At 37.8% G+C, this 72,089-nt stretch overlaps 2 protein-coding genes across 2 annotated transcripts in view; both read left to right on the top strand.

Annotated features, from left to right (window-relative positions):
- The first annotated feature begins 27,605 nt into the window (after positions 1–27,605).
- SPI1 (Spi-1 proto-oncogene) lies at positions 27,606–58,068 on the top strand. Its single transcript, XM_015818655.1, has 5 exons — positions 27,606–27,798; positions 46,111–46,204; positions 52,168–52,385; positions 55,295–55,445; positions 57,299–58,068. Exons 1-5 carry the CDS (start codon positions 27,754–27,756, stop codon positions 57,613–57,615), a joined length of 825 nt encoding a protein of 274 aa, XP_015674141.1. The 5' UTR covers positions 27,606–27,753; the 3' UTR covers positions 57,616–58,068.
- A 9,576-nt stretch (positions 58,069–67,644) lies between these two features.
- Positions 67,645–72,089, top strand: part of MYBPC3 (myosin binding protein C, cardiac) — a 77,582-nt gene continuing 73,137 nt past the window's right edge. Inside the window, exon 1 of the mRNA XM_029284628.1 lies at positions 67,645–67,720. Within this exon, the coding sequence (XP_029140461.1) occupies positions 67,645–67,720 (76 nt within the window). The remainder of the gene's footprint in view (positions 67,721–72,089) is intronic.

Here is a 72,089-nt window from a genome sequence, read left to right as displayed (position 1 = left end):
GTCTTCATACATATAAATTCCTATGCATCTTCAGATTTCCTAGGAATGCATCTGCATTTTGAATAATTTTTACTACTACTTAATTTTAATTTTCAGTCATTTTTGCCCTTCTTAGGAGTGTAAATGAGGATTGTTTAATCTCAAAGAGCATAATATTAATATTGATAATGGCAATGGGGTTAAAGCTGCATAAGGCACAGATAAACTGTTGGGATTTAATGTTAATAATAAACCATGTTCAACTACAACCTGAGAAGATAAAGCTCCAGAATTGTACAGATGCTGGTGGATTAGCAAAATTCTCATTACTTTCTGTCTGGAGCTTGCCAAGTATTCTGTTAACATATTGCAACAGGTTCTGCAGCTTAGTTCATGAGGAGGGTGTAAGAGCCCACTGTTTCCTGTGGTGGAGATACTTCCTGTTTTCTCAAGACTGATGGAGACTAGCTGGCGGGGGATGATTTTGAAATAAGGAGAGCTGCATGATCATCGCCTTGTGAGAGTCCAGATGGGTGGGATGAATCACCATCCTCATCTTCACACACACAAAAATTAGTCCCAACTAATTTCAAAGTTGGAACTTGGACAGTAAAGAACCTCAGTTCCCTACTTAAACATTAAAGATGTAAACAATGTACATGTTTAACTTACTGTGATACAAATCCTGTTTTGAGTCAAAAATGAAGAGGACAAAATGACTCCACCTCTACCAAAATGTGAAAGCTATAAGTGCCCATTTGAATGAGCTAGCAAATGAAAAAAATAACTCTGGGGAAAGCAGCTGTGAGTTAAATTTTGAAGCCTTGTGTTATTTTAGTTTTCTTGCACCACTTTCCACCTTCAGTCTCCCCACCTCAAGGACAGTATTGAATCAGACTGCTCAAGGTGGCAATCTGATCAATAGAAACTAAATGAAGAAGTAAGCCAAAAGAATGTATATAAATCCTTTATTTTCCCATTCAACAAATGGCTAGGTCAAATTAACTCAGGTATTGCCTACCCAAGATGGATTTGCACTAGATCTCTTGTGTTATCATTGGGAGCATCAATGAGAGATGAGACATATTGTGAGAACTTTGCATACCAGATGGAATGAAACAGCTAGAATTAAGAAAGGCTGAAACATCGATCTGAACGATAACTCAATTAATATATATATATTAATATAATTAGATTATGTGCCATCAAGTCAGTGTAGACACTTAGAATGCATGTATAATATATGAGATAAAATCTGTCCTGCAATTATATGGACTCCAACTTCCATAATCCTAACTGGGTTGCTTAGGGCTTATGTCAGTGGTGGCGAACCTATGGCATGGGTGCCAGAGGCAGTACTCAGAGCCCTCTCTGTGGGCACGCACGCCATTGCCCAAGCCCCGCCACCCCCCATGGCCCCCTCCTCACCAGCAACCCCCCCAGAGGAGAGTTGCCCTGGGCGCAGCCTGCGCGGAGCAGCACAGCCAAGGACATGGCAGTTGGGCAGCGGGGACAAGAGTCCTTTCTCATGTCCCATCGTGTACAGATGATGCTGTGGGGTGTGGACAGAGGGTGTGGCTGCCATAACACTGCTGGGCCACTGGGCGATCTGCTGTGGCGGGCTGTGGAGGTGGTAGATGGCCCTGCGGGCAGGAGAGGTGGGGCGGAGCAGGGGCAAGGAGGTTTTTGGGCACTTGGTCTCTAAAAGGTTCGCCATCACTGGTTTATGTAGTTGAAATCTGCTATAGAGGCAGAAGACAAAGTTGAGAACATTGATTTAAAGAGCTAGAAGTCCTTTCTCCCTCCAAGAACTATCCACCTTTTCTACAGGAGCTTATAAATGAAATATCTTTCTTTTTCAGCACATAATAATACGAAGCTGCCATGTCTTGCTTGTTTTGTTCACACACATGGCAGATGCCACAAATTTTAGACAGATTTTAACTGAGCCCATGTTGAACAAGCCATGGCACTCATAACCTTCCTTCTGCAGATCACCTCCTCCCTGTTATCTAAGCGAGATGAGACTCTTGGCATGCATAGCTAGCTACCTACAAAAAAAATAAGAGAAATAATGGAAAATAAGCCACCCACACAGTCTTTCATTCATGGCCATTGTACTCAAGCAACTTAGATAACTATGACTTAGTGCTTAGCATTCTACCAGCATAGTGAAACACTTATATGGAGAGCAGAAATTAAGCCAAGATGTTGAAAAGCAGTGGAGATAGTTGAAGGAAAACATAAGCTCGATGGACCTCACGTAACAGTAAGACTTCCACCGAGAAAGCAAAAACATTTGGAGATAATTAGTTTTCTGAAGAATCACATAAATGGATTTAGTAAGGATACCAGATTTTTTTTTTAAGTCGAAGAATTAGCATTGCAAGGAATCATGGGCTAAGCATAAACCAGGGGTTGTAAAATTGGGATGACCTGCAACTTTGGGGTTAAGAAAGCACTCCAGGGCCACATTGATCCATTTATGTAGAAAAACTTATTCTTGTCCTGGGCAGCTTAAAATCTAAAATTTAGTATAGGGCAAGCAACTGGGAAACAGAAGGGAGAAGACAACAGGGAGCAATATAGGAATATTACCATTCAATGCATATATTTTCCTGCAAGCTCATAGTGAAGGGGGGAAAAACAGGATTGTCCATTTTTAATATATAGTTAAATTGGTATGCATTTCAGTTCCTCCCAAGGGCTCTAAGCAAATAATAGTAATGGAAAACTGACCAAAACATAAAATAAAACATGGCAATATAACAGAATGTAGATTGAAGATGTTAAGAGCAGATACATTTTTTTTCTCAAAACAGAACAAGAGAAGAAGCACCTTGGAGAAACCAACTTTCAGGAGAAAAATGTCAATGAAGAAAGGAATAAGAAGCTTCTCTGTCTTGTTGTCATGCTCAGTCTGCCCTCCCTGCGTACATGCACTCATGTGGGTACAGAATATATACAAGCCTGCGTATGTGTGTGCATTAAAAACTGTCTTTTTGAAACATTTTATTTTCAATCTATACGGTTGAATGCCTATCTTTGTTTTTGAACTCCATCCTGGGCTCTTCTTGGTTCTTCAGAAAATAGAGAATCTGAAACAGAAGTGTCTGATTTCCTGTCCATGACCCTTATGTGCACCACTTTCTCTCCCTTTCATTCATGAAGGCATTTTCCTCTCAGCAACTTACCTTCCTTAGATGTTTATATCATTCTGGTTGGCTGAAAGATTGGGAAGTAGGGGAAGAACAAAGTTAAGTGGTGGGGGAAAAGAGGGACTGAGTTTGTCATGAGAAGTTGAGTATTAATGTGACAGTAGCCACAGGCCAGGGGAAGTGTATACAAAGGAATGGACCAAAGAAGTTGGCAACATGAGCAGCTCTGTAGTTATAATTAAGCAACAAAACCAGTTCTTTTTCTTGTGAACAAGAATACTGGCCACAAAGCAGTGGTGGGATTCAAATATGTGAACAACCAGTTCTCTGTGTGGATGCCGCTTCCGGTAGTCCATTCTGGGTCTGGGCAACAAAAAATTAGCTACCGGTTCTGCCGAACTGGTGCAAACTGGCTGAATCCCACCACTGCCAAAAAGCCACTCACAAACCTCCTTAGGTAGGAACTGGCTGGAATCTTCCACTGTGAACAAACAGGCAAAGAAAATTGCTGCAATGAGCTTTGTTGTCTTTTGCAGACTTAGAAACTTGGCAATTTCTGAACAGGGCTATTTAGAGGCAATCCTCCCTCCCTTTTTTCACTTTGTTAATACTTCCTCTTTTCTCTTCACCAGTCAGCAGTGCTAGTAGCTTTTTATAAACCATGATTCTTACTGTTGTCAGCTTGGTTAGAAACTTTATGTTCAGCTAGGCTCAGTGACATTCACAATGGAGACTGGGTTGGAGATAAGGAAATCAGATTCCCTTCATTCTGGACACTTATTCCTGCCATATCACACATGTCATGATTAAATTCTCTGCTAAACATCTGATTATTACAATTCATGGCACCTAGAATTCTTCTACACCACATCGCATTTTTATAAGCCACGTTGTTTTCTTTTACAAATCTGTTCTTTATATTCATTTTAGGTTTCAGTATGGCCTCTTCATAATAAAGGATGATGGACTATACTCCCTGCTTTCAACATCTGGAGTAAGTTTTATAGTCACTTGCTTGTTAAGGTAAACTACTTGGAATGAGTGGTACATTATTTTTACTTAGGCCAGAAAAAAATAATGATTAGAAAACCCTGAGGTGATGGTGTTTTGAAATTATTGCACCCTGTCCTACATTTATTTCTTTAACTGCATCATCTCTGCTCAATCTGTTCAATTACAGTAAACAAATAATCATAAAAGTTATCTTGGTTTCCACTAACTCTAATTAAGAACCAATCATAATTAAATCTCCCAAATATATAGACCTTACAACAATTTGCCTGTGTTCATTTTCCATCTCCTTGGCAACTATTTGTATTGGTTGATTGAATTCATTTTCTGGGTAACAGAATGGCAAATTCTTGAGATTAGTAGCAGCCATGAATATGATTATATGAATATCTATGCATACTTCAAAGCTGTGAGTTTCAAAATAAACAAACCTCAAATGGGTAACAAGTCAGGGTTTTGGACAAAAAGAAACAGTATATGTGATATTAAGTTCTGCTTCTAGCCATGATTTATCCCCAGAATGCCCATCTCCTCACTCCTTAGCCCTTTCTCTCTGTGTAAACCCCAGGATTAGAACTTGATTTGCCCCCCCCCCACCCACTCCCCCAATATTTGTGAGGATAGATTACAGGAAGATGTGGCAATTGCTGAGAATTCATCTGTATTTGTCTTTTACTTGAAGAAAATCAACCCTTCCCTCCCACTTCTGCTTTAAGATATTTAAATATCAGTTCTTTTGGTAACATATGTAGCTAAGCCTATGCAAAATTGGTTCTAAATGTGGTGAAGAGGGTGATGAAACCATGCTCTTTTCAGGATCACTTTACCTCTATTTCAAGTTTGACATTCAAGCTAAAGCTAGGCGTGATAGAAGTTTGAGATATTTTTTGGAAGAAGGTAGCCTGCATTGTCATATTAAAACTATTGTGTTGGTAATGGAGGATTTTTCTCTTGCTTCATCCTGGAACTCAGAGTTGTGCAAAATGCCTGCAAAGCAATAATTTGGGCTTTATGTATAGCAATAACTCTGTTTCAAGAGATAAAAATCTCAGCTGTAGAGATGTTGCCTAATGAGCAGCAGTGAGTTCTGAACCATGCAGAAATTAGAAATAGTCCTTTCTCAGGGATGACTGGAAACAGGATCTAGGAGAAACAAGTTTTGAGAATAAACTTGTGGAGAGATAAATCTTGTGCTATCATTATGTTAAGGATCCTATAATGAAGAGAGAAAGAGAGGGGGAAAGAGAACAATGAATTAAGTAGGACAACTTAGGTTCTAATGTGCTAGAATGGAGAAAATCAAAAATGATTTGATGGCACATAATCAAAATGTGCTAGGAATGCAAGATCATGAATATGTCTTTGAATCCTAAATCACAACCTCTTGAGGTTATAGAATGCTTTTGAAGTGCTAGGAGTCATGCTTGTAAGACAGCTTGGTATCAGAGGGTAAGAGAAACACTAGTTCTATCTGAGACAGATGATGAGCAGTGTCAATAATAAAATGGAAATATTTTGAGATCCCATACCAAAACATATCTCAAGAGGTCTGAAATTCACAGTAAGTGTCCTTCTTGAACACTCTAAAGAGCAGTCTCTGAGCAAGAGGACAACCAAGCAACCTACATAGGGAGGGGGGGAGGAAGAAGTATAATTTAAAGGGAACCATATTGAGAAAAAAAATCTGTTGTAAACATTAGATATATGTCCAGCTGCAATGTTAAAGAAGCCTTCCTACTCTCAAGTAAGCAACAGAGATGACTGATATGCTGGGATAAATGGTTACGCCAATATCACTGATAAATAATTATTTAGTTACATTAATGAAATGCTCATACCTTTGATATTTAAGAAATCTGCAACATATATCTCTACTTTATCAAATATCAACCCTACAGTTATCTGGCAACTACTTGGAAGAAATATTATTTCTACTTGAAAGGCATATTAGACTATGAGTTCCTGACCCTAACCCTAACTCCCTACTATCTAGCTGACAAGCAGATATTTGCTATTCAGGCAGGTCTTTGACGTAAACAAGCTGATTTGACATTGACTTGGCTGCTTTACTGGTATTCTAATTATTGTCCTTTTAAACAATTTATTTTATTGTTATTTTACATGGCCGGGACTGTAACTGGAATATTTGAGGGATCACTAGCCCATCAGATCCAGAAGGAGATGGATGTTACAGGTCCCGTTTACTAAGCAAAGTCAACTAACTTGACCCACCCTTGTGGCAGCCACCCTTTGTAACATCATTCTTAAATTCTTTAAAACTTAAACCCTCTGCCCTTCTGGCTTTTAGGAAGGGCCTAAAGATGTGGCTGTGCCATTGTGTCTGGGAGTCTGGCAGTAGTGTGAGCCTTGGCAATGATTAATTTAAACAGAATGTATGGTTTGTACTCACTTGCTGCTGATGATTCTGTTTTATGTTTTATCAAATTTTTAATAGTGGTTTTAGTATAGTTGTACAGCATGGTGTTTATATATATTTATAATTTTTATTGTTTTGAATTGTTGTGGGCTGCTCAGAGTCACATGTATGAGGTGGGCAATTATACAGATTTGATAAATACAAATGTTGTTAAACTCTTTTACCAGTTATTAGTGGGCAAACAGGAAATCGACCAATGGGCTAATTCAGTCTGAGGGGTCCTCTCTGAGCCTGTTTGTTTTCTGGCAGACATTTTATTACCCAAACTAAGTAACATTATCAGCGGTAATAGGGAATGGGATTTGCTCCGAGCTACAAATATTTTCTTCTGTTGATTCACTCTGTGTAGCAACATATCAAATCTTGCTTTGCATAACCTCCATGAAGTCTGTTGTCCTCAGTTAGATGTCGTTCAGTCATTAGTATTGAAGTAAACGTCAATAATCAGTCCCAGTTAGTACAATCTGGGTGTGGTGGGGAGAATGCCTCAGCTGGCAGAATATCTGCCTTTGTGTGCTGCTTCAGAGAGAAAAGTACCAAAACATCACTTGTATGCATATGCAAACAGAGATCCAGTTCTATAGGAAGACACAGTACAAAGAGTCACAGCAAAAGAGGAAATGTGGGAGAGACTCATCATGAGAAACCTGAGAACAGATCTGAGCCTGGGATAACTAGACCGCCTGTTTTGCACAGCTTTTTGGCCAGCCACTATTTCTTGAGACAGAACAAAATGACTCAGTGGTGGACCTTTGAATGAAGAGCACATTCCAGAAGCAGAAGAGCAGTAGAACAACAGTAAAGATGTCAGAGGGTGGAGGAGCTTGAACTTTTCTTTGCCTATCACTTGTTCCCAAATAGCCCTTTCTACTTTGCCCCCAAAACTGGAAGTTAGTCCAAATAGGGGAAAAGGTGTCATTAAAAAAAGGGGGGGCAGGTTTTTAAGAAGGTTTTAAGGAGGGGCTTCTTCTTAAAGGTTTCTTCTTCTGGAGGTTTTTAGAAAGAGATTGGACAGTCACTTGTCTGAAATGGTATAGGGTCTGCTACCAAGGTACTAACAATTGTTTTCTTTTTTATAAACAATATAATTTGATATTAATTTTAAAAATCAATAGAAACAAAGAAAAAGTAAGAAAAATGAGAAAAGAACAAAGAAAAAGCTAAAAATACAAAAGCACAGAAAGAAATAAAGGAATTACAAAGAAGTAGCTTCTGATTTTCTTTACTGCAGTTATAAGTACAATGATAAATTTATCTAATTGTTTGTATATCAGTCCCACCAAAAGAAAATCTTTCAGTTTAACCGTATATTAATCTTTAAAAACCTCTGAATCAGTTATGTATTTGAATCCAAAACTTTCTGGATTTTTGCAAATCCACAAAACATGATAAAACCTCTCTTCTTGTAGTACAGTTTTTGTTCATGCTGAAGCAAAATCTCCACTCAATTTTTTATAAATGTGTGTCTTGTAAGCAGATTATATCTTGTTTCAACTATGTCAAATAATGAGAGTTTTTTCCTCTTTTGGGGAGCAGCTGCTCCATTTATATTCCATAGTAAACATTTGTAATCATTTTGTAACCAATTTTTTAAGAAAATAAATATTAGCAGTACATGATTCAGTATCATCCCTTTCAGTTCTTTGTTGTACCTACAGCTAGTTCTTGACTTACGACCACAACTGAACTCAAAATTTCTGTTGCAAAGTGAGATGCTTAAGTGAATTTTGCCCCATTTTACCACCTTTCTGGCCACCATTGTTAAGTGAATCACTGCAGTTGTTAAGCTAGTAACATGTTTGTAAAATGACTCTGGTTTCCCCATTGACTTTGTTTGTCAGAAGGTTGCAAAAGGTGATCACATGACCCTGGGACACTGCGACCGTCATAAATATGAGTCAGTTGCCAAGGATCTGAATTTTGATCGCGTGACCATGGGGATGCTACAATGGTCGTAAGTGTGAAAAACAATCATAAATCACTTTGTTCAGTGCCATTGTAACTTTGAACAGTTACTACATGAACTGTACTGAGTCAAGGACTACCTGTATTGGATTTTTTGTGTAGACACCCCCATTTGTATTTCTTCCAACTCTTCCTTGAATGTTTTATAAATTCTCTCACCTGAGCAGAACTGAATCAGAACTTCTGTGGCTTAAACATAAAAATCACAAATTCCACTTTGGCTCATCAACATGGGAACTTTTTCTTCTTTAATCTTTCATTCAGAAAAATTACTCTTTTCTTGTATGTAGGATTCTGATAGGAATTTCTTTAAAAACAATGATATCTCTGCAATCAGTCTTTAGTCTCATATTAAAATTTTGCTGCAATATTTGATTCTTTGTCTTCTTCCTGAAAAGCGTACTAAAACATCCCTTGGAATATTTCTTGTTCTTGCAACTCTTGTATTAATTCTTCAAACTTCTGTTTCTCCCTCTGTATCCTTCTCTTTCCAATCCAAAAATGTTGCCAAGGCTTTAATAATCTTTTCTCCAATATCTTCATCAGAAGCTTCAGGAATTGCTCTAAGTTTCAAACAAAACTCCTTTCCTCTCAGTTCCAATAGAGTTAGATAGCCTATTTCTCTTTACAACTCTGTCTATGACTTTTGTCTTACTCTCTAAAATTTCCACTTTGTTATTAATTTGTTTTACCTCTCCAGACATTTGTTTTACAGAGCTTTTCATCTTAACTTCTTCTTTCAACTTTACAAGGCTTTCATCTATTCTTTTTTCAAAAGTTGTCAATTTAGTATCAAGTACTTCTAACATTACTAATTTGCTGAAATGATTTCTGCAGCAAATCTGGTGTAGTTTCTCTCTCTGCAAGTTGCTTTGTCCTCTCCATTCTTGCCTCTTTTTGAGTAGTTGCCATTATAAAAAAAAAAGTCTCAAGGGAAAAGGAGAAAGCAAGTTCCCCCATTTTCCCCCCTCCTGTCTTTTATCTTCCTGTGGTTTTAATTTTTTAATTAAATTGTAATTGCAATCAATATAATAATCTATGTCTCCCTGTGCCTTTAAGACTTTCAATGCATTTAAAAATTACTATAGCTTTAAAACTCATGTCTCCATAATGATAGTCAACATCACAGTCCGGCTCAAATTATATGTACCTTTTTGTTGCTGCTGCTGTAGTAAAATCTATTAATTACTAGCTGTACCCAGCCACGAGTTGCTGTGGCTCAGTCTGGTAAAAGCGTGTGTTGCTTTTACGTCCAACAGATGGCGCTGTTTTTCAAAAAAAGCATGTTTTCACCTGTCACAGGTGTGACATCTATATAATATAGGTATATAAAAACACGCGCGTATTCGAATGCAACGTGTCAAAATTTCAAAGCAATCGGTGAAGAACTTTCGGAGATTTAAGATTTTGAACAAACGAACATTTACATTTTTATTTATATAGATTTGTGTTTGAAACATTCCCACAAAAGTCCAGTTGTTTTCCCAAGTTATTTTAATCCAATCAAAACTACTTTCACTAGAAAGCAATCTTTCAAAGTAATTGTTCCCCTTATTCATTTTAATCTTTCTTATTTTAACTCCTTCTAAGCTTTTTGCCAGAAGTTCTTAAGCAGGGGTGTCAAACTGCTGGCCCGCTGGCTGGATGCATCATAGCGAAACCGTGCCTGCCCCATTGTCGGCAGTGGCAAAAAAGTTGTGATACGTTGTGACACCTCATGTGACATTGCGAATTTGACACCCCTGTTCTTAAGCCTTTAAAAGCCATTTTTTCTTTTATTGCTTTGTAGCATAGGCTACACCATAGGTGTAAGTTTGAATGGAATCCCTCAACTTCCAACCACTTAGCTTGTGAATTGACTGCATACACTTCCATTTCTGCAGTTTACTTACAAGAAGCAGCTATCCAGAATTCACATGGGTAATCTAACAATCTCTCTTTTATCCACAGCGGTTTTGCTGGCGGGGATTCCTGCTGTTCTCCACCACAATGTTGTACTCACTCCTTCCGAGAGAACCAGTTCACCATAATCCTTACTGGATGCTCAGTGCTAACAATTACTTTTAAGGCTCTTGCTTTTTCTTTGGATAATTCTGTCTTTAAACTAGGGTTGAATACAACAGCCCTTTAAAGAAAAATCAGTGTGGACAACCAAGAAAGCACACAAATGTATCATCAAACAAATCAACCTAGGGCTCTCACTCAAGGCACAAATTATTCTAGTTTGGATACATTATGCGAAGACCTAGCTCTCTGGAAAAGGAGCTAACACTGGAGAGGTGGAAGGAAGGATAAGAAGAGAATGACTAGCAGGACAGTGGATGGATTCAGTTATAGTGGTACTGGGTACTGGGTGGGAGATCCAAAGAACCAATTTAGGAATAGATCATCATGGAGATCTGTAGCATGAATCTATGTGGCAGCTAAGAGCTGACGGCACAAAATAAAAGAGAAAACATTTCTAATATATCACAGACCTTTATTGCAGCATATATAACAAAGTGTTTTTTATTTTCTTTCCCTTTGTTTTTAAAATGTTTTCTATAATGTTTGGCCAATAAAAAATACCAGTCCCAAGCCCCTTAGATTTTTGGGGGTATATGCCTGAGGACAGAGTTCCCGCAGGGGTTATGACAAAATAAAGAAATATCGTGTTGTACTTATTAATCGTTGTATATTCAACCAAACAATTAACAACAAATAAAAGCTTTGTCAACTACCTAATTAACAGGAATTCCACCCTTATAAAAGAGAAGCCATAAGAATTATAAATACACAGTCTTGGTTTTCTTTTTTTGTGCCTGATCCTCCTAGTTTCTTACCACCTCTTACCATGAAACAAACTATTTCCCTTTTTTCACTGACCACACACATCATTTAGGGAAATTCCTGTGTATAATTGCAAATTCTGATTCAGTTTTACCCCACAAGGATTTAACTCATTCTGGGAATTGCTGCAAGCTAATCCAGTCCAATACACAAAGTGTATTGCAACTTCCTTCTTGTTTTATTGTTGGTTGATTTAAAACACAAACACACTCTGAAATTCACTCTCCTTTCCCAAAGTTGACTTCAGCAGTGGGATCATTTACCTATATAAGTCTTGGTGATCATTCCAGTTTACAAGCTGTAGAATACTGATCACAAAGTATTTGGTTCGGGTTATACGTCCTTTGTACTACTTTGAAAAAATAGCTCTATAACATTTTATGTAAATCAACGGTATTACACACATACTAAGCAATAGAAAGAACCAATATATTCATATGCCTGTCTTGATCACCAGTTAACTTACTTCAAAACAGGTGATAGGACACTATTCTCTACTATAGTTGTGGGCCAGAAGCTAACTTAGGAGGTTCTAGGCCATAAGCTTAATACAGGAGAATGACTCACAAATAGTATAATTGTTGGAGGCCTGATTCTACCATCCTCCAGCTGTCTGAGGCCATTTCTTCCCTTTGCTTAATGGTAAGACTGGCCCTGTTTTCTTAAACAATTTGTTTGTGGAGTGGAGGAAAGTGGAGTAAGGAGTTAAATATGACATAACTTTGATATTTTTCAAATATGTTCAGTTGTGGGTTTTTTTTGCTATTCTCTTGATGTCCTGTTTTGTGTTATATGTGGATATTAGTGTCTATCTCTGCCACAACTATGTAGTATAAGTATTATTTCTTGCATTGCATTCTCAAGCTCTCACACATTTACCTTTTATTCCGTATTGATTCTTATGCTGTTTATTGTTCTTTGCACAACTTTCCAAATTTAGAAAGGAGTTCTAGACATTAAATTTATTGGAATATATCTTCATTCCAAGGTAACTAGATTTTAAATAGCATGCAGAAGGTGAATTTAAATAAAAAACAAAAAACACTATTATAAAGCAATGTGTGACTTTCAATTCTTCTCCCAGCTACATACAGAATATTTTAAAGAAAAAATTACCATAGAAACAACATACACTACAAATGTGTTTATCGTATTATTCACTAATGCAGGAAGATATTAAAATGAATCATCTCGCTGAGGCAACAGCCTACATCTCAGAAGTCTGCTAAAATACGTGAGCCTTGCATTTCTTCCTGAAAGTAAATTACAACATGGCACTTCTGTAGATCAAGAACTTCAGACCATAAAGTATCATAACACACACAGAGCTAGCAGCCCAACAAGCTTCAACTGTAAAAAAAAATAGAAGAATGTATATTTCACAGATGTTTCCTGTAGGGTCAGTAAACTAGTGTTCTTTATGTCCAGATAATAGCAAAACAGTCAGTAGAAGCTGAGGTAGGGAAATGAGGCATATCTATATTACAGACTTAAGCTGGTTTAACAGTTATTTCCCTGTTCAAAGAGAACCCTGAGCAGGCCAATGGAATAACAAATTCTCAGGATACTCATTAAGTAATGGTTCTTGTCATCTTTGGAGTAAGCCCTGAATCACAAAAGCGTAGCACTTATTGAAAAGCAGTATTTAAGCATCAAAACCCAGTAATAGCTAAGGGCAGGAATCCAAATTAAAGCATTTCAAACAGATGGCTACGTAGCCTCTGCCTAACATCTCCAATAAAGGAAAGTGTAATTGGTTTCAGTGAAAGTGCTTTTACTATTAGATTCTAACTAAACATTATCCTCCTCCCAACTTAAATCTATTATTCCATTTCAGCAGCAGTCTGGAATAAGAGAGAGTAGCTCTTAAACATTTTTTTTCTGATAACATCCTTTTAGATATTCAAATAATGTTATCCTCACAAAGTTTCATGCTATCTGAAAACCATAATGGGGTTTTAATACATTACAAAGTGTTGAACTAACAATGTTCTAGTAATCTGCCTCAGATTACTGCAGCTCACAAATGCTTATGCCTTAAAAAAAATAGTAGTTAAAAAAGGTGCTACCAAACTCCTCATAATTTTTTACGGGTCTCCTCCTAAAATGTTTAGAAAACAGCAAACAAAAAGCTCCAAAATAGACATTATCTTCCTTAATGCCAACTTCAGAATTTTAGCCTTCAATTATCACCTTGTTATTCCCTTCTCCGTTTTCTCCCCTCATGTACTCATTTCATTTACATTGCTAATAATAAAAGGTTTATAATGAATACATTAATGTTGTCAAAAGGCGAAAACACTGAACTCTTATTTCTGTTACCTGGGGATTGATGGCTTAATGCTAGGTGATGGAAGAATCACCTAGCATATAATATTGCTTTAGTAGACTTGCCCCTACTTTTTCAATTTGGTGTGCTTCAAATGTATTGACCTATAACCACCACCATTTCCAGCCAGTATGGACATTGATTGGAATTGTAGTCCAATACAATTGAGAGGTTCAAGTAAGGGAAAGCTACCATCAACAAATGATAGCTACCAGCTCCTTACAAGGACTTGATTCAGCTGCTTAGATGACCTTGGTCTGTTGAATAAACTATAAGTAACTGAATCTATATTGCATGCTAAGCCATAAAGCATGACTCGCCCAATATGCAATGCTGCAGAGGTGTCTATGGGATGTAGGAGTCTGCAAAGATGCTGGATATGGTGTTATGATCAAAGTCCTGCCTCTTTAGTATGCAAGTGTGACATTTACACATATAGTAAAGGGGCAGACTGTGACTTTATGCCTAGCACTTTGCAGATTATGACTTTCTTCCATCCATGGGTGCCACTACTGCATTCTGAATTAGCCTAGTGTAAGAATCCAACAGTTGATAGGGGTTTATTCCCAGGTACTCAGATAGCAGTCTTATATATTTGTTTAATATACAAGGTTGCCCAACTCAAGCGAAATGATTCTGGTTGGTATACAGCACAACGTTTTAGGCTACACATTTGGGAATTCATACATAACATTATACTATTGTTATGTCCATTTTCTTATACATTCCTCCAATCTCTCAAAATCCTCTTTTCTGCAATTTATTAGTAGGTGTTTAAAAATCCTGCATTTATTATTATTCCAAAATAGGATTTCCATTAGCAGAAGAAAATAAATCTTTGTTATCTTTGAAACCAGAACTTTTCTTACAGGAATCATGCATAGACACTTAGAAAATAGTCATGGAGACAATTTGTATGTAATATTATTGCTGTTGTAAGATTACTATATGTGGAAAAGTCGCAGGGTTGAAAATAAACAGAGAAAAGACTAAAGTGCTAACTAAAAACTTAATAGAAAAACAAAAAAAATCAATTAGCAAAAAAAACAAACCTTCAAATAGTCAAAAAAGTCAAATATTTAGGAATTTACTTAACAGCAAGATGTGCAACAATAAAAGAAGACAACTGTGTAAGATTGTTAAAACAAATAAAATTGGATCTGGAAAAGTGGAAAAACTTACAACTTTCAATGCTGGGGAGAATAGCAACAGTGAAAATGAATACCTTACCAAAAATACTCTTTTTATTTCAAACGATACCTATAAGACTGGGAAAATCTTTTTTGATGAACTAAATACAACAATACTGAAATTTTTCTGGCAAGGAAAAAAAGCTAGAATTAGACTGAAAATGTTACAAGAAGCGAAAGAGAATGGAAGACTTGGACTGCCGGATTGGATGCTATACTACCAAGCAACTATATTAACATGGCTAAAAAAGTGGCTAACGCTTAGAGATAAAAGACTATTATACCTAGAGGGGCATGACCTACAACTTGGATGGAATGCCTTTTTGTGGTATGGAAAGAACAAAATACATAGATACTTTCAAAACCACTTTATAAGAAATGCACTTCTTCTAGAATGGGAAAAAATAAATCTGTATTAAAATACCTGGATGGCTTTCAACAATGGAGCATTTGATTACCCAAACTCAATGCTTTTTTTGTAAAAAAAAAAAAAAAAAAAAAAGGTATCGGAACTCACACATGTCATATAACCTGCCTTGCCTACCCTACAAGGTTCCATCCAAAAAAGGTGCCGAAACTCCGTTCTGGGCATTCTATGACAAAAAAAGCCCTGCCCAAACTTAATCAATAAAGATATTTTAGACAATGAAGAAAAACTGAAAGACAGAGAAGATTTACAAGAACAAGTACTGAACTATCATAGTGGCCATACTTGCAAATTCAAACGAGATATGAAAAAGATGCTAAAACAACAGGATTTTATAAAGAACAGACAGAATTTGATCAGATACTGCTAAAAACAGATGAAAAATTGATTAATAAACTCTATAAATATTTGTTAAACTTAAAGATGGAAGAGGAACAAGTAAAAGAAGCAATGATAACATGGGCAAAGAACTTTGGACATAATATAGAAATAGAAAACTGGCAAAGATTATGGGAAAGAAATGCTAAATTAATGAAAGCAGTGGCTTATAAAGAAAACTTATACAAAATGTTTTACAGATGGCATCTTACACCAGTGAGATTAGCGAAAATGTTTAAAAATACATCAAATAAGTGTTGGAAATGTAAACAAAAACCAGGTACTTATTATCATATCTGGTGGACATGCCCTAAAGCTAAAAGATTTTGGTCAACCATATGGTTGGAAAAAATGACTAAAAACCATATAGATTTCAAGCCAGAACTGTTTCTGTTAGGCATAATAGGAGGAAACTATGAGAAAGACTGTATGTACTTAATTTTACATGTATTAACTGCAGCAAGAATTGTATTTGCCCAATATTGGAAAAATGAAAACTTACCAATGGTAGAAGAATTAATTAAGAAAATATTAGACTGTGCAGAAATGGACAGATTGACATTAAAGATAAAAGAGAAAGAAGACTCAGTGTACTTTAGAACAGGGCTTTTCAACTTTTTCACCCATTGTACCACTTTTAGGATATGGCAATATCCGAGTACCACCAGTCACCTAGCAAGGTGTCAAAAACTTGATGAACCCCCCCAAAAGTAAAAAAGTAATAAAGTACAGGTAGTCCTCGAATTACAACAGTTCACTTAGTGACTCTTCGAAGTTACAATGGCACTGAAAAAAATGCCCCCCCAAGCCACAAGACATCTGCCTGCCCACCCGGCGGCGCTCTTCCTCCTGTCCGAGGTTTTCATTGTTGTGAGGATTTCTGTTGAGGATTGGCAGCGGGGGTGGGGTGGGGGGTGTTTGTTTTTTATTTCCCCCGTCTGCTGGGTGGTTGCAGCAGGTTTTGGTCACTTCACATGAGCCTGGAACACTGTGACCATCATAAATATGAATCAGTTGCCAAGCATCTGAATGTAAATCACAAGACCCTGGAGATGCTGCAACGTTCCAGCTGATCACCACTTCTTCTGGGCTCAGCAGAAGCACCAGGATCAGCGCCGAGCTCCAGCTGGAGCCTGGCGCTGATCCTGGCGCTTCCACTGAGCCCTGCAGCCCCGAAGCGCCGATCAGCTGGAAAGCGGTACTGATCCTGGCGCTTCCGCTGAGCCCTGACAGCCCTGCAGCTCCAGCCATCTCTCGCTCAAGCTCAGCTCGTTCCCCTCCCCCGCTACCACTTTTCTAGGATGGTCGCGTACCACCTGCCAGGTGCCAATGTACCACAGGTGGTACCCGTACCACTGGTTGAAAAGCCCTGCTTTAGAATATGGGATAATTTTTACCAATGGCTAGAAAAGCGAGTTAGAGAGAAAGGAACATGATATGTACTATGTAACACTGAATATATATTAGTAAGAAAAAGACTATTGAGCGATTAACTAACATATTGATTATGATAATATAGAAATTAACTCTTACTTATTGTTTTTTAAATACATGAATCCAGACAATATGCTGTTTGCTAAATATTAAGAATGTTATTTTAAAAAACCCCAACCCTAATCCTAACCTGAACCCTAACCCTAACCCTACAAAAATTAATAAAATATATAGCAAAAAAAAGATTACTATATCTGCAAATATCAAAGCACTGAGATACGTACAACAGAGGAATGGAATGATGATGATAGAACTAGCAGAGATGGCAAAATTGACTTGTATGATCAGGGAAAGCTCAATTACAGTTTTAGCAACTGGAAACACCCAATGGATTTTTGCTGAAAAAAGAAAAAAATGAATTTGTGACTTAAGGGTCTGATCATTAGAAGGGCAGCTTATAGAAAGAAAAAAACTGTGATGTGATCAACATACTTGTAACCACTGTTAAGAAGGTGGGAAGCCCTTTCCTTATAATCTTTTCCTTTTTTTTTCTATTTCTATATTTCTCTTTTTTCTACCTTTCTTACTGTGTACCATTTTGCTTTATCTACTCTGTTTTTCTCAATATTTATACAGTTTTATGTTTATTTTACACCTAAAATTAGGTGTAATCTTATCTTAATTCTAAATAGGCATGATAAAAAAGTTTTACTCAGGTAAAGAATGTAAATATAAATCTTTGAAGTAGTATGGTATGTTTGTGCAAATAGTTTCAGGTAAAAAAGCATGGAAGATGCTTATATCACCTTGTATTATACACACGATTTTTCAGTTGTAAGAACTATGGACCATCATGAACAGAAATCTCAAAAACATCTTTGCCGTAACTTGGAAAATCACTAGTTTTGTGTTTATCACTGTTGTCATATTTATTTTCAGAAAATGAACCTAAGATTTCCAGATTACAAGAACCAATGTATAAAGTGTTGTGTTGTGCAGGAATATTTATACTGAATTAAATACAAGACACAAAAGAATAGTCAGATGGGTGATGTTGTATGCGGTTTGCTTGGGAGGAAAAAAGAAGACACCTGAAACAAGGTTTGAGGGAAAACAACCTCAGTTTGATGTGGCTGGAATTCAAGAGAAGAAAGCAAAATCTGTTACCTTCTGAAGTGGTGTTTCTTTCTAATTAATTTCTTCACTTGAAACAAATATAATGCAAGGTAATAATTCAGCCTTTCTCCAACTGCTGATGGGGAATTCTGGGAGTGATATTTCAACTCATATAGTAAATACATATACAGAATACAGAATAACAGAGTTGGAAGGGATCTTGGAGGTCTTCCAGACTCTATACCATTCTGGACAAATGGCTGTCCAATCTCTTCTTAAAAGCCTTCAGTGATGGAACACCCACAACTTCTGGAGGCCTGCCATTAACTATTCTCACTGTCAGGAAAATTCTCATTAGTTCATTGATAGATCTCTCCTTGATAATTTCCATCCATTACTTGTCCAGCCCTCAAGTGCTTTGGAGAATAGGTTGTCCCTCTGTGATAGCCCCTCAAATATTGAAAGGCTGCTATCATGTCACACTTAGTCATTATCTTAGTTAGACTGGATATGCCCAGTTCATGCAATAGTTCATTGTATGTTTTAGTCTCCACCCCTTAATTATCTTTGTTGCTCTTCTATGCACTTTTTCTAAAGTCTCAACATCTTTTTGTATCATGGTGACCAAAACTGGACATAGTATTCCAAATGTGGTCTTATCAAAGCAGTATAAAGCTGTACTAATACTTCATTTGACTTTGATACTATTCCTCTTTTGATGCAGCATAGCTCCATTGTCTTTTTTGGCAGCTGCAGCACATTGCTGGCTCATATTTATATGGTTGTCCACTAGGACTCTTAAATCCCTCTCACTGTTACTTTTGCTGAGCCATGTATCACCTATTCTGTACGTGTGCATTTGGTTTTTCTTGCCTAAGTGTAAAAGCTTACTGAATTGCATTTTGTTGGATAGGGCCCAGTGTTCAAATCTGTCAAGATGCTTCTAGATCTTGAGCTTATCTTCTGAAGTGTTGGCTATTCCCCCCTCCCCAATTTGGTGTTGTCTGCAATTTTGATGACCTCCCTTGCTATCTCCTCATCTAAATTATAAAGATGCTGAAGAGTACTGGGCCTAAAAAGAACCTTCGGATATCCATTACTTACTTCCCCCCATGTAGATGTAGTACCATTAAGAACTACATGTTGAGTGCGGTTTGTCAGTCAGTTACAAATCCATCTGGTGATTATGTTGTCTATCCCACATTTTTCTATCTTACTAGGAAGTAGGTTGTGGTTTTCTATGGTAAAAGCTATACCAATTCAGGACAGTGATTTACAAGGAATGTGTGTTCTTTTGAAAATTTTAAAAAAATCATGGAAAATGATTTAGGATTTGAACCTGATAAATATTGTTAGAAAGTTTAATAGTAAGATTTTTAAAAAATTTACTTTAGCAAAGTATTCTGGGATATCTAAGTTATAAGGATAACTCATAAATTTTATATTCTGCATGGTACATATTGATGTGAATGCTTAGTTAGACAGTTGTTTGGACTTTAAAAAAAGATATTTTTGTCATTTATATACTATGGTAATCTGCATGGCCTCTTGGTATTTTACAATAATAAAGCAATATTAAAATCAAGATAAAAATATGATAATAACAAAACATCAATACATTACAGCAAAATAGGGGACATACAGATAGTTTACCCTGAAGGCTTTTTCTTACTAATTTCCAGAAGGCCACTGGGACAGGTATACAAATTTGATTAATTAAAAAAAATGCTGGTCTGAACTTAAGCAAGCCTGTTCCATAGCATAGGGATGACAACCAAAAATCATTGACTATGAATCCTATCCCTCATCCTTATGGCAATAGGGACCACTGACAAATTTTGTAGAGAGCATATACTGGACAGAGTGATTCCCTGGGGGAAGATAGTCCTGAGGGCACCTAAACTAGCCATTTAATCTAAACTATTGTTGGTTAAAACCAGCCCTTTGAATGGCAGTCTGAAATCAATGGGAAACCAATACTGGTGGCTCTATGGTTATGGCAAATTGATTTGGCAGCAAGTGAATTTGTGGCTTTGTGGTCTTCAAAGGCAGCCGACGCAGTATGATTGTGAGGTGATAAGCATATGAGTGACTGTTGCTAGGGCCTTCTAGTCCAGGTAGGGCCTGTCAGCTTCACTCAGTAGACTAGACCAGGAGAACAACTCCACAAGACAACTAAAGCTTTTGAGATTGGTTACAGTAACTGAATGATTGTGCTGTACCTCCGCCCACTTCTTATACTCTAGTGAATTAGGGAAGCGTCTGTCTAAGCTGCTTCCAAATGTTATCATGTTCTGAACTTAAAAAATGTTTCAGCCCCAGGGTAGGCAAACAATTTTAAACATATAGCGGGAGTATTTTCCAACTAACCACCTCCTTTACATGAAAGTTATGCACAGCACTATGGAGTCTTTATATGCACAGATTACCTGGTTCTTGGGAATCCTGACAAATAGTCTTCTCAACTCTGGTAGGCAAGCCACTTAAGCTAGCATGCTTATAAATCCCCCATAAACTTTAGTAATAGATAAAAGATTTTAGAAAGACCAGCCACAAACACAGGCATAGTGGAAGAAAGAGGATATATGTGTGCCTTCGCACCCATCGTTCTTTTGTCTCATACTCTTATAGATTGAATGTCTTCAAAGGTCTATTTAGTCTAACAGCTAAGGAAGTGAACCATATGTATGTATATAGATGTTAAAAAATTACTTACACACACACACACACACATATATATGTAAGAATAAAACTAAAAACTCAACTCTTGGGAAAAATCATAATATCCTTTTAGCCCTGATGATGTCAAACGTTTTGTTGACGAAGGCTAGGTAGATTAAACATTTTATATGTATTCTCTTGGCGGTCTATATTTATTTTGATATTATATATATATGACAGTTTATAGTATTAAAAATTCGACTCTTGGGGATATTCATGATTAAAAGGTCGAACACCAAGAGTAAAAAGTGCAAAAGAGTTAAAATTTATTGGGCCAAGCTTTCGCCGGAAACGTCCGGCATCATCAGGGCCATGATACAGCAATATGGGAGGAGTCTTATATAGCATTGGAGTCTACAGTCTGCATCCGGTATCGTGATCGTGTCATTGGACCCAGGTGATTTGGTAAAGTCATAGGCAAAACCTCTAGCCTCGTGTGCAATATTCCTCTGGAGTGTCTGCCTAAGTTGTTGCAGGGTCAAGTCCTTTCTGGCTCAGGGCTTTCTGAGTCCTTTCTGGGCTTTCTGAGTCCTTTCAGGGCTTTCTGAGTCCTTTCTGGCTCTTACAGTTCCTGTCCATTTGGTCTTTGGATTTATTTTTATTTTTGTTTGTCCGTGAGTTGGTGCCTCGAGGTGTTATGTTGGTTTGTAGGTAGGTTCCTGGTGAGTTGTTGCAGGAGCCAGTCCTTTCTGACTCAGGGGAAAAAATAGCCAAGAAGGAGGCCGACCGCTTAATCACCACACGTCTGAATGGTAAGGTAAATGCCTTACGGGGACCTAGTAATGGGAGGCTCACTGGTAGACTTGTGCACAACTTGTCATCCCTGACATTAACTCACTCTCAGCTCACTCTGCTGCAACGTGACATGGGCCACAACCTCATGGATGCACAACTGCTGGACTTTATAGCGGCCTTAGAGCCCGCCATGCACGATGGTGGTATGGGGGAGGAAACCAGAAATAATGTCAAACAACAGGTAGCTAGCCTACTCATACAACATAGACATCATGAGACTCTGTCCAGGGAGGAATGGGTGGCCCTCAACAAGCTTGAAAGAAACAGCTCCATCATTGTTCTTCCAGCTGACAAAGGTAGGGCCACGGTAATACTGGACAGGACTGAGTACGAGTCCAAGGCCCTTTCCCTACTGGAAGACGTTACAGCGTACAGGGTAGTCGATAAAGACCCCAGAACGCAGATGACTAATAAGATCAATAAGCTCCTTAATAAACTCAGACGCCTAGGTAGAATTGATGATAACATCGTTAAGAAGATGAGACCTAAAGACGCCGCCCTCCCTAGATTCTATGGACTTCCCAAGATCCATAAGGAGGGCGCCCCGCTTCGCCCCATTGTTTAGGGGCACTCCTATTGCGGGATTAGCTAAGTGGGTTAGCGAGCGCCTTGCCTACCTAGTGGAAGATAACCCCACTATTGTCAAATCCTCAGGTGAATTTCTGGAAAGAATCCAGACCCTTAGGATTAAAGAGGATGAGGTGATGGTCTCCTTTGACGTCACCTCCCTCTTTACATCTATACCATGCAATCTTGCATTGGAAGTTCTTGAGGAGCAACTGAGGATGCGGGAACATAACCAGCATAATGATATGCTGCGAGTAGAAGATCTCCTGAGCTTAACGGAGTTCTGTCTGACAACATTCTTTACCTTCCGGGGGAAAATATACGAACAAATAAAGGGCACACCTATGGGCTCCCCAATATCTAGCGTCATTGCAGAGGTAGTCCTCCAGCAGTTGGAGCGTGTGGCCATGGCCCGATACCGACCCAGCTTTTGGGCACGGTACGTTGACGACCATGGAGTGACAGAACCAGTTTTATGGACATACTTAACTCGGTTTATACCGACATTAAGTTCACGGTGGAGGATGAGGTCCGGGGTGCGATAGCTTTCCTGGATGTTCTCATCCAGCGGTCACCCGATGGTGCCTTGAGCACCAGGGTCTATCGCAAACCCACCCACACCGACCGCATCCTCCACTATGAAAGTAATCACCCCATCACCCATAAGATTGGTTGTGTCAGAACGCTGTTTGGGCGTATCCGCACACATTGCAGCACAGTGGACTCTAGAGTGCAGGAGACAAGGCACCTTTACCGAGTCTTCCGTTTGAATGGTTACCCCACTCACTTTGTAAGACGTCATAGTAGACCATTGGAGCCCCGCCAGGACCAGGAAGGGCAACAACAGGCACGATCCACACGGGTCACCCTCCCGTATATCCACAACGTTTCTGAAGCCACGGCCAGGTTACTTGCTCCACATAACATCAAGGTGGCCCACAAACCTGACCAGACCTTGCGTGCCAAACTAATGCGTCCAAAGGACCAGCTCCCCAGCATGGAAAGGTCAGCTGTAGTGTACCAGATCCAGTGCATGGATTGCCCACGCAATTATGTGGGCGAAACAGCTAAAAGACTGGGCACTAGAATACACGAGCATAAATTGGCCATAAAGCGGGGTGAACAGCATTCGCAGGTCTGGTCGCATATGGCAGAGAGTGGCCACCAATTCGACTGGAAACAGATCCAAGTCCTGGCCAATGACACCACAAAAAGGGGCAGGCTTCTAAAAGAAGCTTGGTATACGGGAGAGGAATCGGTCAACAGACACATTGACATGTGTCCAGTCCAACAAACTCTGAGAACATGGTATAACAACCGTGCCCCACACAAGAGAGTACAACGACCCCAATCCATCAAAGACCACCAGACAACGGCCGCACCGCAACACTCAGCAGAGGAGGAGCCACCACACCCCTACCATTCAGATCACCACCTCATTACGACACATCATCTCCCCGCAAAAGCCTCGCTGGATAAAAGGGACAATTATCATATAACAACTAGATCTCGCACAAAAAAGCTACAGATTAGTATAAACAACGCCATACCAACCCTCCTTTCCTCTTCCTCCCCACGAACCGCAGCTGCCGAAGAACTCGAAAGACCTCGCTCTCCGACCAGACCCAGCCAAGGAGAGGGGCGGGACCCTGTGGACGTAAAGAACTCAGTACAGGTCCGTGGGTGCAGTGGCCGTATTAAATCTGGCCCGGACCAGCATACTAACATTAAAACAGCTGGTTGTCAAACCTTGGGGAAGGCCAATGAGAAGAGTAAGGCACGAAGTGCAGAGGAATTGACTACAGCACAGCATGTCTCCACTCGCGTAGAGAAAGACATGGACGCACGGCAAAGTGATAGAAATACCGGGCCCCGCACTAAACCCTGCCCCAGAACCGATGAAGATCAGGCAATTAATGGCCCTACAATCAACAAGGAGTATTCAGAATGGGGCCGGAGCAGAAGGATCACAGCATATAGAAATCCATTACACAAAGGAGGAGATACGGAGCGAAAGAAAGGGGGGGAAACACTGTATACAATATAGATAAAACAAATGCTGAGGCCTTGGGTAGAGTATTAGAGCTCGACCAGACCTCTTCAGGAATTTATCTACAAACCAACATAACACCTCAAGATGCTGGCCCATGGACAAATAAAAATAAAAATAAATTTAAAGATCAAACGGATAAAAACCTTTTTTCCCCTGAGTCAGAAAGGACTGGCTCCTGCAACAACTCACCAGGAACCTACCTACAAACCAACATAACACCTCGAGGCACCAACTCACCGACAAACAAAAATAAAAATAAATCCAAAGACCAAATGGACAGGAACTGTAAGAGCACCCTTTCCCCTGAGCCAGAAAGGACTGGACCCTGCAACAACTTAGGCAGACACTCCAGAGGAATATTGCACACGAGGCTAGAGGTTTTGCCTATGACTTTACCAAATCACCTGGGTCCAATGACACGATCACGATACCGGATGCAGACTGTAGACTCCAATGCTATATAAGACTCCTCCCATATTGCTGTATCATAGCCCTGATGATGCCGGTCTGAGGTTTTCGTGGGTGTTTGTATGTAGGTCTTTGGTTATTCGGGTTTTCTCCCGCATAAAATTGGAAGTGTCTTGGCGACGTTTCGACAAAGTCCCATTCGTCTTCTTCAGGCTGGTGTTTTCGGCTTCGTGCTTCTAAGAGTAATGTGTGATCGCAGCTGTTTCTTCCTTTTAACTGGCAGTTAATATATATTTTAACTGGCAGATATATATATCCAAATTTCTTTTTCTGACAATGTTTCGCAGTTGCGACTTGAGCCTGCTTAATGCCCCTAGTTGGGGGCTGCAAGGCAAAAGATATTGTAAAAAGTAAAACTGCAGTATAACAGTTAAAATGTCAAGGTGTAATCAATCAGACCGGTTTGTCTGAAATATATATCTAGCAATCTTGTACCAAACTCTGGGCAACTCACATCCCAAAAAGCAAAACAACATCCATCTTCAATAAAAAATATATTTAAACCAAAGATACATATCCAAACACACACTCAAAACTGATAGGATTCTTAGCAGTTGCATTATATGATAACACTTTTGTTTTGTCTTTGTGTCTTTGAGTTACTGTTGATGCCTGGCAACTGTCTGGGCAATTCCTTGCAATTTTCTTGGTATGATTTCAGAAGTGGTTTGCCTCTGCCGCCTCCTCTTCCTGCTCCTTCTTAGGGCTGAGAGGGAGTAACTGGCTCAAGGCCACCCAACTGCCTTCCTGCTTAAGACGGGACTAAAGCTCATAGTCTCCTAGTTTCTAGCCTGGTGCCTTACCCAGTACATCAAACTGGGCCACTATAAAATAAAGCATCCAGATAATGAAATAAGCCATAGCAATAATAATCACTGATATAAAATCAGATCAAGATGATCCAGGTCAATGAACAAAGGCTCTAGAGAACTGCTCAATATTGCACATCTTCTGGAATGCAATCATGGTGGGAATTATTTGATTTCAATAAGGACGCTATTCCAAAGAGCAGGCACTTCCATTGAGTCATATGCCTTAGCTATCCTGACTTGGGAGATAGATATAAAATCCAGCTGACTTAAGAGTTGCTGCTACTGGTGGTAGTGATCCATTTAGTACACACACACACAAACGTGTGTTTGTGTGTGTGTGTGTGTGTGTGTGTGTGTGTGTGTGTGTGTGTGTGTGTAAATTTACATAAAAAGCACCCTTTCTTTACTTGGAGTTTTTTGACAAGTGCTGGAACTCCCAGAATTCTAGTTCTGTCTTACTGTTTTTCAGCTTTTCCATTTTTCTTGCTGGTGCTGTACTTAAGATCTACCCCACAACTAATATTTCCATTTGGAAACCATTTCCAGTGCATTTTAAAACCAACATGCAAATAGAGGGATTTTTTTAAAAGAATGATAAGGAAGCATAGTTCCGAGGAATCTGCATTTATTGCAAAAATAAAAGTATGTTTGCAGTAGCAGTCAGCAAATATATAAAAAAGCAGTATGATTCAAATCCCCCCATGAACTGCCAGATAGAAAGGTTGGATATAAGTTAAGTCAATAGCTTTAATAAATGAAAGAGTGTTTAACCCTGTTACTTAAATTATGTTTTAATAATGTTAATTAACATTAATTTTATATGGAATAGAACCAGATAATTGAGTATTTAAAGGCCCCACTTCACTACAGATTTAAACTGTATTTTAACATATCAACTTCATCTCAAAGAAGTTTAGAGTTGCATTCTGTGATAAGGAATCATTATTTCTCATTGAAAGTTCTCTTTATCAAGCTACCTACTCCATTATTTTGGAATCAGTCAAGGTGGCTATAATCCAAGTTATGCTGTTGTGTTAACAGGGTCTGATGCATCTGGGTTCTCCAAATATATGCTCTCTGTAGTTTTCCTCAACAAGTGTTTGACATACTGAAACTGATAATGTCAAAATGCTTCATGTTGCCTCACAATCTCAATTGCACTTGCAATAGTGGAAAAAGTCTTAGTCCATGCAGAGTGCATGCACCAAACCCTCTTCCAACTAATTCAAATGTAGACCAAGACTGTATGGACTGAGTTAAAGTGAAGAGGTGTGTACATGAAGATGACGCTCCTTGTTGAAGAGCTGCACGGTTCCCCAAAGTCATGGCATTCCATAGTGTTCTGTAATGGTTTCTAACTTATTGTCTCATGATTTCAGTGTTTCTTCTTCCTAAAGTAGAGAACGATTTTGATGGAAGCATAAGATGAGGTTTTTTTATTTTTAAATTACCAATCTGTTAAAATTATTGCTCCTTTCTTATAATGGCTAAATGAAATAGCTAGGATGGGGCTAATCTTCATTAATGGTTCCTTAATAAATTGTTATCGATGCAGTCAGGCCTATGTTAATTATAACAGAATGAAAAAATTTAAAATTCCAGTTCTTTTTATACCCTGGAATTTTATCTATAGGATCTGTTTGTTTGTTCTTGTTATCTTCAAAGTTACAAAATCTGCTGTTCATTTTGTAGCAGGCACCTGCCAATGGTTGATCAGCTTGGCGACACACTTCCTGTTATAAGGCCACAGCTCCTTGAAATGAGATTTATGCAAACTTGGCTATTCTGATGTCACACTGGGCTGTAACAGTTTGAAGACTATCTATGCTCTACAGAGGCTTGGAGAAATCAGGAACTTACGATACATCTAAAGAAAGACCTCACCTTAGAATTCTTGAGAGAAACTATAAAAAGTGATTAAGCCCAGAAATTAAAAAAAACCCAAAACCTTAATCACTACAAAGGGTCTTCAAGGAATCCCAGGAATTTTGTTTCATGTTTTTATTTTTTTTCTTTCGTTTGATGTCTTTTCAAAAAGCTGGATAACTCAAATTAGAATATTAGTTCACAAAGAAATTGGCTGAATGTTACAGGCTTGCAAAATGGAAGGCTTTTCCCTCATTTCCCCTGTGAGTATGTGAATTAATTATGGTTTTGCCTTTCTGCCTTTGCCAACGGAATTGATTTGCTGTTGAAGATTGCTGTATTTCTGGTACTCATAATTCTTAAAAGTTTTTGTGATGGTGCCTATTGAATGGGAAGTTAGTATTTCCTCTCTGATAGTCTTTATCTCTGTCTGTTTTCACTGATAAGGCGCTATTATTATTTTAAGGCTTTAGTAAGTTGGTAAAGTTTATTAAGAAATCTGGCTTTGTGGTTGAAACACACATTTATGGGTTCATAATATCTGGCTGTAACATGAAGGGTAGCAAATAGGTATGGCCAGTCTATCCATTTATCTCCCAACTCAGTTTTCTCAGCAATTTCAATTTAGGATAAAAAAAAGAAACAATTTCCCTGCCCAGATTAATTGAATGGAATATTCAGGATAATTTTTGTTGGTTAAAAAATGAAATGCTAGAATACTGTAACAATCTAGAGTCTGGACTCTTCCTTTTCTGAAGATATCCCATTTACTGAATCAATTAATACGGCAGCTTTATCGTTTTCAAAGACTATTTCACATATAAATTTAATTGAGAAACATGTATATATTTGATCAAAAGCAAGAGGTAGATTCTACAAGTGCTTGATATAGCCGAGAAACAATCAGACAGAACTATGTCTCATTGTAATCTATTCATCCCATTTCTAAAGACAATTTCTTAAGAGCTAGTTCAGTCATGGATCATGTTTTCTTGTAAATAATGGTGCATCTTTTTTCAGGTTATTCTATAAACTTTGATTTATCTTATGGTTTGATATTTAATGGAATGATTAACCAAGAGCAGCAGAGTAAATGAGCATACATCATGTATTCAATTTGCATGTTTAGTTATAGATGGAAGTGTTTGATATTACTTAGGATGTGAGTAAAACAAGATAACTATTGTTTTGAAAAGGCCATGAAAATTATCGTTCTCTATGGCCATGGTCTTAAGACATTTACTTCTGAGTAAATCCCCTTACTTGGACCTTTAATTTGAGTAAGATGGTAAGTTTACGTTATAACTGATTTTGCTATGCAAATCCTATCTCCCTATACCTAATATTTAATTATAGTATGTTGAGATATGGGTGTATTTCATGAATATTAAGAACCAGGAAAATATTGTGCACATGCATGATTCTTCATGTTGTCTATATTTTTGTTTGAGTGGTCTTGTCTTTCTGAGTATTTTTGTATGTAATCTTAGTACTGAAACTATATCTATATGCTCACTTATAGTTTCTTCCAACTTAAGTAGTATGTGTGTGTATTTTAATATGGCATTGTAGCATGGAATTTAACAAAAATATACATGCATTTTCTTCCAACTTAAGTAGTGTATGTACTGTAAATATGGCACTGTAGAATGGAATTTAATAAAAAAATGTACATGCAGTTAAGTTTAAAGTTTTCATTGTCTTTACAAATATGAAATAGTTAAGGGCTTTTTTGTATATCACCCTTCAAAACAGATGAGAGCACAATTCTTTGTCATATTCTCAGATGTCTTAGCGAACAGGAAGATTATACACTAAACCAATTAAGCCAGTATTGTAATGTCTTTCTATCCTGATATTAAATTCAGATCCTTCCTGTATCAAAATGTGGAATGACTGTTACCAAGCTCACATTAACCACCATTCCAATATATAAGGGTGTTATATCTACTGAGAGGGCAGTCCCAAAGAATAATAATGAAAATATGGGAATTTATCTGCCTGGTTAATTTGTCTAATGAACAATCTTATTTCATTCCCAATCTCCATCTCCTTGCAGTTTTATAAATGTTTACATAGCTCCTGGACTGCATACTCATACAGTATATGGTATTCATTTCTATGTCTTTAGATTTGTGCAATTTAGGTCTAATCGAATTTAGATCTCATCTAATTTTTATTTGATTTGGAAAACAGATCTGTTCAAATCAAATCCAGATGGAACAATATATATTAGACTTACATGATTTGAAATATATATCTAGTGAATATGCAATATTCAGTCTAGTTAGATATAAACCTGTGGCATCTGTATTAATATGGAGATAAATGATTGTTTCACCATTTTGAAGAAATGTAAACTTTTTTTATTGAATGTTATGCCTCGATGAATATTTACCGGTAAATTGCATTGAATGAATTGGGACTTACTTTCTGGTAAATATGCTTAGTTTAGGCTGTGAGAAAGAAGCCTTGGCCAAAATGGAATTTAAGTAGTATCTTTTAAAATGTGTATTTCTTTTTCATCTTTTAAGTGTAAATCTTCAAACTTCTTATAATGTTTACAAGCTCCTCATTACTTCATCTCCTATTATAGAAATGTAGCCAGAAAGAATTTTTAAAAAACAGAAATTATATTATTGATGGTCATCAGTCAGCCAGATGTTTAGACTGGATTTGGCTCTTCTATCCACCTATTGAGTTTTTCCCAAGGATTTGGGATAAGGAGATGTTGCTGTTTAATGATATTAAAGGTAATCATTGCAGAATGTAAGCTGTTCCAAATAAGGCTGCCTTTTGCAATTGACAATTATTACTATTGGTCAGAAAGAGCTCAACAACAACTACAACAAAAACTGATATATTTACAGTACTCTGGTTGATTGCATAGTCAGCCAGATGTTTAGACTGGATTTGGCCCTTCTATCCACCTATCGAGTATTTGATTAACACCTGTGATAAGGAGATTATTATTATTATCTGTTCGCAACAATCTGAAGTCACAGCTGCCAATTCTTTAGCTGGTGTTGGCCTTCATACACATTGAGTTCTCTCCAATAACCTAGGATGTCATAAATATGCACATCCAAGCAGTGTGATCTTTTGCAATTGGCAGACAGAAATTTTGTCAATGCACAGATTTTCTAAGTGCTTACCAAGATTTTTTTGGTATGGCACTCACTGTGCTGATTACCACTGGGACCACCATGGCTGGTTTACACCATAATCTTTCAATTTCTGTTTTCAGATTTTGATATTTTATGCTGTTCTCCAATTCCTTATCTTCGGTTCTGCTACCCTGGCATTATCACATCATTTATCCTCACTTTTTTCTTTTTGACCACAGTTATATCTGGTGTGTATTGAGCCAAGACTTTATCAGTCTGTATTCGGAAATCCCACAATGTTTTAAATTGCTCTTTTTTTTTTTTTTTTTTTTTTTTTACTATTTTTCAACTATATGTTCCCAGCAATTTCTGCTTCTTTGCACAATCTGCACTTTTGATGATTTTTTTCAATTCTGGCCTTGACTGCATTAATTTGAATAGTTTGTTCTTGCTTAACCTTAAACCTTCCGTTTCTTTTCACAATGTTCCAGTTGTACGCTATTGCCAGGTTTTATTTTTATCCACTTTCCCTTTCAATCTTTTGTAGAAGTTGATCATGTAATGTTTTTCCTTGCCAGCATTCTGTTCATGTTTTTATTACATTATTTCAATATTCTTTTTTTTTGTTTCCTGTACATTTAGTAAGTTCCAATTTTTAACTTTCATCAATGCTTGTTCTTGGCTGTCTTTTACATAATTAGCCAACAATGCATGCTTTTCTTCTTGTACAATTTTTGTTAATAATAATAATTATTACGTTATTCCATTCACCCACTCACACTTGTTGCTATTTGTGAATGGCTGCCCTCAGGGATATTCAGCATACTCAAGTGCATGCCAGGGGTTAAAACTTTATGTTTATATGTCTATCTGGTACACATGTAGAAATGACAATCCATGTAATTCTAAAATGTAATGCTAAAAATTATACATAGCTTGATACTGAAAATATAATATTCTATGGATAACAAGTCTTTATGCAGTGAAAACCTAGAACATTATTGCTGAGAAGACATACACTTATTAAAAATATGCAAATATAATACTGTTCAAGGATGGCTGCTTCCGTACTAACCGAGATGACCAGAAAATCAAGTTTCCATCCTTTGCATTTTAAAAACAGCATAAAGAAGAAAGGGAGGAAGCCCCTCTTTTTGGCATATTCTTTCTGAAGTAGAAAGTTATTACCGAAAGGGAAAAATTGTGGCTTCTCAGTTTAGAAAAAAATCCTTAAACTACGGAAGGGTTTATAGAATTATGAATGGTGCAATGCTAATGGACAGCTGTATTTCACTCTCATAACACCACATCTTAGGTTATCCAATGAAAATGATTAGCAATAATATGTTCTTATTTTCTATTGAGATAAGTGACCCAGTTGGCTTTAAAGTTAAGAGTGAGTTTGGAAGTTATCGCTATTTGAAATATGAGAAATATAATTCCGCTGGACCTTTAGTTTTAGAATAATATTAAAGAGATTTGCCTGTTTAAGACTAATTGGAATGAGTTTACTAATTTTGCAAAATAAATATAAATGTATTTAGCCCGCATTAGGAGATTCACATAGGCTAATTTTATCAGATTTCATTATTTTATAACATATATTTAACTGTATAGACTCTAGACTAAGGTAGTTTGAGACAATTGCTTTAATCATACATTGTGCGATGCTGTTGGTAGGTTATATAGTCTTCTTTAGAAAAACAAGTTCTTCCTCACATATGTATGTATGTATGTATTTATTTTAAGAACATATGCAGCTACCTATATATACCATGCTCCTGAGCAGCTCATAGCAACCAATAAAAACAACACAAAAATACATTGTATCCTTCCCATCAAGATGCCAAAACCACCCATATTGTTGACTGTGACTCAACCTCATCCTAGCCTAATGTTTCAAGAAAGTGTTTAGGTGTTCATGGTCTTCTGGAAGATTAAAAGCATAGGGACCCCCAAAGTCTTAGGTGTGAAGCTATTTCAAAGGGCTAGGGTGGCTATAGACAAGCCATGCCTCCAAGGTCCCATTGGGTTCCACTTATTGTCACTCTGGAAGATAGTCACGATCAGGATACATTAGCATAAATAACAATGTCTTGTGGTGGTCTCTGCAGACTCTGTTTTATGTTAGTGTTGCCATGTTTCATAATCTGATATTTCATAATAGAAATCTGTTATGATTATATGATTATATGAAATAGCTCTCACAGATTACCTTTATATAAGTACAAAATGAAAGTAGGTTTGTCAAATTATTATCATCATCATTTTCATGGTCAACATGGCTATCCTAATACTTTATACAGAATGGCTACCCAGAACTCTAAGACAACTTGTCCTCAACCTTTCATCTGCCACTTCTGATCGTAATTACTCAACATTAGAACCATGTTTTGTGTGACTTTAAGGTGTGAAATACATAGGATGACCAATAAAATAGACTTACCATAGTTTAAAAAATACCTACACAAAAATAAGTCTGTTCCAAAAATCCGGGAGAGGGGGACCAGAAAAATTGCTCATCCTATTAGACCATTTCTTTAAAACATTAAGGGAGTAATTCCTATCCACTAAAGCGTTATCTTCTCTTTAACAACTGTAGAACACAGAGAAATTTAACCAGTACAATTCATCCTGAAATTGGGATACAGGAACTGGCTGTGGTTTGCTTACCCAGTTGTATTTAATAAGCCACAAATGGTTGGGTTTGCACAATTACACAAAAGGCATCTTTTTGTAACATAGTGGTAAGGAACTCTTGGTGGATCAGACAATGGTCTCATGGAAGTAGGGTGAGATCTACCATGTTCAGGGATATTTTCCACATTTCTCTGGCCATCTGTCTTCTTCTTCCGGGACATAAATCTCTTCATTCCCACAGACTGTCTCTGGATTCACCATATTAATGGTCAATTATTTAGCACAATATTATATTTTAACATACGGTACTTGGGTGTGATATTTAGTTTTCTTGCTTCAAACATAAAAATACTTTAAGATTGCTCTGGCTGGAAGAATCTACACAATAATGCCTAGTGATTATAAGGTGAATCTCTGATGAAGTTTTCTAGATTTTTCTCCTGCTGTCTTATTATCTTTAATTGAAACCATTTTAAATTAAGTAGTTGATTTTCTCATAGACTTGTTAATATTCACCTGGAATCTACATGGTTTCATGAGATCATCCTTTTCTTCAGCACCAATATTTTAAATTGATTGATTGAATGATAGTAGTTTTGGGCAGTTTCTAGAAGATGATATGCCTATAAAAGGAAAATGAAATGCTTCTGGTGTATCGGTACTAAATCAGGAGCTTGGGAATCTGCCTTGTAGATAGAAAAAAACCCCCCACCTTTTCGACATGCTGGTCAAATTAAAAGCACAGTGATATAAAATGAAATATTTAAAACTAATGGTAGAATACAAATAAAATGAATAAACAAACCTCATCACTTCCGAATTTGGTAAAGTAGATACTGTAGGCTTATGAAAGAACATTTAACATTATCTTCCAACCCTTTCTTAAAACCATACAGTTATTTTGTAATTCTTTCCAAGGAAATGAGGTTAGGCCTGTCCGTTAAACCAGCCTCAGCTGCACATCACGGGAGGTATTTCTGAATCATCTACTAGAGAACATTTATATTATAATAAAATAGGATTTATTTCTGAAATAATGTGAACTACATTTATTATATATATATATATATAGTTGGTTAATTTCCTTCAGTGACCTTCAAAATTGGTTGATCAGCTCCCTACAATAAACTTATGGACTGGTTATATATATACTGTACATGAGAATTTACTACATATAAATCAACATTTAAATATCTTTCTTATGCTAATTTTCATCTATTAAGAAATTCTTGAATATTAGTTTAATAATAGCAACTTTTCATCACCAGTATTTGTACTTTTTCATCAGTATAAAGAATTAAACAGATACTGTAATCATAGTAAAAATCTGAGGTAACGATGTTGTTTCTGAGTTCTATAAACTCCCAGGATTTGAAATGGACACCTAACATCAGAACCATCATTAAAAAGGCACAACAAAGAATGTTCTTCTTGCATCAGCTCAGAAAGTTCAGACTGCCCGAGGAGCTGTTGATACAGTTTAATGGAGGAATTACTGAGTCTGCCATTTGTTCTTCTATAACTGTCTGGATTGGTATAGCAACCAAATAGGACAGGTATAGACTTCAACGGATAGTTAGGACTGCAAAAAAAAAATAAATCACCCTGCCTTCCATTGAGGACCTGTATACTGCACAGGTCAGAAAGAGGGCTGATAAAATATCTACAGACCCCTCACATCATGGACATAAACTGCTTGAACTCCTCCCCTCAGGACGCTGCTCTAGGATATTGCATGTCAAAATAACTAGACACAAAGACAGCTTTTTCCCCTCGTGCCATCATTCCGCTGAGAACTTAATTCCCACAGTACTGTCTTATGTCTAAGGATATTTACCCATGTAGTATGGCTGTATTATTATTATTATCCTTCTCATCTTTTCCACTATCTTCTTCTATTGGTATCTTACGATTATACTCCTTTGTTGTTTGTATGTATACTGAGAGTTTATGCACCGGACACAAATTTCTTGTGTGTCCAATCACACTTGGCCAATAAAATATAAAATATTCTATTCTAAAGTAATTTATTCATTGATAAAATTCTAGGGCAGCCTTTCCTAACATAGTCACATCTAGATATACTGTAGTTTACTGATTTTCTCACTTGGCTAGGAATTTTGAGAACTCAGAATAATACAGAATAACAGAGTTGGAAGGGACCGTGGAGGACTTCTAATTCCAATTTATCCAATTCCAATTTATCTAATTCCAATTTAATTGGGGGCACCAAGCAAGAAAAACAGGATTCAATAGATCCAAGCTGTGGGTACTAGAACTAATTATTTAGGGACAGGATTTGTTAGAAGATTTATACAAGACTGAGTTTTGTATCATAGTTCAAAGGGAGGTAAAGAGGTACCCAAAAACTTTTCCTACTACTACCAGGATCCCTGTTCATGGGATTTAATTTTTTTTATTTTTAAAAAAATGGCAAATAGTCATGGCAAAACAAAACATCTGTTTTTACCATCACTGAGTTTCCAAGCTCTGCATAAGTCTGGTTAGATCAGGATTTGTCAGCCGTGGCAACTTCCAAATGTGCAGACAAACTAAAAATGGCAGGATTTGCAACTAATTGTTTTATTTGAAATAAGACTCACTTCTCTGGATAAAAGAAAAATAACTAGGAAGGTGAAAATTAACTTCATGGGCTAGAAGAGATTGTGAAGAGAAACCTAACCAGTTTGGTATAGAATAGATTAAATGGATGTGTTGTGAATACGTAGCCTCTCTATTGCTTCAGTTTTGTAAAAGTGCCCATAATATGCTTTCAAGTTTCAAACCAAAATCTAGATCTACTTTCCCTGCTTCATGCATTTAAGAGGAACCTTAATCAATACTGTCATGTTCTGGCCCAGAGGTAGTTTATTATTCCAATGTATATAGCATTTTAAAGACTGGATCATAATTTAAGACCTTTCTCATAAGAAAAGACTATCTCACAGGTCCAAGATGTTTCTGCTCCTCAGCAAGAGGAATAATAAGAAATCCTTTTTTAAAAAAACCAAAAAGTGAAAAGTGTTAAACTTTAAAACAACATATGAACAGCAATACCTGTCATAGACAATTTTTGTTGTCAAGGAAGTTTCTTTTATGTGAGAAAGGTATAATGACTCCTCATACCAGAATTGCAGGGGCATCATAACTGAACTGAATCTGGGGAACAGTTCAGGAAGTTGGTGCAACAATTTGAGGCCAAAAACCACACTAACAAACATTTATTTTGTAATAGAAAAAAGAAAGTAAAATCACAAAGATAACAGAGGAGACCCAGAAACAAAATTGTTATTTCAACAGGAGACCTTCTGGATAGAGTATATTCTTCAAATACTATGCCCTTTCATACCATGAATGGCAGATGGCACTTCGTTACTTATGGTAAAAGCTAAAAGGATAAAGGGATCTGGGTCAAGCTAACCTTTCCATTTCAGTTGCATTATTCTTTAAATGCAAACAGGAGTGGTTAAATAGGTCAGATATTTACTGGATAGGGGGAAAAGAATGCAAGCCTTTTCTTCCTGACAACTGCCTAATGAAAATCATTCCTCCCAGAAGACAGCTGCCACAAAGAAGGGGTGTGTGTGTGTGTGAACCTATTTTGCAAAACACCTGAAGGCAGGACAAGCAATGGATGGAAACTAACCAAGGAGAGAACCAACTTAGAACTAAGGAGAAATTTCCTGACAGTTGGAACAATTAATCACTTGTCTCCAGAAGTTGTGGGTGTTCCAACACCGGAGGTTTTTAAGAAGAGATTGGACAACATTTGGATTAGAAGACCTCCAAGGTCCCTTCCAACTCTGTTATTCTGTTATTTTGTTAATTTCTCATTATATTTGTTGTGAAAGGAAAATTCCAGCTATTTTAAGTATATAAGAAAACTTCTGTTGGATTAGACCAGGGGTAGGCAACCTTGGCTCTTTTATGACTCGTGGACTTCAACTCTCAGAATTCCTGAGCCAGCTATGCTGGCTCAGGAATTCTGGGAGTTGAAGTCCACGAGTCATAAAAGAGCCAAGGCTGCCTACCCCTGGATAAGACCAATATCCAGTTAATTAAATGTTCTTCAACAGTAGTCAGCTAGGTCTCTGGGAGTCTGTGGCAGACATATTGCTGTTTGGTTGTTTGCTGGTTTAATGTAATACTTCTTGATGAAATGAAGGCCAGTAATGCCAATATTATTCTAGGCTGGAAATTAGCAGTGCAAATCATGTCACTTGTTGCCTATTGGCATATGTTTTGGAAATATTCATAAATAGGGATATATTAAAAAAATTGTCTATCAGGCCTATGATCTTTCAAGAAGTTCACTGAAGAGTTTAGTTTGTTAGATTAATTTCTAGGATGTTTGCCTCCTATACAGTACTGAGAACATAGCATATAAAACATGATATAGTTATGTTAGCTCCATATCATATTTTCAAATAAAAACAATAGGCTCGGTGCCTACAAACATTTCAAGGGCCTGTGAAAAAGTTTTAAATTATAAAAATGTGAAAAGTAACAGTAAAATAAAAAAAATGTATCTCCTAAAATTAAATACGTTTAAGATATTATTGGGGCTTTATTATGTATAAATGTACTGGGACTTGGTGAAGAATACGGAGAATTTACCTATCTGGCAAGAAAATCATAGTGGGCAGGGCCTTTGTTGTTGTGGCCCCTATTTTGTGGATCGCTTTACAACCAGAAGTTGCCTTTTGCTTTCTAATATTTTATAAAGCAAAAAGTTCTTTTTTTCCCAATAGAATTAAATAATTTGTAACATGCATCTTAGAAAGTGGTTCATTTTTATCATTATGGTGCTAAGTTCTTTTCTACTTGTCTTTATTTGTATTATTATTATTACCCTACTTTAAATCAGAATCTACCAATTTGGAAGGGTTACAAAAATTACAGAGAAAGAAACAAATATTCTGATTCTTATATTCATTTGATAAATTACAATATTTTTAACAATGCAAACTAGAGTATTATTATTTTGCACAATATACTATTTTGCCCTTTTTTTCTCAAATGATATCTCCATACCAGGATGATCCGTTTTTGAAAGCAAAGGATTTGCTGAGTGCGCTAGACCAGAGGTCCCCAATCTTTTGAGCGCCAGGGACCCGTTCTGTGGAGAGAGGTTTTTCTGCGGACCGGAGGGGGCGTGGCTTCATGTACTGCCTGCATCCCACAGATGGGGCTTTGGTTGTTTGCACAGACCAGTTTCTGGCATGCCGCGGCCCGGTGCCGGTCCACGGACCAGGGATTGGGGACCCCCATGCTAGGCAAGCAGACTTATGACACACTGGACCTCTGAATTAGCTACTACTAATTTCAGAAGTATTATGTCCCAATAATCCAAACGTTCAGAATATGCAAACTGCAACTTCACATTTTCTGTAGATCCAACAGCAAATAGAACTTCAATACCATTAGCTTGAGCTACATTGTCCTATTGCTTTGCTTCCTCTGATTACATGATGCTGTTCAAAGAGAAAATACATATCTTTCTCCAGTATACTTCCTGATAGTACACTTTAAGTTTTGGCATTAAAAGCCTCTATCTGGATGAGCCCATATAATCTACAACAACTGACCACAAAGCCATTAAAAGAAAGCAGCAAGCAACATAAAGACTCCTTTCCAATTTCCATTTCTTTGATTTTTTCAGGAACAAATGAGTTTTTCTTCCAACATAACATAAACACCAACAGAAAAAAAAAAACTAGGCAACATCTTGAAGAAAAATAAGTTGCAATATGTAATAGATATAAGCAAACAGTCTGGTTCTGAAGATGCAATCTTTTGGAAAACTCTATTTTTATTCTTAGGCCATATTGATTTCCAGACCATTTTTGAAGTGGTCCCAAAGCTTTCAAGAAATAAATCATCTAGAATAGGAAGGGGATCTCAGTGTTGCAAACTATTTTAGGGAAGTTTGTAGAGTACTGAGTTGGCATGGTCTGGAAAGACAATTGACTCTTTCATCTCCAGAATTAGGTATTTTAGAAATCTATATATTTAGACTAAAATCCATACCGTATAATTTGACTGGCACTGATTATTTTCACAGTAAATCCCTGTCAACAGTTTATGATGGCTTTTCCTATGTGGAGTATTCATATTGTGTTGGAGTAGAACTCTTTCATCTGTCAAGCTAATGGTAAAAAGGACTCTAGGTTGGAACAAGCTATTTTGGAATTTGGTCCATATGCTCAGTAAAAATCAGCACATCATAGCATCATGGAAGAACGTAAAGATATCTTGGAAACCATTTAATCCATCCCTCTGAGCAGTTGAATTCTTTCTTAACAGCATCCTGACAGATGGCAATCAGCTTCTGATTATTTTGTGTCCTGACTTGTGGATCAACTTTGAAGATTTCTGCCCCGTTTTCTTATGCGAAAAACCTTCAGATATTTGGAAGAAATCTATTGTATACTTTCAACGCTCTTCAGGCTAAGCATACTTGACACCTTCAACTATTCCTCAGAGGTTTTTCCTTTCAGATCACTTATCAGTTTAGTTGCTCTCCAAAATAAAAAGGGACCCAAAAACTTACTGGAAATGGTTTCAGTTTCTATGGCTTTTACTGATCTTTTAAGGATTAAAAAAAATGCCTCAGTGATTTCAGATTAAGGGCATTGTCTGGAAACCAGCTTTTCTACCTTCCATTTCTTCTGATTCCAGTATAAAATAATCTGAGATTAATGAGGTTGTTTTGACTGTAGATTTGTTCTCCATCTTCCATTTTTCAATTCTTCTCATTTCTGTGACAGCTTAGTAAATGGAACAGGGAGAAGGTGAATACAAAGTAATTAGCAATAGACCAGCTGGAATTATCTGGTCTGGTCTGCATGTGTATTTGTTCATGGCCTATCAATTTCAGAGAGGGACACTGCCTTGAAATGGAAGTTCCCTGACCATGAAACTGAACTTTATGCAGAACTTAATGCAGGCTCTGGTTCCAATTTTGTGTAATCAACAAGGGTCTCATCTCCACCAAAACACCAACTCAGGTGTTTTGGATTTATTTCTACTCATCAGAAGCCTTGGTGCATAATTAAGATCATCATCTAAGCAATGTATTTGACAGCAAGTCTAGAAAAATATCTGGACTACTAAAAGAGACGCTATCACCTAACACATCATAGTCTCTCAGGTGCTTCATAATGCCTCTTCTTGAAGTCCCGGCTTGGCAGGTATACATAGTTCACAATGCATGGTCTGTGGATTGCATTTCATTTCTTTGATAATAAGATTTACAGGTCAAGTAGGATATCTAACACTGAATTTTGAATGAACTACAGAAGCAAAATAAAACCCACTTCCAACTATAATCAGGAGTTTTAAAAAATCTTACAGTTCCTTTCGGTGAAAGTAGAAGTGCATTGTAATGGAAGATAAACTATATTTTAAGAATATATATGTATTAAAATAATATATATTTTGGCACAAAAGATACTTTTGAGAGCAGTTAACAGAATTTCATTTTTAATCTATGCCAGTGGGCCCACAGTAAAAAATGACAATAAAGGTTATCTTATCTAAATAATATCTGAGTTGTATTGAAGCCCAATTCTGTTTCCAAATTAATGTGATGTGAAAGTGATCTCAGATAAGATCTTTTGATTTCAATGGGGATATCTTAAGTTGTCTTCATAGGATTGTAGTGATATGGACATATTAGATATTTTTTCCTCCTCTATGTATTTGGCCTTTTGGCCTTTTAAATTACTTTAGGATGGATTTTGTTTGTTTATATATTTTAAAATGTGATAGTAAGAAAACCCCACTTGGAGCAATAGAAGGGGATTGTTCTACAGTATTTCTTTGGCATAACATTTCTAAGGATTTGGTGAAAACATAAACAGAGAACAGGACGTTCTATGACTATTGTTGACTACATACAGGGGAAACTCTTTTTTGCTTGTTTATTTCTATCTGCCTTATCCACAAATGCAAATATATTAATGTCTATCCAGAACTGTGGAATGGGGAGGGTCTCTTTCCAATACACAATCCTTATATGTCCATTTAGCAAAGGCAAAAGGAATTAATTAAATTAATATGTCACCCATCTCACTATCCAAAGTGACTCCGAATTATACAGAGCTTTCTCTTCAGTTGTAAACTGTCCAAATGTCTGACAAAATCTTCTGTAGCTTGGTGTGAAGGCTTTTAAATGCAAGGAAAGACAAAACTCCTTGTCTCCAGAGTCACACATTCAATCTGATTCTGGAAGCATCAGGCTTCCAATGACTCATAAATAGCTGTTATAATTATTTGTAGAGCCTCCAATACTGCTCTTGCTGCAACTATGTTCCTTGGAATTGCTAATGTCTGTCTGCAAGGTCTTTATAAAGATTGCCAGGGTCAATGGAAGTAGTAGAAGTGTAGACCATGATTCAAGGAAGAATCTAATTGATACTACAGATTTTCCAGAGATGAATCATTCAATCCATTTGGTGGTTTAGTTTTTTTCCACCAGAGTGCTTATTGCTTTCAGACAGCTGTGAATGCTAAAAACCCAGGTCATATTCAGTGAGATATTTAAGCTTCATGGCAGTAAACAAGTCACAGAAAGCAAGCAACATCCCATTCAGAGCTCACACAAGGAAAGGTTTTCCTGGACCATATTTCTGGATACATTATGATACTATCATCCAACAACAGTGGATACTGCTTTGTAATGCATTTGTTGCTGCCAAAGTTTAAGCAGAACTTCCTCAGATTGTTGAGAATTAGTCTATCTCAGAGGAGATGTTACCAACATACATGGATTTCTCTTTCAAAAACTTGAGAGGGAATGAGGAGAATCTGTTGAATTTATCCAGGCATTTCCCACCCTCTTAGCCCAGTACATGCGCAGTGAAGATTACAGTCACTTCTGTCGTCTTTCAAAGGACTTTTCCTAAATGATCTGACCCAAATGAATTCACATCCTTTCCAGATCAGAGCTGCTCATTTAAGTATTTGCTTATTCACAATTTATTCACAGCTGCTGTCTGCTTGTAGCACCCAGATTCTCCTTTCTATCCTGAACAGAACCTTTGAGGCATTTTAAGTGGCTTATATAAGCCATGATCAGTGCTTCAGGCTACTGCTTTGACATGTTAAATACAGTGGAAGTGACTGCAGCCCAAGCAACTTCATTAGCTTTCTATGTGAATTTCTGCAACAATTGGTATACTAGCACTATTCTTACTAATTAGAATTTAGAGAGGGAATAATTTAGAGGCTTGAAATGAAACCCCAGAAATCTCCAAAGGCAGAGATAAACAAATTGCATTGGGTGGCCTGGAAATAAGACAGTCAGTTTCTCCCAAAGTTAAGGAACAGCTCTGCATATTTGAGCCAATTGTAATTTGATCTGTTCCACTTATAAGAGCTACTGGCTTTGCAAACTCTTGGTAGAGAGAGGGAAAGACATTTTTCCTCTCTTGTTTTCCACTGGCTTGATGCCAAGTTAGAGGAGCTTCAGTGCTCTCTGGGAAATGTTGTTTTCTCAAGAACCATCACTGTGCATCTGAGGTGGACATTATGAGCCATTAGAAGTCACTCTCCAAATAAAGGACTGTAGATTTCAAAGGAATTTCTAGCCAGTACTGATTAAACGCTATACTGTTGGAGCTGGTAAGGAATTAATGCAGAAGTGAACAGTTGTTGTCCAGCTACTGGTTTCTCAGAGAAGAGTCTCCATCTGTTCAGGCAGGGAGATATAAAAGTAGGTATCATATTTAGGTTTTAAAAAGAGGGCATTCCAGACAAAGTGTTGTTTTTTTAAAAAAAAAATAATGTACCATTCATAGTTGCCACACAAACATACTTTATGTATTTTTGCTCCTCTTTCGCCCTGCACACATTCTGTGCCTTAGATCTGAAAAGACAGATTCAACAAAACAGGACATTAGTAACCTGTGCACTAGCATAATGTTTGTCTTAAAAATTAAGCCATACATTTCTAAGGACGTGCAGTATATGGTTCGTTGAATCAGTTATAATTTCTCTGGTTGCTTCCACCACAAGAGCTGAGTGAGCCTGAAGCAATTGGGAGCACTTTGGGAGCAGTCGTCCTTTCAGCCCAAACCAGACAATACATTCCAATAATAAGTGAAAACTACTGGGGCTGAAGTAGTGTTTCAAACTAAAATCATTTTTTTATGCATACAATACATATAACATTTCTGTGGAAAAAAAAATCAATCTTTTACAAAGCACTGTTTATGAAAATATATCCCTCTGGCTAGGAAGACAAAGATCAAAAGAATACATTTATGAGAGCAAAGAGGCAATTGGAGTAGGAGGCCTTTGACTGAGGAGATTCCTGGTGATGAGATCAGGAATCCATTAGCCAGAAGGTCTTTCCCCTCTTTTGCAGCATTGTCCCAAGTAGATCAACAGCTGTCGCCACCCTCTGCCTTCCATTCAGCTTTTCTTTCTCCCTCTTACCTTCCAGCTAACCAGATTCATGCTGACACTCCCTTGAACCATTCCACATAGACAGACAAGATGTACAACATTACCCCTGTTTTCTTCTCAGCATTCTTTGCTGAGATATGCAGACTTTCATTTGCCATTGGATGTTGTTTATTTTTTGTATATTTGTTTATATTTTGTTTATTTATAAAATTTATAGGCTGCCATCTTACCTCAACATAACTCAGTTACCTCAACTATGTTTTGATATAATTAGGTCCAGCTAGACTGCAAATTAGAAGAAAAGACATGATGGGATGAAGAGTTGTCATGGTGTTGGCCCCCCTCATTATCTTTCAGTAACTATTATTGCTTATTTCTTATCAATAAAGTAATCTTATAAGCCAACTGCTCCCCCCCCCCCCGCCTTTTCCTTTCTTTTAGAATGGGAGGGAGGGAGGGGGGAAGGAAGGAAGGAGGGAGGGAAGGAAGGAAGGAAGGAAGGAAGGAAGGAAGGAAGGAAGGAAGGAAGGAAGGAAGGAAGGAAGGAAGTCAAAGACCTACATTGGCTGCACTAGCAAGGGGCACATAGCTAACAAGAGAAGGTGGAAAAGGTTACCTGACAGACTGTGAAGGAAGAAGAGAATGAGAAGTGGTTATGTCTGCATGCTGTAGCAGACATTCTTAGATATATAAAAATCCTGTCCAGACAGAGCTTTAAGATACAAAAAAGGAAGAATAAATATATGATAACCTTAGGGAAAGGACATTGCTCAGATTACTGCTGTGCATATTAAGAATGGGCTACATGCTGATATTTTACAAGAAGAGAAATTTGAGTTTGTCTCTTCAGACAAGAGAAGTAATTGCAAGCACAGGTCACTTACATCCCCAAAAAGATGGCACCGTAATGGGCCAAAGCCCCATGTCTCCCCTGGCAATTTTTATTTGGAATATAGCTGGATTACTTTATATGGCTGAATCCTAGACCAGCTTTCCTACTCCATGAGTAGGAATAAAGTAAACAGATGGACTTCTTTGCAGCAAAAGAAAAACTATTGCTGGATAGGTAACCAAATTTCCACCATGGGAAATATGGAAAATACGACAAAATATGGAATAACCTCTGCCTGTAGCCATTCAAGTTACCATTCAAGTTACAACCTCCCAGTGTGTGCTAGCGTTTTAATTATTAAGCTATTTTAAAATTTTATTTTAAAAATCTCTATGCAGAATTTCAGGGCTAAAAAAGATCTCCTAAAACAACCTGCAGTTCTTCTCCTAATACAAAATCTTGTATTAAAATTCCAATCTATAGAACCACATCTAATCCATGCCTTTGGAATGGCCACGTGCCATTCATCTACTTTTTGTATAGAATGCAGGTATCAGTGACAAATACTTCATTCCTGATCCATACTTTTGTATTCATATGTCTTTTTCTCCATATTTCTTTAGACCTGAGATGTAGCTATCATTTTTACAGTCAAAACAACTTCAGCCCCTATCCAGTGTAGGCAGTCAGGCGCAATACTAGTGAGGTTTCTCAGACTTTGAAGAGGTTTTAGCTATCGATTTATTTAAGTAATATTTTGTAATAATGATTATCAGCTACAACTTTTTAAAGAAGAATAAAACAATTAAAGCCACCCATTTTGCAACCAAGCATTTCCTGGTAAATGAGCGGCCATAGATAAGGTTGTTTTTCTCTTGTATCATACCTTGTATTTCATGGCAAAATGGCATTATTTCAGTGCAAAACACTCATAATCAACCAAAACAAAACCAAGAATAAAAACAATCCTGTTGTCCTCATTCCCATGTTGGGTTCAGAAATGAACAATGAAACAATTCGGAGAGGGCAGAAAGTTCTGTAGCTTTTCACCAGCGTCTGGACTATCTCCCAGAGAGAAACCCAGTGGACATGATACTGCTATAAAATTCTAACAACAATATTGTTATTAAAGATTTGAGGACTGTTCTAGAGAGCTAAACTGCCATCTATGTATATCTTTTAGCAGAATTATGACTCCTGGAGGGACAGTAGTAATATTGGAGCAGAATTAAATTTTGAAGAAGTATTTCAGTTATTTTCCATGATTGATATTTTATTTTGGAATGTCATGCCTAACTGAAATGAAGAGCCAAGAAATATGGCCAGCCCCAAATGCTTGAGGATCAGTTTTTAAATAGTGGAGAAAACAATTCCTGTCTGCTTCATGACTACATGAAAGGACTACTGTATATTAAAACAAGTCCATCTTTGCTAATTTTTAAAAAGACTTTCTTGTGATTTGAAGTATAGTTTCTGGAGGCACCTATCAACCTCATGTTTTAATGTCTTATTTGCTTTCAGGGAATAAAGGGGAACATTGGTCTTTGTTTTTCATATGTGACAATAAACTCTTCTTTACACAGCCCTCTGAAGACCTGGTATCTTATGAATCAGACCTCTACAGACAGTCTCATGATAGTTACCAGTATCTCAACAGTGAGGCAGACAGTCATGGTGGTAAGTAAATTACCAAAAATCTGGGAATACCAGAGGAATAGATTTATGATTGTTCAAGAAGGATGATGAATGAGTACAGCTTTTAACTACATTTTTTGCAACAATACTTAAAGTCAATAGCTGTAAAGCACTTTGCCCTAGCATGACGTAAACACCACTTTTCTGAAATTATTAGTGGATACAACAGCATCTCAAAAATCATAGCAAGACTGAAAGTCCTGTTAATGATAACTATTTTCATTATACCAGCCAAATTTGGGTCCTGGATTCTTCCAGAGGTGGCAATAATAAATAAGTACTTCCCAGTTAAGCACAAATAATACCAAATCACTCTTCTAGATTTTGCACAGTATTTTCTGATACTGTGATAGACAGGATAGGAATATCTGCAGCAGCAACATAGGTGGAATTGAGAACGTGGTTCAGAGGCCAAGCTCTGCATGTTTGACTGTAAGATCAATAGCCAAATTTCTAGCCAGGCTGGTTCATATATGCCCTGGCTGACCATGCTAGAAGTAAACATTCTGTGCAAGTATCTTTGGAGGTAACAGAATTGGGGAAAGCAGACTAAAGATGTTCCCCATGACTGGGAACCAAGGAGATGGGCACAACAAGAAATGTGAAGCAGGCCCAGCGGACATACAGTTAAATTGCCAAAATACTTTACAGAACCTCCTGAAGAATAATATTGAATTCATCAGCAAACAAGAAATAATAATTAAAAGGCAAAAGTTATCTAATGCTTACATTTTTATAATCCCTGTTGTGTTGAAAATTAGATTAGCACTGGCCCTATTTAACAGAAAGGAATTGGACTGAAAATCATGGGTTGTTTTTCCATTCCAGCTGATTTAGAAATAACTGCTCCAACTGTAAGGAAATTACAGTTTTCTTGACCTGGTTATTTATTGAATCAACCATAATTGGCTGAATTCAGTTGCTAAGCTGTAAACTATAGTTTATAAGGAATAGTGACTGAGTTGCAACATGTTAAACTGAAATCAAGGAAAAGCATGTTGTGCTTAGCACAATATATGATTGCAAATAATGTCTTACTTGTTTGGTCTTTATGTATCTGACATTAAATACATTTGACTTTAAACTATCACCCTGGAATGTTTTGGATATATGTTCATTCACTTTTGTAAAGAAAGTGAAAGTATTTATTTACATAAGCAACCTTTCCTAACCCTAGTCACAACAAAATGACAAAATGTGTGTCATAATGAAAAAATGCAAGTTTCGCCCTGTCCAAATTATGTCACACTGTCACATGCAAGTATATAAGGGGTGGGGTTTTTTATTGCAAGATCATGTTTTTTGTCACTTCCCCCTCTTACCTCTCATGGCAGGCACTTATATTTATTTAAAATATTTATACTTCATCATAGTGCACAACTTTCAGAAGAAACGTCTTCCTCTAATTGGTCTTATCCCCATCCTCACAACATATATCATAATGTGTTTGTATGTATAAATGAGACACTCGAATTAGACTAAAAAATATAATTTTAATTTTCTGGTCAGTATGGAAGAACTCGATATCTCTATATAAAAAGGTGAGAGAAGTGACACAGGAATCTGTACTTCTCTAAGGAACTCCATTTCCTTAATACTTCGTCCTTTCCTTACAAATGAATCTCTCCTCTTCTCTATTGTCAATATGAAATGCTGGCAAACTATTACAGAGATAAAAATGAGGATTCCAAGTGATATCCAATACAAGTCAGACACACAGAGGGGAAAAGGGGCCAGGGGGAAAAATTATGTCTTGGTAATCATGCTTATATTAATGTGCTACAACTTAGAATAAATATAAAAATGATAGATGAACTGTGTTCACAACCTAGCAGTTATATGTGAGTCAAAGGTTACTATTATTATCTATTAGTAACACATCAAGAAACAATAAAGCCCTTCATGGCAGGAACACTTCTCTACAGCAGTGTTTCTCAACCTTGACAATTTTAAGGCATGTGGACTTCAACTCCCAGAATTCCACAGCCAGCATTGCTGGCTGTGGAATTCTGGGAGTTGAAGTCCACATGCCTTAAAATTGTCAAGGTTGAGAAACACTGCTCTACAGCATTGGTAAAAAAAAAAAAAAAAGTGAGACGATTATTTCACTCTTTACTTTAGCAGTGAATTTGAGCAAACTCAGCCTTGTCTCTTTCCTTTAACATTTTCATGCCATTAAAGCAAGCATTCTACTTGTCTCCATACCAAACCATTCTCTCACATCCTCTTTCACTTCACATTGACAGTTTTCAAAATGACTCCCACATGAAAAAAGCCACATGCCTCCTAGTAATTTTTTTAAAAATGTTTTTTATCCTTTCCAGAAATCTAATGGATCACACCAAAGACTACCTTGTTCAGTTTCCAGTCCCTTATAGAGGCCACCAGATTCCTTCTGAAGCTCATAAGCAAGACAGTAACAAAAGAACACACTCTCACTCATGTCCCCAGCAATTGGAACAAGAGTTAGGCTACTTTGCAGGCCAGACATTCATTCATGTAATTTAATTTATAGCCTCCAAAGTCCCAAATTTTTATACATATAGTTTTTATATTTATATTTATTTCTTCCATTCAATCGTGTCTGATTCTTGGAGATTGCCTGGCTAAGTCTCTGCAAGTCTCTTCTGGGCAAGGTTTTTCAGGAGTGGTTTGCCATTGCTGCCTTCATAGGGCTGAGAGAAAATGACTGGCCCAAGGCTTTGGCCTAAAGCAGCACTAGAACTTGCAGTGTCCCAATTTCTAGCCAGGTGCCTTAACCATTAAGCCAAACTGGCTCTAACATTTACGCATACACACAAATGAACAAACGCACCAGAGCCTGAAGGAAGAATTAGACAGGATGAGGAAAGTAAAAGCCAAAGTGGTTCCGGTGGTGGCAGGAGCACCTGAAACTGTGATTCCTAAATTGGGAGAGTGGCTTCAAGAGAACCCAAGAACAACATCAGAACTCTTCATCCGGAAGAGTGCAGTGTTAGGAACAGCTAAGATAATGCACAGAAACCTTAGATTCCCAGCCCAAGATACATCCCACCCACTGGAGTGAGAAGGAAGGATTTTTAAAAATAAAAAATAGAAAAGATACAGCTGACTGGAAGAGCAAAGCATTCAAAATAAGACCAAAACAAAACAAGCAAAAGGGTTCCATAATCACAAAGCCTGGAAGTTCAATATTCAGCCATCCGAACAACCTGTTATTAGTAGTTTTATTCTTCATGTTCTTAGGGATAGAAGAAAGGAACAAAAGAAATCTAAATCTCAGCTCCACCAGCTAAATAGGAAGACTAGAACAGACAATATGTGAATCTTGGTAATGTGAATCTTTGCTACCTGAAAGAATATTGAGTTACATGAACCCAAGTCTGAATTAAGCATTGTCATAATAGTACATATTCTTCTAAGGATAACCATAGGGTAATATTGCTCTTAAGGCCCCCATGAAGCCATATTAGAAGTCATATAAGAATGTTGAGCTGGGGACTGAAAGGAAACCATATAGAGCCCCACACTTTATAATAATGCAGCACCACAGTAGCTTTAACAGACAATAAAACATTTGGTAACCAACTTTTTCCAGCTTGTCTTGATCATCAGTCTTTCTTCATTAATGATTTACACTTTTGCTGGCAACCCCAGTTTCATCTCATTCCCATGACATTGGCCATATCTCATCTCCAGACTGTGATGTAGACAGTCTTATCTCACTTTTTTTAGTACCATAGAGCACCAAATGGCCACAGCACACATAGCAAAGGAGAGTGAAGAGAGAGATAAGATCACAATGCTGGCTCAAAACAGCTCATTGTGTCATTACAGGAATGACAGTAAGAAAAGAAGAGAAAAATAGAGTGCTTTTCTGGGAAATTTTTCAATATAAAATATTCACAACTACAAAAAATGCATTAGAGTAAACTCAATAAAATATCCCTGTAAAGTTAAACGATGATTTTATAATGAGAGAGGAAAGGAACTTAGCTCCACAGCATAAATTTTGTTCAAACCACAAAGCAGAAAAATAAAATGTTAAAAACACAAAGCTGGAGAAAATTTTGATATTTGTCTTGCACTAGAAAAACATTACATAAGTCCCCAGACTTTTTGAGGGCAAATATTCAATACTTTGAGAAGGGCATTTGCGGAAAAGCCCTTCATCTGTACAGTCACTTGTGGACATCACTTATCAGGAACACTGGGCGAAGGACCTTGGATGTCTATTTCAGATCATCATAGATACATCTGGGGAACAGGTGATTCATCAACAGAAGAACATCAAGTACCAAGATGTTAAGTTAGGAATAGTTTTAAAGGTCAAAAAGAAGCAGTTTAAAATGGATTCAGAAAAGGGTCAGGTGAGAGAGTAATGGCCTAGTCTTCCTTTTAAATAAAATTATATAGGTTTTTGCCTAAATTTTAAATATTCAATGGATAGCCATCATCCAAAGAAATAGTTAACAGGGCATTAAAATGGAAGCTAAGAAACAGCATAACTAGGTTACAAATCTTATATTGTAAAGGCCACTTTACTCCTCAGTGACACACAGGGAGCAAAGACGATATCCAGATTATAAGTCTACTTTTTTTTTAGAAAGAATGCAGCTGCAGGAAAATAGAGGAAGAGAGATGAATCACCAGTTAACAGCATTTACTTCTTGTGTGAACGATTTCAGCTTTGGTATATTGATTCAGACATTTTTAACACTTCCATTTCTCAAAGGTTTCAAATTTTGCAAGTTTACCACATTTCATGTGGTTTCAAATTCGGATCATCAGAATCGCATACAAGTTGACAGTCTTCTCAGGTTGGAGGCAATTTTTGTTTCCATCTTTTGGGAGGGTTCCTAGAACAACACATGATCACTGAAAAGTTTTCCATTTTTGATACCAAGTATCACATTTTATTAAGAATAGGACTGAAGCCTGTGGGGATTCTAAAACACACAGGCCAGAAATTTAAGCAGCTGTCTGGATGTGATTGGGATAACCAAACAGCTGTGTTGCCCCATTCTATCTTGGAAAATTGAGTGCAAACTTAGAACTGGCTATTAAATTTCTTGGCACAGAGAAAACCATTGTTTGTCTGATTATTTGTTTTTGTTTCTCAACATACTGATAAAAATTGTGTCTTATAAACTTTTAATTCATTCAGAGACAATTATCAACTATTGTATATCATAAAAAATTGGAGTGTGTTTTAATTTTCATGTAGCTCCTGAAATCATAAGTAACTTATCAATACAACCAGCCAGATTGTGACACTTGTACTAATGACATTTTTGCATGGCATCCATTTCCCATGAAGCTGTTTGGGATAATGCTATACCAAATTATAATAATAAGCCAGATGTCGATGCATACAAATAGCCGGAGTGTAGATTGTTTAAAATGCTATCACTGTGCGGCAATAGTTATTCTAGTTTGTTTCAGGATTATATGCCATTCACATACCAAGTTGGCACAGCTGTGCTATAAGGAAATAATTCTAAGCACTGCACATAGCTGCCATGTGGAGTTATTACTGTAGATGCTATGCTTATCATTCACCATCGGACTCAGACGTCCATTTCTCCTCATTCCCAAAATTGCTCTTTCTTTCTCTGGATCCAGGCAGTTTCTCCACTCATTTCCTCCAGCTTTTTGGATTAGGCAAAGAGTAGCAATGACTCCCCAGCCATGGAATTCTCACCCCAACGCCTCCCCTCCAAGCAAGGATGGTGCTACTAAAGAAATCATAATAAACTATAAACAATGAACTACCCAAGTGGACCTTGTTGAATGTCCTGTTGAATTCTGATATTAGAACATAATTCAAATTCCATATATTCCACATGGAATCTAATCTTAATATGGACTGAATATGAACTAGGTAGATTTAGCAATCCTCCTTCTGTTGTGCAGATATGAACAACCATGGGGTTTTTTTTTTCTTCTTAATTCTGTGTTACCAGGTGAACTGCTTTTAACTCCATCAGACCACTACTGGGAATATCATCCCCATCATCTGCACACTGAATTTGAGAGCTTTGGAGACAATCATTTTGCAGAGCTGCAAAGTGTACAGCCACCACAGCTCCAGCAGCTCTACCGGCACATGGAGATAGAACAGATGCATGTTCTCGACTCTGGGATTCCTGTCACACATCTTGGACTCAACCACAACCACCAGGTACAAATCTGAACCCATATAATCCAAATGTAGGTATTTTTCTAGACCCCCAAAGATAATGTAATAGCAAACTATAAGGGGAGTAGGTTCTGAACAACAACGTTAGAAACTTAGATAACTCAATAGGCAAGGATTATTCCTATTTTCTAACATTTAGTTTAATAAAAGGCCACACTTGGAATACTGCATCCAGTTTTGGTCACCGCGCTGTAAAAGAGATGTTGAGACTCTAGAAAGAGTACAGAGAAGAACAACAAAGATGATTAGGGGACTGGAGGCTAAAGCATATAAGGAACGGCTGCTGGAATTGGGTATGTCTAGTTTAATCAAGAGAAGGACGAGGGGGGACATGATAGCAGTGTTCCAATATCTCAGGGGCTGCCACAAAGAAGAGGGAGTCAAGCTATTTTCCAAGGCAACGGAAGAAAACTAATCAAGGAGAGAAGCAACCTAGAACTAAGGAGAAATTTCCTGACAGTTAGAACAATTAACCAGTGGAACAACCTGCCTCCAGAAGCGGTGAATGCTCCAACACTGGAAGTTTTTAAGAAGAGACTGGACAGCCATTTGTCCGAAATGGTATAGGGTTTCCTGCCTGAGCAGGGGGTTGGACTAAATGACCTCCGAGGTCCCTTCCAACTTTATTATTGTTATTATTATTATTATTATTACTATTATTATTATTATTATTATTATTATTATTATTAAAACTAGGACAAATTAATACCATCACAAAGAGAATTTTAAGAGAACAAGAAACTAAGCATTATACATAGGATTATATCACTTTTGTTTAATATTTTAAAAAAGCAGATACATCTTTTCCAGGCTAACAGAAAGGCTAATTTATCCATGCAGTTAAACACATCATTTGAAGTTATATTATTATCAGTTTAGGATTTTTTGTTATTTTTTTTTACCAGAAATAGCAGGTGGAACCAACAGAGTGAGACCCAGGGAACAGTTTATTTTTAATGTGCTATTCCCTGCCAGGTTTGCAGTAAAAATACTCTCCTGAACCTGCTACCAGCCCAAGGAGGGACATTCTCAGTAATCATGAATGAAAGAGAGGAACAGAACTGTTAATTCTTTGTCTTCTTCCCTTCTTTGCAATGTAAAGGAGTTGGAATTGGGCAGCCAATACATTTAAAATATTACCATCCCCATCATCGTACATCCTCCCAGACATTTTTCCATGTAGGAGGGAACAGAAAGCACCCATATTTTTTTTTCTTCATTCCCGCTCTTGTGTTGCCTATGTAGGGAAGCACCACTGATGGTGACTCTTAGTGGCCACTGTTGGGTGTATCCAAGCAGCTGTAGCCACTCACTGTAGTTAATATATTTCTTGTTCACTTTAGAAAATGCTCACTCTCCAACAAATAGCATTAATATCACAAGTTCAGCACTTGGAATAGTAGAATAGAGGCAAAACATTAATTCCTAGACCAGGGATAGGCAACCTTGGCTCTTTTATGACTCATGGACTTCAACTCCCAGAATTCCTGAGCCAGCTATGCTGGCTCAGGAATTCTGGGAGTTGAAGTCCACGAGTCATAAAAGAGCCAAGATTGCCTACCCCTGTCCTAGACAATCTGAATGGTAATGTTTGTTCAAATATGCTGAGAATAGGCAGAAGCCATTTTTCTGGTTTAATATTAGAAAAAATAGTAAAGGTGGTTTCTTAGCAGAATCCCAAACTAGGCATACCGTATCTGGGCTGCAAACCTCTGAATGATCATTATATGGCACCAAAAGGTCATAGGATATTTTACACTGGATTTCTCCTCAAGGTGAATTGCCTCCCAAGTACCTTTTCTCTCAACCCCAAGTAGACTGAGGGCATGGTGTTCCACACTTAAAACTACACTTAAAAACAAAAAAAATTAATAAGAACAGAATGGAGTTTTTAGATATATATTCCATCATCCATTTAAATTGAGATTTACCATGTCATCTCTTTCCTTCTCATTCTTCCCCAAAGTGTAACAGTTTAATACTAGGGACAGTTAATTCTCCATGCAAAACTCATGGAGACATCTCACTAGCATAAATGAAAACGTTTCACACTCCCCCCCCCCAATATCTTCCAGCATGTCACCACTGGAGGAGCTTCCAAACTGTTACTGAATTTCCACTGTAGTAAAAATGTGTCTCAGACACTCCTCTCTGGATGTTTTATAAGCCTTAAATAAAAGTCTTGCTTTCCCTGGGTGTTCTTTAGCTGTTTCATATGATGGACATTTGCTCTGGGTTTAATTTTAAATTAAACGTTGGTGGCCAATCTAATGCCTACGTTTAAGCTGCAGTTTAACTACAAAGCACTCAAGGTGACTCTGTGGTTAAGGTCAGTAGTTTTACCCTTGAAGAGCTAGCAGGAAGTGTACATACAATGTTACTCAATCCCAACCCGTTCCACTGTAGTCATCTCCAGTTAATCTGCCGAGTCATTAACCACCCATCACCGTACCCCTGAAGCAACTTAATTGCACATTCCTTACTGAGATATTTTGGAACAACTTCTACAACAGAAAAACCTCAGAAGTCTACAGTCTGACTGCTAGAATAAGTTACAAACTAAGAGCCATTTTGTATCTTCTCAATTTGCCCCTTCTTACCCCTCTTGCTTCAGGCCTATTTGTCATTTATTTCCTGTACTTGTGAAGAAGCAGAGAGGTTTGCTTCTGTAGCCTAATGACAAACAAAAACAGAATTAACCAAAGTATTTGGATTTTTCCTGCAACGGTAGCCTGTCCTTTTGCATCTTCCTGTGAGATGGCCCGATAACGCAGACACACATTTGAAGCTACTTAGGAGATGTTTGAAAGAAAGGCTACTACATCCATCTCCCTTCTTGGCACACCTTCCCCTTGTATGACTTATCTGACAAGCCTCCTATCTCTGAACAGGTTGCCTTTGTGCCCCGAATGTGTGTGTATCCCTCTCATCAGCGCAGTTCTGATGAAGAAGATCTAGAGAGGCAGAGTCCACCCTTGGAAGTATCAGATGGAGAGACTGAGATTGGGGAACCCACTCCTGGGGTTATGAATGGAGAATCAGGTTAGCAACTATACCACAGAAGCTGAATTTTGTATTGTATTCTTTTTCTTCTTTCCTGTTCTGTCATTGCTTCTCTTCCCTTATAACTCTACTATCTCAAAACTGAAATTTCCTTTTCTTTTGATAACTCCTTTCCTGTCCTTGTTAAGTTTTCTCTCATTGCTATTTTGTGTTTTGGGGGGGGGGTTACATCCTGCGCTAAGCACATTGAGCTACAAGCGTACTCCACAGTTCTTGATTTGCAATTACAGTCTCCACGTCCTTCCATTAAGACTGATCCTTTTCAGGTTTTCCTGAAATGTTTGGCACCAGCTTTTTTTTGGCCTTCCTCTTTTTCTCCGACCAACTGGTAGAATCCCATTGATTGTGGCCTTTGCTCACCTGGTAATGGCTCTGATTGTTTTCCCCTTCCAGCCACTTTTCAAATATATATTAAAAAGAAAACATTTCATTTAATTCTTTAATCTAGGTTTGAAGTGAAAATTACATATTCATCCTCACAATTTGCTTACTGGCAGTTTGAAGACATATTAGTAATCATTTTAAGGTTACTTATCTCATCTCCCAGTTTGCTGTGAATGCATACTGAAGTTGTCTTTGGTTGATCTACTATTAGTACCATTTTCCCTCTTCTCCTGAACCTTCCCATGTGAATAATCTCTCACATCTCAGTGTCAAGGCTGGAAATGTTGTCAAGGGCAAGAAACTGCTCCATTTCTATTGGCTATTTAAATCATTATGAGCCTGTCCCCTCCCTGTCCAGTACCTGGGCACTGACATTTGTGGCCATGTTGGCTTGGACTGTGAGAGAAACCCAATGCTGACTTTTGCAGCTTGCAGCCTAAGGATAAACCTGCAGGTTCCCATCCTGTTTTCATGGTCCTTGGAGAACCCATCACCTCCCCCAGGTGATACCCCTCTATTACCCTAACAAAATACAGCAGCAAAACTCAGAATGTGGTGGTGATATTCTTCCAGAGATTTGATAAAATAGCTAGAAAATAGGTGCTCCTAGTTTTAATAAAATCAGAGCTCAAAGTCCCAAACACCTGACCCTGCCATCTCTGTGGACATCATTGCATTGTTGCCATATGTGTGATGGGCCTTAGAAGATGAAAAGATGGGAATGGTGCAGTCTCAGCCAGAAAAAGATTACCTATATGCCATAAATTATAGTTTATAAAATATAACTATATTTACATATAATGCTAAAACAACATCAAACTTCATTATGGTTATGTGCAATGAGTAAACCCAGGCATTTATATATTGTGTGGAATCCTCAGTGTTCTCTGAGCTTGGTTGTTTTCTTGCAGATATTTTGCAAACTAGATAACATCACCAGTGCTAGAAGGGAGTGGGGTTTGCTGTCATTTATATACTGGAGGCTTGCCCTGTCAATGCTGGTAGGAGTAGTCTTGATGGTTCTTTGATTGCCTGTTGTCTACTAATAGCGTGTTTGGCAGGTCCTTGATTTAGGTGTGTTTGCTTCTTGATTGTTGTACTAATGTTAATCCTGATGTTAATCTCTGCTCGTCTGAGTGTTGATTGCTGGGATGAGCTGTTTTGGTCTTTTTGTTTCCTTCGACTTTTTGATTGTCCCTTTTGAATAATATGTAGATGTTGTTTATGTCTATGTGCCTGTTGATAGCCAATTTGTCTGAGTGCCAGGCTTCCAGGAATTCTCTAGTATTTTGGGACTTGGCTTGAATTCCTACATTAGTTTGGAAGTGTATGGCAAGAATAGCACTTGGTTACAATACACTCATCACGAACTGCTGTCAGTTGTATATAAAGAAGCTTCTGTATTCCTATTGCCCCTTATGGAGTTCTTTTTTTATTTCTTCATATAGGTAGTAAGAAGAAAATCCGACTGTACCAATTTCTTCTCGACCTGCTTCGAAGCGGAGATATGAAGGATAGCATCTGGTGGGTGGATAAGGAAAAAGGCACCTTCCAGTTCTCCTCTAAGCACAAAGAAGCACTGGCTCACCGCTGGGGCATTCAGAAAGGCAATCGCAAGAAAATGACCTACCAGAAAATGGCACGGGCATTGCGAAATTACGGGAAGACTGGGGAGGTCAAGAAAGTGAAGAAGAAGCTCACGTATCAGTTTAGTGATGAAGTGATGGGAAAGAGCAGCAGTGATAGAAAAAGCTTTCCTCTCTGAACGAGAGTCCAGGATTCCCCAAAAGCCAAATTGTAGAGACAAATATGGGTTGGACCTAGCAACAGAGTTGCTGTAACCTCTCCGGGCCCTCATTCTTACTGAGGTTTTCATCAACATCTTCTCTGGTACGAATTCCCTTTTCAGCTTTGACATTCCTACAAGTTATTTCTGCATCTATACAACAAGCTGGACACAGTAGGGACTTTTTTTTTAAGAGAAAGAAATGTATAGGTATGTTCTTTTCAGAAAATATTTGATTGTGCTGTAATTAAAACACATAGCCAATGAAGTGTTTTTATTTCTCAGACAGTATTAGCTGATCTTCAAAGACTGCCTTAGCCTTACAGCTTTTAAATTAGCATTAATAAAGATTCTGCTAGATTTCTCCATGGCTAGAGAGAAATCTGCAGACTTTGGAAAAATATCTTATTGTGCAAGTATTATTAACATTAAATATTTAATAAAATCAGATATAATGAAATCATATCTTCTACATTAATCCAGATAATCTTAGCTGTTTTTGAGCTATCTTACAAATAGATCTCTCCAAGCCCTAATGGAGATGTTAGAGAAAGAACCCCAGGTGAAGAGTCTTCTTGATCAAAATCATGTGATTACCATTGAGCTATGGGGTCCTACCTTGCTTGTGATATACATACTTCACCATTTCCCTGGGCACAGAAGCAATAAGATGTACAACAGCATGGACTGTTACTGCTTCCCCAATAGTGATATTGAAATATTTATTCCTTCTGATCTTCTAAGCTGATGCTTCATACTGATATAAAGATTTTACACCACTTCTGTAAAACATAGTTAGAGACCTCTTTACAGTTAAGAGAAACATATAGGAAGTATAGAAGAATACCAATGGTAACTAATGTAAACCCTTGCAGATAAAGGGTTCCAGCCATGGATGTCCATTGCAAACCCCAATGACATCATGAGGTTGTGATGCAAATATGAGTTATGCACCTACATTATCACATGCAATGTCACAAGCACACAGTGTACACCCTGTGGTCTCAGGACAATTTTTCTCAATTCAGAGGATTATATATATCTGCCCTGCCTTGAAATTACTGAGCTTGGCCATATTGATCATAAGGAGCCACAGTCATAGGCATAGCTTTCCTGAACAAATACCATGTTTTTCCAGAAAAGAAATTGTTATGGAAGCCATAATCCTGTTCCCAAAGCACTGAGATCATGGCATTAATCCATCCCCAAGATCTTGTCTCTTTCTTCTCCTACTTGGTGGGTTCCAGATGGAGAGAACAGACCTCTTCCATCACAATTTTTTGGAATTTTGGGGTGGAATTTCCCCTGTTCATTTCAAGAACCAAGAGAGGTTGCTTTTATCTACCCCTAAAATGATTATGAGAGGATTTGCTTTGAGAAATCTTTTTCAGAGTTTAATTCCTTGGCAGTTATTGATTCTTTACGAAGAAGAATCTGGAACTCCCCCAGTTTTCTACAGTAAATAAATTAAGAGTCCCTGTGCTGTTTAGTTCCTTTTCAATTTTCTGAAGTATTTATTACAATTGTTTAATTTCACTGTATAGATACATTGAAATTTTGGAACATGTTTCTACTACATGTGATGCCTATAGCACCATTACCTAATAAGCTATAATTTAGTTTGTATCATATTTTATGATAAACATGAAAAACAAGCTAATGGTATGAGACAAAGAACTGCAATTTGGAAGAGAAGCAAAATGAGGATTTTTTTTGTCTGCACATGTTTTTAAATGTATGATTTAATTCTCATTTCAATTCCAAAGTGGTTTTCTCCTTCGTGTTTTCCCAAATATTTGTTTCTAAAAACATCTGAACTATGACTAATTGAGAATTTCCACCTGTTTGACCACTTTCAGCCCTCAGCTGTGAAGAGAATGTTATGGTTTATTCAGCTGCACTTTTCAATCATTCCATTTAAACTCTGTAATTCTGACCCACCCATTTTTTTATTGTTGCACACACATTCCATTCCAGCTATAATCAAAAACTCTCCATTTTAACTTATGGGAAGCAACAGAAACTTAATATTGATCAAAATATTGTATAAAAATATCGCTTAGAGCGAGGCTCTTTCCTCATGTGGGAGCCACTCCTCTGCCCCCACAACATTGGGGGACTTATGAAATCTCTCCAATTAGCTCTTGGCTTGGTTTCTATGGCAGGAAAAATGTTCCAAAGAAATTTCGGCTAAAGAAGGTTGTGAGGTCATTTGCTGAGTCCCACCCAGCAATAAATAAATGGTGGACATTTAGGGGTTGTATGAAGCGAGCACCAAGCAGATGAGGTAATGTCTTTTCTTTGTGTCATGCCAGTTTAAACATCTCATCAAAAGAACAGGAAATGACCATGTTTTAGCCTTTCTGGAAAAGAGGCCTACATACGATCATGGATTGCATGTTGTATGTGAGTCAACAATTTGAGACTTTTCCAAAAAAGGCAACCCACTGTGCAGGGTTGCAGGGACAATGCACACAGGCTATAGGAACTAGGGCAGTTTTGTGACAGACTAGGTTGAACCTTGAGCCTCCCGATGTAGTCCTTTTGCATTTTTTTCATTGAACCAGCAGACTGTCTGCCATGGGAGACTCCCCTATTCAAACCATAGCTGCTGTAGTGAGCACAGGGCAAAGTGAATCCTCCGTTTACCTCATGTCTGTTACGTGAGATTTCTTCTAGCCATCTTTTGTCCTCCAGGATGACTGATACCACTTCAGCTCATCTTCGCTTTTTCTTTCTTTCTGCTGGGCCTACTTCTAAACAAAGCACTGACTAGACTATAGCTGCCTAGTTCTCAGAATAACTATGTGACTAAGAGGCATTCTTGGAAATAGAAATGAGGCTAAATGTTGACATTTGGCTTTGCAGCATTTATTTATTTTTTAAAGAAGCAAATAGTAATAAGTCAGTAGGGATAGGAAAGCCAACAGCATTAAGCAGAAGGAGTCAAAAGAATATGTGGCAGTGGCCAAGATATGTTCTCTAATTTTCAATTTTTCCTTGACCAAAAAAAGATTGTTTATCATGGTAACAAATCCTGGTAATAGCAGAACTCTGGATTTATAGGGACTCGTGAATTAGATTGTGACCATCCTTTTCAGAGCTATTTCAATCTCCTTTCCTAAATTCTCAGCTGTCTTTAAAAAACAAAAAACTTTCTAGGTTGTTTTCTTGTGCAAATATATGGGCACGCATGCTTACTACTTAATAAGGAAATCTGCTCCTAGTCCTCAAAAATGAGCACCAAGAACAGATTAAATTGCTATTAAAAACAGAAGACTAAGTATGGTCAGCTGCTAGTATGTACAAACCAAGAAGCTATTGAATGGAGGAACAGGTTGTAATAAAAAAGAAATTGGTCCCCTTGACATTTCTCCATAGGATTTGGATCAGGGAGATATGTACAGAATAGTTTCAACTTCAGACATCTGATTTCTTAAGATACAACTGGGATAAATAAGACACAAAATTGTTTTGAAAACTTTACCTATTAAAGAAATACATTCAAAAAGCAACTTAATCATTGAAGGAAGTTGTGGCATTCAAGTTGTTTCCATTTTTGTTTTGCCAATTATTTAAAAGCATATTCAGTCATAATAGCAATGAATGCAACCACAAGGTAAACTCCAAGTTTCAACTGGGTTATATAATTTTCCTAGATCCAAATTGAGTATTAAGAAAAACGCTGTTTTCTTAGATCAAATGCATTAGCTGACGATGAGGTTTTCAGAATAATTTCATGTGAGATTCAACACTTCATCCTGGGCTTTGGTGCTGCATTGGCTCTACAATCCTTGGGATCACATGCTATTGTCCTCCTTGGGCAGCCAAATCAAATCCCTTTCATCTCAATTGCAGTATAGCTTAAATTGTCATATCTTAAAATATTGTAATCCTTCAGAGCAGTCCATTTTCTCCTTCCCAGCAGCTCTTACTCAACCTGCCTCTCACCTGAATTTTAGAGCTCTGCAGTAGATTTTACAGGCACTCTGATTCCAAATATTAATCCTGTTTATTTACAAACCATGTTTTAAAAAATAAAACACCTTCACATCCTGATTTTCCCTGTTTATGTAAGCAGCATTTATCTTTTTTGCTCTCTGAGTAAAGCAGAAGTGGATGTATTTTTTGTTATTCCAAGAGCTGTCAAAGCTCAGAAATTGGGGCATTAAATGGTCAGCTGAAAGGAGCATTAATTGACTCTTGGTGTTCCTTGGCTGGTCTCTGCTTTCTTATGATACCAGGGATAAAGGCACTTGAAGTTGAAGCTTAAAGTTGATACCTCTTTCAGAACATGAAAAATATTCATGAACGTACACTGGGATGAACCATGAAGAATTTTTCCATGATATGAAAAGAATGGTACAGAAGCCCTTCAGACTGATGCTGGCTAAATTCTTGCCATTTACTCCTTTTTTCCCTTCCTCTGACATTAGGAGGAAATACTGCCAGGTGATCGTCATACAAGCTTTTAATTCACTTTCTTCCAGAAGTAATCAAAAATCCTACATCATCTCTCCTTGATACTTTAAAAAGAATCTCTTGAAACTCACTGCTTAACTGGTGACCCCAACATCTCCTTTACTGGTAGGACTGAATGAATTCTGAGGTTCAAGATACCTCTGAAAGTTCACAAATGGCAATTCAGGATGGATAAAATGGATTATTACTGCAATGCTGCCACCTGGTAGTCAACAGCACAGTAGCATTAGTAAAAGAAGAAAAATACTCTCCAGTTCACACATACCTTCTGAATGTGAGATTGGGTCTAATATTTATCTCATACAAGTCTGACACAACTGCGCACTAAAATTGGCCAGTCCATTCCACTCCAGTTTTCAAACTTGTTATTTACCTCTGATGAGTTTTGGTTTGAGATTGTGGAGATAAGCTCTAGAACTTTACTTCCCTACATTGATCGAAGTTGAAGAGTAGTTCTGTTGTGATTAGATAGCTCATCAAGGAATACTTTTGCAGAGCAGATTTGGTACACTAACACTGTTCCAAATGATAAGATACAATTCAGCCCAAATTAAGTATCACTCTTCCACTCCATTTCAGTGAATGGGACTTACCGGTACCAGTGTATAACTTCAGCTGTTCATAGTGTTGGAATTTACATTGATATGTTGAGGTTCCATATACTTAATTAAAGACACAATTATATGCCATGGAGAAGGATACACAAGGACATCGTTTTGGGCACTGGGGTGTATGTAAGTCCTCCATTGAACATACAGTGGGGCCTGTCTTGGATGGTTCACACTCTCTGACACATGGAACTCAGCTATATTTATCCTGGCAGAGGAATTTTGTCAAGTGCCTCTGTACTGTTGATAAGGTGGTGGTGCTGACAACAGAAGGGGAACAAGAGGGAGGAGCAGGAGGGGGCTTCTATTTCTTGGAGGGGGGTCTTGGGAGTCCTTCAGTCTCCTTGCAGTGCCACTCAGTGAAAGGGTCCTTCCAACTCACAAGCCAAACAGAAGATGCCAGAACCTACAAAGAAACCAGGTAAGGATAACTGGAGATGGAACAAAAGAATGTTACTTGAATAAACATAGAGATGGAGCAGGTCTCTTCATTATATAGTGAAATAAGATACCTTAACAATAAGCATACTGGAGAGAAAAAATAACCAGTTTTGAAGGAGGCAAACATGTATTTAATTAAAATGTAATTAAAGGATAATTAAAATAAAGTGGATTAGTTAATTTAAAATAGAGGGAGGCTATACATTCTTTATTTCTTTGTCCCCTTCAAATTGCACCTTGTGATTTCCCTCTGGAATTTTTCTGGGAGATGTGACTCCCATTGGTTATTTATTTTTGACCTGATCTTCCATGCAAATATAAGTTTATAGGGAGATGAGAAAATGAGGTACTTTATTTAAGATGTAGTTTTGCTCAATAAGATTAATTCTTGTAGTGACAGAAATCCATAAATAATGTTTTCCCTTCTCCTTTGAAATATGAGATATGAGAGCTCTCATCCAGAAAAGCTATTTTGATACCTTTTCTGAAAGACTATTTAAATTCAAATGAAAAAAAGCCAAGCCACCTTATTCCCTTGTTAAATGTCTGCACTTTCAAAAACATTCCTGAAACGTAAACCTTCTTTAATGGTCTTACTTAAGATCGCATAATATTGAATGCTACATTTCGAGACAAGTTATTGGGGAATGGGTCCAATGTTAGATGCAATTTACTCATTGCAGTGTATTTGCAGGGATATAAAATTAGTCCTAGACCTCTTTCTCTTTTACAATTCCTATTATATTGAGGATTGATAATCTGGTATCTGCTACCTGATTTAAAAGATAATTTTTACCCATATTGTTGTATGTTTGTTTTCCCAATTCACATATCTTTTCTAAGACACAGCATTCATTTGTTACTGCAATTTTTGTATGCAAGGTCACTAGATGCACATCACATCAAAATATCTGCCTCAGATATTTTGCTTTTAAATTACCATTAAGCAACGTAAGCACATGCTTAGGGTACCAAGGAAAGGGGGGACATCAAAGAGGGGTTTTTCCCCTCTAGTTATTATGTACTTAACTGTTCATTGCCATGCTCAAGTTTTCAGCAATTATTGAATCTTAATGTCTCGTCAGGTAGGCAATGAAAGGACCGAGGAGCACTGTTGTCCGCCATTAGGGCATCATTTGGCCTTAATCCAGCCCTGACCCACATACATGGATTATCACAATATTCCACTTTCCTCAGTTGATATTGGGTGGATAATTTCCTTAAATAACTGTTTAAAAGTAGTATGAAAAATTTATGTAGGCGCCTTTGGTTAGGGCTAATTGGACACAATTGACCTGAAGGAGAAAAATGGTTTCTTTGGATATGTTTCCTAAAAAGTCTAACCTATGATTAGATTAGAACGGGGGTCTTCAAACTTGGCCCTTTTATGACTTGTGGACTTCAACTCCCAGAATTCTTCAGCCAACGTGCCTGGCTGAGGAATTCTGGGAGCTGAAGTCCATACACCATAAAAGGGCGAAGTTTGAAGACCCCTGGATTAGAACCTCAATTGTTAGGCTAAAATATAGGTGAGAGCTCAAAAATCAGGACATTACAAATGTGGAAGCACCAACCCAGCAATGGCTTCTTAGGAAACAGAGAGACACTAAACCGGTGAGAATGCCATTGCTTATACTGCAATCATAAGTACCCGAGAAAAAATAAGAGGACTTCCACAACAAATATTTGCTTTGTCCCAAACAATTCTTGTGATCTCAGGTATGATGAAATCCATGTAGTCTTTTGCATTCTCTAAGACTCTTCCATTGTGGTGTCCTTCCTCTTTGGTTTTAATGATAAATCCTAAAAGAACACACTGAAGTAGTTGATTTCTAAAAAGAATGCAATTACAGATATACCTAGATGAGTCTAGTCATTAGAAATAGAATGTTATAAGAAGAAAGCCCAAATTAGGTACATTGCCATATATGTTGGTAACTGTATCTGTAGGGAAAGATAGGGAGGGGGACAGACCAATAAGAATTGCACGGTGATATGCAAGCCCTATTCTTTTTCTATGCATGTGCAAAAGGAGTGGAGCATATGGCATGATGCTGTTAATTGGAGAATAAGGGAGAAAGATTAGATGTAAATAAAATTAATGTTAGGGGTATGACACTCTTGTTGAATTCATCTGTATGGCTGGAGGCCTATAAAAAGACCAAATAACCTTCATGAAATATAGCTTGTGTCTTTAGTTGTTATGGGGTTCTAATTAAGCCTTAGCAATGCTAACAATGGAAACATCTGGAAGATCTTGTTTGGGCTGGGGAAAGAACTAAGATCAGCATTTGAAAAGGAGATCTCTGGGGAAATACCAAAGCTGTAGACTAGAGTCAAAGGCCAAAAGAAGTCCCAGAAGGCAATGGTAAACCACTGCCATGTTCAATGATACCCACAGGCTCCTGCACCATTTCTCAGAAATTTCTTCACCACATACCTCAATAGCCACTGCTAGGATTCGGATTCAGAAGAGACTTTAGTAATGTTGACAGCCTTCTGAAATAATTTTGGATTGGTTTTTGTTTTGTTTTGTTTTTCAGGATACTGCCTACTTTTGGTTTTATTGCTATAGAGCTGAACTTATTTACACATTAGACCAGGGGTGTCAAACTGCTGGCCCATGGACTGGATGTGTCATGCCGAAACCGCGCCCACCCCATTGCTGGCAATGGGGGAAAAAGTCGCGATACATCGCGACACATCATATGACGTTGTGAGTTTGACACCCCTGTGTTAGACTGTCTTCATGTCAGAACAAAAAGATATAATGAAGATAATAAATTTAAATGCTTATTTCCAGCAACTCTAGGTGGCTAACTATATGGTTATAGCTATGGATATTGGAAGTGATAATTTGATTACACTTCTAATTGTTCATTATATCTGCAACAATTCCAGAATCAAAATGGAGAAGCAGGAAAGAAAGTAACGTACAATTTACAATTATGTGGGAGCTGGGCATGTACACAAAATGTGAGCATTAAGTTGTATTCAGCAAGAGCCTATGAACGTCTGGGAGAAAAAACATTTGCTAAATATAAGTGAGAGAGATGACTATAGGACTAGGAAAAGCAGTGGCAAACACATTTTTACAAGATCACTTGCATTGTAGGAGCTGAAACATTAGTAGTAGCAGCAGCAGTAGTAGCAGCAGTAGTTGTAGCAGTATTTTCAAACTCTACTTAGATTCATGGCGGCATCTGACGTGACAAATAGCATGAGACCATATCAGAATGAAAACAGAATGCATATCCAGAAGAGGGGGGAAAACCCATACTTAAATTAATCTGTAAAATCAAAAGGCAATAGCAGTAGCAACAGCACTTAGACTTATATACCGCTTCATAGTGCTTTACAGCCCTGTTTACAGAGAGAGCATATTGCCCCCAACAATCTGGATTCTCATTTTACCAATGATGGAAGGATGAGTCAACCTTGAGCCAGTCAGGATCAAACTCCTGGTAGTTGGCAGAAATAGCCTGCAATACTGCATTGTAACCACTGTGCCACCTCGGGTCTCCTCTGCACTACCACAGCTCTTGGTGGTACATATAGAGCAGTGGTGGCGAACCTATGGCAGGGGTGCCAGAGGCAGCACTTGGAGCCCTCTCTGTGGGCACACGCACTGTCTCCCCAGCCCTGCCTCCTCTCATGGCCCCTCCTCACCAGCAGCCCCCCCAGAGGAGAGTCACCCCTGGGCGCAGCCCACGCAAAGCAGCGCAGCCAAAGACATGGTAGCCAGGCAGGGGGGACAAGACTCTGCCCTTGCGCCCCATCGCGCGCAGATGATGCTGCGGGGCATGGGCAGAGGGCGTGGCCGCCATGGCGCTGCTGAGCTGCCTGGGTGATCTGTGGCGGACCGTGGAGGTGGTGAGTGGCCCAGTGGGCAGAGCGGAGCAGGGACGGGGGTAGGGGGGCAGTTTTTGGGCACTCAGTCTCTAAAAGGTTCACCATCACTGATATAGAGCCTTGGCACCCATCATAACCCATGGCATAAGAGAAAAGCCAAGTTTTTAATAGTCTTTTAAATGCTGTCAGAGTAGAAGCTATATAGATCTGGGGAGGAGGGAATTGCATTTGCTGTATAATGAGGAGACTCCAATGAGATAGTTTAAACCAGGGGTCTTCAAACTTGGCCCTTTTATGACTTGTGGACTTTAATTCCCAGAATTCCTCAGCCAGCCACACTGGCTGAGGAATTCTGGGAGTTGAAGTCCACAAGTCATAAAAGGGCCAAGTTTGAAGACCCCTGGTTTAAACTGATTTTGTGAACTGAGTCAGCATGCCCTTTTTCATAACTTTGAGTATACAACTGCATAACAAACCTTTAGCAGTACTACACCTGTTTTTAAATGTAAAACTGTAAATACTAGGGCAAAATAATTATAACTATTCTACACATTAGTGAACTTGTGGGACAACAGATGTATGGAACAATTATATACAAAGGGTTATAAAGGCAGGCTTGGCATGCATGTCTTACTGGCAATCTTTTGCTCAGGTTACTGTACAGGAATTTATAGCCTCAGCTGCTCTAGCGGAAGAAGAATGTAAGATTATAAGACATCACGACTTGGGATTAAGAGAGAGCTAAGTCTGTTAAGGGAGCAAGTGGCCTTTCCTCTTTACAGCTAGGAAATTTACAATAACTTTAAATATAGTTCCAGAGCAAAATATTGGCTAATTCTCTTACTGATTCAGCTGAAGCTGCCATGTGCAGACACCAAACTCATTTCCGTTTGCTGTACTTTGTTGAAGGAGAGGAAGATAATATATTAGAAATCAGCTAAGGAAAATTATTATTTTTATGTGCTCTCTCTGTGCTGAGTACAACATATGAAACTAACAGCAAGGAGCCTTCTCCCAGACCAGAGTTGTTCTGGTGATACATGATAAGTGGGGAGCAGCCCTACTCAATTGCACATTTGAAAAGCTACTGAGAGATCAAGCTTTGACTAAATTAAAGGAATCAGAGAGTAGATCCGATAGACTTAATAGACTTAAATGAATAGTAGTAGTAGTAGTAGTAGTAGTAGTAGTAGTAGTAGTAGTAATAATAATAATAATAATAATAATAATAATAATAATAATAATAATAATAATAATAATAATAATAATAATAATAATAATAAAGTTGGAAGGGACCTTGGAGGTGATCGAGTCCAACCCCCAGCTCAGGTAGGAAACCCTACACCATTTTGGACAGATGGCTGTCCAGTTTCTTCTTAAAAACTTCCAGTGTTGGAGCATTCACCGCTTCTGGAGGCAGGTTGTTCCATTGGTTAATTGTTCTAACTGTCAGGAAGTTTCTCCTTAGTTCTAGGTTGCTTCTCTCCTTGATCAGTTTCCATCCGTTGCTTCTTGTCCTGCCTTCAGGCGCCTTGGAGAATAGCTTGATCTTCCCCCCATCTCTCCCCCCTCCCTCTCATCATTACTCATATCATGGTTCAAAGAACAAGATGAAATATTCCAGCAGCATTTTGTCATTGAGAGTTTATTCGTGTTATCCTGTGCAACCATTTTTGTAGGATAGGAAGAGATGACACTGTTCTTTAATCATCTCTCTCCTATGACTCACATGACCTCTGGGCACGTTCTCCTGAGGCTTACCCTTGTTTCTCAGCTACTTCAGAAAGGAAGAAATGCTCCACATTTCTTTTTTGAAGGAAGTCTTCTGCTGTGCACGTAAGAAGTCATCTCAGTGGCACTGCGGTTAGAAGGTTTGTTCCATACACAGAATGGTCCCGGATTCAAAACCAACTCAAAATGCTTTATTTTAAATTATTGTTTTTTCTCTGACATCCCTATTTTTCCTAGGCTTTTCTTTTTAATAAGAAAAAGAATCAGGAGCCCCAGGACTTATTTAAAGAACAAAACCTAGGGGGAAATAGGAATGTCAGGGAAACTCAAATATATTTTCAAAAAATCTGCACTATTTCTGTGTATAAAACAAATTTCTAATTGTTGTGCTCTTGATGCAACAGTATTGCAACAGAAGCTGTAAAGACCTTCTGGAAGGCAAAAAGGGAATTTTTAATTTAAATGTTATTGTTGTGCCCACACATTACTTGCATTTTGAAACATTAATATTAGCATATATAAATTTAATTTATATATAATACATATGTACATACACACACCATTGCTTTCCTGAACAGAAATTTGGGAAGGCACAATAGTAGAGGAAGTGTCCAGTAAGAGGAGATAGTAGTCCTGGGTCTCTTTTAAGTTGTTGCCAAACTAATTATGGACCTACAGACCTATCAGCCTAATTTCAATACCTGGGAAGATTCTGGAAAAGATAATCAAGCAACCAATCAGTGAACACCTAGAGGCAAACAAAGTCATTACCAAAAGCCAACATGGGTTTGTCAAAAAACAGATCATACCAGACAAAGCTTATTGCATTTTTTGACAAGGTGACAAAATTAGTGGACCAGAGGAATGCTGTGGATATAATTTACTTGGACTTCAGTAAGGCATTTGATAAAGTAGACCACAACCTACTACTTGATAGAAAAATATGGGTTAAACAGCATCACCACCAGATGGATTTGTAGCTGGCTGACTGGCTGTACTCAGCATGTGGTCATCAATGGAACTGTATCTACATGGAGGGAAGTGTGTAGTGGGGTGCCCCAGGGCTCTGTTCTGGGCCCAGTGCTCTTCAACATCTTCATCAATGATTTGGATGAGGGGATGGATGGGGAACTCATCAAATTTGCAAATGACACCAAACTGCCAGGAATAGCCAACACTTAGATAGACTTAAGATACAGATTTTGACAACTTGAGCATTGGGCACTATCTAACAAAATGAAATTCAATGGTGAAAAAAGTAAGGTTCTACATTTAGCCAAGACAAACAAAATGCACAGGTACAGTATAGGTGGTACCTTGCTCAATAGTAGTAACTCTGAGAGGGATCTCAGAGTCCTAGTGGACAATCACTTAAATATGAGCCAGCAGTGTGCTGCAGCTGCCAAAAAAGCCAACACAGTACTAGGCTGCATTAAAGAGGGATATAATCAAGATCATGTGAAGTGTTAATACCACTTTACAATGCCTTGGTAAGGCCACACTTGGAATACTAAATTCAGTTTTGGTCACCATGATGTAAAAAGATGTTGAAACTCTAGAAAGAGAAGAGCAACAAAGATGATTAGGGGACTGGAAGCTAAAACATATAAGGAACAGTTGCTGGAATTGGATATGTCTAGTTTAATGAAGAGAAGGACATGATAGCAGTGTTCCAATATCTCAGGGGCTGCCACAAAGAAGAGGGAGTCAAGCTATTCTCCAAAGCGCCTGAAGGCAGGACAAGAAGCAACGGATGGAAACTAACCAAAGAGAGAAGCAATCTAGAACTAAGGAGAAATTTCCTGACAGCTACAACAATTAATCAATGGCACAACTTGCCTCCAGAAGCTGTGAATGCTCCAACGCTGGAAGTTTTTAAGAAGAGACTGGACAGCCATTTGTCTGAAATGATATGGGGTTTCCTGTCTGAGCAGGGGGTTGGACTAGATGACCTCCAAGGTCCCTCCCAACTTTATTATTATTATTATTAATAATAATAATAATAATATTTCAGTCCTCACCAGGTTTTTCTTAAGCAGGGTTGGATTTAAATTGCCACGAGCACAAGATAGAAGCTGCTTAAAAGGACATTGATGACAAACCATTAAAATATTTATGGATGATATAAAAACTAAAAAGGCTGGGTGACAACAGCTGGCTTTACAAAGCTATCCCTCTAAATCTTTTTATCCTCATGCTTTGAAGGGAGAAGACAAGCAGTGTTTGTCTTGCAGTCATTTCCCAAACAGGCTTGGCTTCCAAGAATGCTGTAACCCAGTCCTGTTAGATATAGTGTAAATGTCAGGACTTAATTTTTGCTACCTACAACATGACATTTGTTTAATGTTGGAAGATCCACTCTTCTATGTATTGTCTCATTGTATCTTCTCAGTGACTATCCTCCAAGAGCAGCGGATACAGTCAAAATGTATGCATTGCCCCACCCCATCCCCTTTACAAATTTTATTCTCACAGCTGTCATCACTTCCTACTCTTTCTCATTCTTGTTACTTCTCTGATAATTGCATAGATACTAGACCCACCTCCATCTGGTCTTGCAGTTTGCATAAGCTGTCATTATTTTACTTTGAATACCGCTATATCAAGGATGCTGGCTTTCTGTCTAAATATATTTTCCTACTGTAATAGACGTGGGAGAGAGAGAGAGAGAGAGAGAGAGAGAGAGAGAGAGAGAGAGAGAGAGAGAGAGAGAGAGAGGCACATGTCTGCAGAAATCCTTTGGTGAAATCCTGTGTTATTTCCTCTATATGTATATTCTACTCCATAAAGTTCCTCTGTTATCTAGAGAGACTGGTACTGACTTCAACGCACACCATGTTTTCTGTTTATTTTTAAGCCCTGCATCTTCTTTTTTCAGAATCCAAGAGATTGTAACTGAAGTTACTCTACATATAATCATCTAAATATCTATGGAGATTCTCAGTCATCCCTGTCATGATTGTCACAAAACTGCTTTTTTTTTTTTTCACAAGGCAACTGGACTTTCTTGTTTTTCTTTGAAGACGTTTCACTTTCCATCCAAAAAGCTTCTTCAGCTCTGACTGGATGGTGGGGAATGGAAGAATTTATACTCCTTGCAGACAGCTGGTCATTTGCATTCTTTTAGTGAGTGGTTGAGGCCACCTGGAGGCTTATCTGTGTTGTTACTACTCAGGTGACTCTGACAACACAGATAAACCTCCGGGGCTTCAATAACCCGCTAAAAGAATGCAAATGACCAACTGTCTGCAAGGAGTATAAATCCTGCCATTCCCCACCATCCAGTCAGAGCTGAAGAAGCTTCCTGGATGAGAAGCGAAACGTTTTCAAAAGAAAACA

Source organism: Protobothrops mucrosquamatus, unplaced genomic scaffold, assembly GCF_001527695.2.
Source record: "Protobothrops mucrosquamatus isolate PMUCROS unplaced genomic scaffold, P.Mucros_1.0 scaffold775, whole genome shotgun sequence".
Classification (NCBI taxonomy): domain Eukaryota; kingdom Metazoa; phylum Chordata; class Lepidosauria; order Squamata; family Viperidae; genus Protobothrops; species Protobothrops mucrosquamatus.
This window is presented reverse-complemented; position numbering and strand designations above follow the sequence as displayed.

Bases quoted from the DNA above. Each gene is read 5' to 3' on its own strand.
- SPI1 (XM_015818655.1), top strand. From the start codon at position 27,754: ATGTTACAGGCTTGCAAAATGGAAGGCTTTTCCCTCATTTCCCCT. The intron at 46,205-52,167 runs GTAAGTAAATTA...CTGTGTTACCAG, and splicing joins TGAGGCAGACAGTCATGGTG to GTGAACTGCTTTTAACTCCA. The intron at 52,386-55,294 runs GTACAAATCTGA...ATCTCTGAACAG, and splicing joins GACTCAACCACAACCACCAG to GTTGCCTTTGTGCCCCGAAT.